At 36.0% G+C, this 60,948-nt stretch overlaps 4 protein-coding genes and 1 long non-coding RNA gene across 8 annotated transcripts; 2 read left to right on the top strand and 3 right to left on the bottom strand.

Moving 5' to 3' along the window:
* Window positions 1-6,167: 6,167 nt before the first annotated feature.
* Window positions 6,168-25,659, bottom strand: LOC106053148 (sperm mitochondrial-associated cysteine-rich protein-like). Of its 2 annotated transcripts, XR_001215199.2 has the most exons (3): window positions 9,293-10,254; window positions 8,159-8,438; window positions 6,168-6,398 (listed from the first exon to the last, which is right to left on the bottom strand). XR_001215199.2 is itself a non-coding variant. In XM_056024112.1 (2 exons), the coding sequence occupies exon 1, from the start codon at window positions 25,565-25,567 to the stop codon at window positions 25,049-25,051; it is 519 nt and encodes a 172-aa protein (XP_055880087.1). In that variant the 5' UTR covers window positions 25,568-25,659; the 3' UTR covers window positions 8,158-8,438; window positions 24,839-25,048. The 2 variants fall into 2 exon arrangements, 1 of the variants encoding a protein (XP_055880087.1); XM_056024112.1 differs by lacking the exons at window positions 6,168-6,398; window positions 9,293-10,254 and adding an exon at window positions 24,839-25,659 and having other exon boundaries at window positions 8,158-8,438.
* Window positions 12,996-18,169, bottom strand: LOC129925194 (cornifin alpha-like). Its single transcript, XM_056024123.1, has 2 exons — window positions 17,775-18,169; window positions 12,996-13,079 (listed from the first exon to the last, which is right to left on the bottom strand). Exons 1-2 carry the CDS (start codon window positions 18,038-18,040, stop codon window positions 13,019-13,021), a joined length of 327 nt encoding a protein of 108 aa, XP_055880098.1. The 5' UTR covers window positions 18,041-18,169; the 3' UTR covers window positions 12,996-13,018.
* A 4,891-nt stretch (window positions 25,660-30,550) lies between the features above and the next one.
* Window positions 30,551-35,933, top strand: LOC129925199 (uncharacterized). The gene is made up of 2 exons (XR_008776989.1): window positions 30,551-31,224; window positions 35,655-35,933. It is a non-coding gene; the product is annotated as an uncharacterized LOC129925199 (long non-coding RNA).
* LOC106073096 (protein disulfide-isomerase A4-like) lies at window positions 33,749-43,720 on the bottom strand. 3 transcript variants are annotated; one of them, XM_056024137.1, is made up of 11 exons: window positions 43,491-43,720; window positions 42,796-42,922; window positions 41,481-41,603; window positions 41,251-41,333; window positions 40,024-40,162; window positions 38,984-39,192; window positions 37,274-37,429; window positions 36,814-36,965; window positions 36,524-36,680; window positions 35,636-35,872; window positions 33,749-35,117 (listed from the first exon to the last, which is right to left on the bottom strand). In XM_056024137.1, the coding sequence occupies exons 1-11, from the start codon at window positions 43,615-43,617 to the stop codon at window positions 34,702-34,704; spliced, it is 1,926 nt and encodes a 641-aa protein (XP_055880112.1). In that variant the 5' UTR covers window positions 43,618-43,720; the 3' UTR covers window positions 33,749-34,701. The 3 variants fall into 3 exon arrangements, with proteins under 3 accessions (XP_055880112.1, XP_013089019.2, XP_055880109.1); XM_013233565.2 differs by having other exon boundaries at window positions 42,796-42,928; XM_056024134.1 differs by having other exon boundaries at window positions 36,524-36,676; window positions 36,810-36,965; window positions 42,796-42,928.
* Window positions 43,721-48,569: 4,849 nt separating this feature from the next.
* On the top strand, window positions 48,570-60,711 carry LOC106073097 (carbohydrate sulfotransferase 15-like). Its single transcript, XM_056024156.1, has 10 exons — window positions 48,570-48,718; window positions 49,606-49,744; window positions 51,554-51,599; window positions 52,590-52,746; window positions 54,033-54,258; window positions 54,650-54,769; window positions 55,481-55,637; window positions 56,854-57,007; window positions 58,034-58,181; window positions 60,068-60,711. The coding sequence occupies exons 1-10, from the start codon at window positions 48,704-48,706 to the stop codon at window positions 60,250-60,252; spliced, it is 1,347 nt and encodes a 448-aa protein (XP_055880131.1). The 5' UTR covers window positions 48,570-48,703; the 3' UTR covers window positions 60,253-60,711.
* Window positions 60,712-60,948: the final 237 nt, after the last annotated feature.

Below are 60,948 nucleotides of genomic sequence, written 5' to 3' on the forward strand. Positions count from 1 at the left end.
TAATAAAATTATCATTATTTTTATAAACTACAAAGGTGCACAATGAGAGCGGGAAAATCGGACTAGTACATACATTTTGGAGAGCTTTACATTCTCATTATCCATTGACCCACTTAGGAGATGAATGAACTCAACAGGCAGACATGGAATGGAAGCTTTTCCCTCAAATTTCTGACAAAAGGTTACACAATGTAGGCTAGGTGACCTTTACTGGGCTGCCTGAGCTAGCCAGGAAAACCAGTGACTTGGCAGAATTTAAGTCATTGGTTAACATGCATGACTGAATGCATGACTGAATGCATGACGCGTAGGACGTAATCATCTTCTTTTTTGAAGTAACGTCTGTATTATATAAGACAAGATAAGATTCGTAGTGCGAGCCTCCTGGACCTGCTATATGCACCTAGTTTCTTCAGATTCCTATTATGTTACCGCTGTTCACAGTGGAAGGCCCGCCACTCCAACTAAAACGGGCCACTGATGACGGCCCCCTCGCTGAATGGTATGATGATGAGCTTTTTTTTTTTAAACTGGGCTACCCGGTTTCTGTGGAATATTCACACCGGGACTCGGATATCGTTGCGTTGGCTGCAGAGCGTCCAGGTTAACCCCAAAGGGAAACAGAATCGCCTTAAATTATGGAATGAGGATTGCGGTTTTTCGATAGTTAAAAAAAAGAAAGTTTCCCCTTTTTAGACCTTGCGATTCATGGGGCAGATAATGTTAAGGTCATTTGTTTCTACGGCCAGCGGTTGTCACCAAGGGGTTACTTTCCCAACTAAAGTTAGGTACCCATTAGAGTTGAGTGGCTCAGGGTACGAAATTCAAAATCACATACTTCACCGAGATTCGAACGCAGGATCCCTGGTTCGGGAGCCAAGCGCTTAACCACTCAGCCTCAGCTCCACCGGTTTTTTGATAGCTTGTAGCTAATATCTATAAATAGGTTGAAACCTGCTAAACTGCATCGCGGATCCTTCGGGGGCTGCCTCAGATTTTGTGAGCAAAAAATACTCAGGTCCTATTACTGATCTTTAAAAAGTAAAACCATTAAATAAAGAGAAGTCTTTTTACCATCTATATAGAAGTTGTGATATTGTTTTCACGAAAGGCGACTGCATAAAGATTTATTTTTTCTTGCTGATGAATATTTTTTCATCTCCAGCAAAGACTTTTTTTTCTTTTTTTTTTTTGTAGTTTTCACGTCAGAAGGTCTTATTTCTTTTATGCGCCATACCATCGTCCTGTGGACGTCTTTCTCACGTCAGAAGGTCTTATTTCTTTCATGCACCATACCATCGTTCTGTGGACGTCTTTTTCGCGTCAGAAGGTCTTATTTCTTTCATGCGCCATACCATCGTCCTGTGGACGTCTTTCTCACGTCAGAAGGTCTTATTTCTTACATGCGCCATACCATCGTTCTGTATGCGTCTTTCTCACGTCAGAAGGTCTTATTTCTTTCATGCACCATACCATCGTTCTGTAGGCGTCTTTCTTACGTCAGAAGGTCTTATTTCTTACATGCGCCATACCATCGTCCTGTGGACGTCTTTCTCACGTCAGAAGGTCTTATTTCTTACATGCGCCATACCATCGTCCTGTGGACGTCTTTCTCACGTCAGAAGGTCTTATTTCTTAAATGCGCCATACCATCGTTCTGTAGGCGTCTTTCTCACGTCAGAAGGTCTTATTTCTTACATGCGCCATACCATCGTTCTGTAGGCGTCTTTCTCACGTCAGAAGGTCTTATTTCTTTCATGCACCATACCATCGTTCTGTAGGCGTCTTTCTCACGTCAGAAGGTCTTATTTCTTTTATGCGCCATACCATCGTCCTGTGGACGTCTTTCTCACGTCAGAAGGTCTTATTTCTTACATGCGCCATACCATCGTTCTGTATGCGTCTTTCTCACGTCAGAAGGTCTTATTTCTTTCATGCGCCATACCATCGTTCTGTGGACGTCTTTTTCGCGTCAGAAGGTCTTATTTCTTTCATGCGCCATACTATCGTTCTGTGGACATGTTTTCAAGTCAGAAGGTCTTATTTCTTTCATGCACCATACCATCGTTCTGTGGACATGTTTTCAAGTCAGAAGGTCTTATTTCTTTCATGCACCATACCATCGTTCTGTGGACATGTTTTCAAGTCAGAAGGTCTTATTTCTTTCATGCACCATACCATCGTTCTGTGGACGTGTTTTTCGTAACTAAAAAATAATAATAATAAACTAGAAGGAGTGTTGCCAAAAAATAATAATAATAAACTAGAAGGAGTGTTGCCACAGAGATGTCTTAGGACGACTTAGCTCATCACAGACGTATGTCTTGAATGTCTGTCACACTTCATTAGCGGGCTATCCATCAACTTTTCTTTTTCACTTTGTCAGGCGATTTTTTTGTTGTTGTTGTTATGATGAAGTGTGCACGAATGTAGGAAATATTTCGGTGTTGAGACTCTGCTGGTGGATCTTACAAAGCTTCAGACCCGCTTTTTTATCGATCGGAGAAGGCATCATAATTGAAATAAGCCCATTTGACAGCAAATAAATCTTAATTGTAACACATGCAATAGTAAACGATATACAGAGCTCCGACAAACACTAAACGTAGGCCGAATCTTCTTATAAATATAATCGCAAAAGCCTCGACTGACTGACTGACTCTTCACTCATTCGACCATTTGCGGTAGACCAAAAAATACGAAAACTGCGATTTATGGATGGCTGCATGGTCGTGTAGTATGTGCTTAAGACATGCCTATATTATTTCAAAAGGATTATATGAAAGGTCTGAATCCTCATGGAAACCATGATACTGAATTGGTTCTTCCATAAAAGGATGACACTCCTCTTTTTTTTTTTAGTTGAAGATACTAGACGTCTATTTATTAAATCATTTTGTCTTTTGGACAATATTTAAAAACCCACTTAAACCCACACATAAACTTCCTAAGATTTTAAAGCACTTAAAACATTTATTTACAATGGAAAATATCGTAGAGTCTCATATCTTGAGCGTCCCTATTATCATTAGTTCAGTCGTCTCTCTCTAAATCGAGTCTTTTCCCTTTTAATACTAGCTACACTTTTGGTTTCGAGATATCTCACTATTGCCAACTGTGTTTTTATAATGGTAGGGCTAAATTTATATCTCTCTATCATGACTTGCACGAGATGAGATGTGGGAAGTAGGTCCACGCGACTGTGTGTAGGGGTAATAGGAGATGTGGGAAGTAGGTCCACGCGACTGTGTGTAGGGGTAATAGGAGATGTGGGAAGTAGGTCCACGCGACTGTGTGTAGGGGTAATAGGAGATGTGGGAAGTAGGTCCACGCGACTGTGTGTAGGGGTAATAGGAGATGTAGGAAGTAGGTCCACGCGACTGTGTGTAGGGGTAATATGAGATGTGGGAAGTAGGTCCACGCGACTGTGTGTAGGGGTAATAGGAGATGTGTGAAGTAGGTCCACGCGAATGTGTGTAGGGGTAATAGGAGATGTGGGAAGTAGGTCCACGCGAATGTGTGTAGGGGTAATAGGAGATGTGGGAAAGTAGGTCCACGCGACTGTGTGTAGGGGTAATATGAGATGTGGGAAGTAGGTCCACGCGAATGTGTGTAGGGGTAATAGGAGATGTGGGAAGTAGGTCCACGCGACTGTGTGTAGGGGTAATAGGAGATGTGTGAAGTAGGTCCACGCGAATGTGTGTAGGGGTAATAGGAGATGTGGGAAGTAGGTCCACGCGAATGTGTGTAGGGGTAATAGGAGATGTGGGAAGTAGGTCCAGGCGACTGTGTGTAGGGGTAATAGGAGATGTGGGAAGTAGGTCCACGCGACTGTGTGTAGGGGTAATATGAGATGTGGGAAGTAGGTCCACGCGAATGTGTGTAGGGGTAATAGGAGATGTGGGAAGTAGGTCCACGCGAATGTGTGTAGGGGTAATAGGAGATGTGGGAAGTAGGTCCACGCGACTGTGTGTAGGGGTAATAGGAGATGTGGGAAGTAGGTCCACGCGACTGTGTGTAGGGGTAATAGGAGATGTGGGAAGTAGGTCCACGCGACTGTGTGTAGGGGTAATAGGAGATGTGGGAAGTAGGTCCACGCGACTGTGTGTAGGGGTAATAGGAGATGTGGGAAGTAGGTCCACGCGACTGTGTGTAGGGGTAATAGGAGATGTGGGAAGTAGGTCCACGCGACTGTGTGTAGGGGTAATAGGAGATGTGTGAAGTAGGTCCACGCGAATGTGTGTAGGGGTAATAGGAGATGTGGGAAGTAGGTCCACGCGAATGTGTGTAGGGGTAATATGAGATGTGGGAAGTAGGTCCACGCGAATGTGTGTAGGGGTAATATGAGATGTGGGAAGTAGGTTCACGCGAATGTGTGTAGGGGTAATAGGAGATGTGTGAAGTAGGTCCACGCGAATGTGTGTAGGGGTAATAGGAGATGTGGGAAGTAGGTCCACGCGAATGTGTGTAGGGGTAATAGGAGATGTGTGAATTTTGAAGTTAGTTGTGGACTGGACTCTGAGAGAGCAAGTTGTGGACTGGACTCTGAGAGAGCAAGTTGGGCTCTGGGACAATGAGAGTGCGGATATTTTCAGAGTCGGAAACTATAGTTTGAGTTAAGTCAAGAGTTGTTTAGTAGATAGTCCATATTGGACGTTGTATTTCCTTTAAGTTGATCTACATACGTACTATTGTAAATAAGTTGAATAGCTATTAAAGTGTTTCATTAACTGTTGGAGTTGAGTTCTGAGAGTGTGTTATATATAGCTCACTGTAGACTCGAAAATGACTAGTGTTTCATCTGGTAAAGATTAGTATGTCCTGTCGTCAAAAGATTGAACTGGGGATTGGATTCCCTTGGCGACGGGACGTTTTGGCGCGAGCCGTTTTGGCGACGGGACGTTTTGGCGCGAGATATCATTTGATGATAATTTAATGAGCACTTAGCTTTTATAACAATGTTTATTTCACTCTACCATAATATTGTATGTATAGTATGATTTCTAACACCGTTCAGAGAATTGTTGTTTTTTTTTTATTATAAAGGTTTTGCTTATTTCATGAATATAGGCCTATAATTAGTCAGATTCCTGAATGGTAATGACATGCTATCTGTGAGTTCTGCTAATCGCACTGGATGACATTTTTGGATTTCTTTCCAAAAGATTTTTTTTTGACATTAGTGTAATATACGAACTAGCTAAGTGTCACACTTTAATATAACAAAAACTATGTTAACATCTAAAGCTCTATTACGCTGAATGACGACAATAACTCCACACATAGTAAAGATCAAGACACGGAATGTGGTCAGTACAAACTCTAACGTGAATCCACAAATATAAACAAACACTAGGGGCGACAATAGATAGAAACAAATTCACGACACTAAGATACTTTGAAAAGATATATTTTGAGAAATTGGGTAGGGGTGATTTGGGTGACACATCTCGCATTGACGCAGGTAGAGTGACCTTATATATGAACAATATATCCAGGGAGACCAGCCGCCTTCTAAACGAAAAAAGTATATGTCAGACAAAAGAATCAATGTAATTGTACAAACTTATCAACAGAGGAACATCATTGAATACCTCAAGGGACTTGCACACAACTTTTTAATGATCCCTTGAATTCCGGCGACTTGGGCAAATAACCATGGTGTCTATGTATACTTAACTTAAGTATTTGGTGGTCAAGTGTTAGTATTTTTTATTTAAAAACAGACCCTCTGTACAGGAGAAAATGTAGGCTGTTATTTTTTTTTAATTTAAAAACACCTATTTATTTAGGTATATTCTACATATTTGGAATACAAATTTTGTCTTGTTAGCTTTAAAGACTCGAAGACAAGCCTTATTATTATTTTTATAAATTTAAATTTCATAACATCTTAAATTAATTAACTGTTCAATATTTTAATTTGTATTACAATATTATGGTGTGTATGTTTTCCATTTTTATTATTATTATTAGTAACTGTTACAAATTAATTTTAAATTGCTACATGATTATTGTGTGTGTGTATTTTTTGTCAATGGTATAAATATATTTTGAAAATATAGTTAAAATGTGGTTAAGTTGTTTCTTTTTGATTTGTGAAATTACACACTAATAACCAAAGAACTACAAGTGCACAATACATTGAAATACTTTCAAAAACAAAATAGTTCTTATTTTTTTATTTGTTACAATTTGGCCGTTGATGGTATTTCGAAAGACTACAGAGAAGTTAGTGTAGAGCTCCTTAAAGACTTGCACAAACTTGAGGAGTTGTACACTGCAACCACAAGAGTTGGACTTGTACACTGCAACCAAGTGAGGGCGACGAGGGTTTTACTGCTTGGCATTTCCGGACCTTTTCTTCCGGGCTAGTATCCTGCACCGTGTATTCGTTCCTGACAAGAAAAAAAAAGTGAATAAATTAATTCATTCCGCTAGTGCGCCATATCTTGTGTCGTAACACTGCATTGGAATCATCGAGTCCAATGGAACTAAGTTTATGCTGCTTCTTTAGTAACTGAATGCACAAGTCTCCAAGTGTCCGATAACGTCCAGTCACTGGCTGGGTATAGCCCGCGGGCTTTAGTTAGGACATCAGGGCCTATTGAAAGTGAGTATGTGTGAGGGGCTTTTTTTTTTTGGAGGGATGTTTGTAAAATGTTTTACATGTTTCGGATGTTCCTTCAGAGTTGAAGATAATTACTTCCTAGTCCAAACCTCCCGCAGGACGACGGGGGATGGGAGCGGGCAGGGTTTGAACCCGGGAACATCGATAAATCTGAACGACAGTCCAGCGTGCAAACCGCACGACCAGGCAGCCAGATGGTATAATATGGCTTATAAAGATGAGTTATTCTAAATGAGTTATTCTAAATAAGGTTACGCTCTAGATTTAGAGCCATGAACGACAAAATAAAATTGTCGAGTAGATGAAGTTGCGATGTTTCCTCTTTCAAACTGTTACGCGGGAAGGGGCGTTTCATTTGAACATGTGTGTTGGGGGCATTGTAGTGCAGAAAGAATGGAGGCTATAACTGATGGACTTAATAAATACTCCATCATAGTGGTTTGCGGGCCATTCGATTGAAGTATGAAAGACAAAATAAAAGTGGACTTTACAATTTCAGGTGTAGCAAAAATAAATTATTAAAACCGTAACGTAGCACAGGTATCAGCTGGTGTGTATCTAGAGTGTATCTAGGGTGTATACTAGTATAATAATGCCACGACAAAAATTTACACTTAAGTTAACTAATTAAGAAAAAAATAGGTAAACAAAACAAGCTTTTATAGCCTTTTACATTAATGCTGCAATGTATATCTAGATTTAGCCTAGAAAACAATCTAGATCCATAAGATGTACGCATTCACAGTAATGAACAAGAAAAAAAATTGAAAACAAAAGATTAATTAGATCTAGTTTGGATCAGTCATGTAATTAGATTTGTAATAGATCTAGATCTAGACTAACAATAATAAATCTTTCCAATTAGAAACTTTTTTTTTGTTTAGCACTTTTTTCATTTTTTTACCAGTTCGGAAAAAAGGGGGAGAGGTGGTTGAAATGAGTAGTCTTATTTTGTAAATGTTACCATGATCGTTTTTTAAATGTATAAAAACAAATTCAACTTGATCTTATATGATTGGGTGTGGGAGAAATACAATGTGTAAACTTTGTACCAGACAAACTGGCAAGCGAATTGATATAGATCTAAACTTTGTAACAACTGTATAAAGTAAGTTTACTTTCATAGTCTTGAATTTGGATCCAGACCTACATCTACATCTATAGATTTAAAACCGTCAAGTTCTAGATTAGATCTAGGCCTATAATTATAGATATCTAGATCTCTATATCTAAATAAACTGATCTTCAAAAGAAGAATGATCTAGACTAAATAAAGGCTTATTCGATTTTAGATTCTTAGTTTATATCTAGGCATCTAGGACTAGATCTAGATCGACGACGAAGTAAAAGTCCTAGATCGGAGATCTAGTAGATCTAGTCTAAAATTAGATCTATGATTCTATTTAGATCTAGATCTAGATATTAGTCTATACACTCTAGATCTTGATAAGTCTTTTGAGACTTTCCTGAAAACAAAAAAGTGTTTACTTCCGATACAGATCTATATAGAAGGAAAAGATGACTTACCAAATTATTTTTTGCATCCACAGGTTTTCTTTTCTCCACACTTTTTGCAGTTGCTGCTGAACTGTTTGTTTGCTTGACAAGTTGTTGCAACAGGACCAGACTCTTTCGCCGGGGGAGGGCAAGCGGGGCAAGTATCACTTCCGTTCTTAGAATTTTTGCCATTGGTTTCTTTTGCTGAGTCCTTTCCACAAGAGTTGCATTGAGACATGTTGAAGTATTAAGGGAGTCTTCAAGGAGGTTACTGTTCTTCACTGTAGTCTTTCACTGTTCACTTCAGACTCTGTGGAAGGAATAGGTACTAGTTAGCTAGGAAGTTCACGTCATGGCCAAATATTGCGTCATTGAAGCATTTGGGTACCGGGATATGACGCGCATAGCTACAGGGGAGTTTAGTTGTCATGGTTCCATTAACCTGCGTAAGTAATCACGCGAGAGTATTGCGTTGTCATGGCTGTAACTAAGCAGCAAAAAAACGCCAAATAAAAAAGGGGTGTGTTCAAGATGGTAGAATGCATGACTTTGAAAAGACCTTACAAATAAACTAAAACTATTACTATGACATACACATTTTAAGATTTTTTTTTTCATTATAACATCTATCATAGATCTAGATATTCTATATTGAATCTAGAGATCTCTCTAGATCTATATTTAGACTAGAGATCTAGAATCGTATATAGACACTACAAAACAGATATAGATCTAGATTCTAATTACTCTACATCTTGTCAATCTAGATCTAGCAAAGGAATATAGAGTCTAGATCTATCTAGATCCAGACCGCTCGTCTAGTTTAGATTTAATTAGATCTAGATGTAGATCTAATATTGATCCAGATCCCTAGATCTAGACTAGATAAATCTTATCTAAATCTAGACTAGACTAAACCCAAATCAAATGATTGGACGCAAAAGTAGGTCTAGTCTACATCTAGATGTCTAGATCTAGATGAATCAACATTTAACATTAAGAATGTTTCAAATTGAATAGATCGGGTAGGGTTCGAACCCTGGATCGCCCAGACGACATTAGCCTATAGCACGCATACCGCACGACCAGAATTAGATGTATTTTTAGATCGCGATGTAAAATCTAGATATAGATAAGATTTAGATTATAAAAAAACTCATTTACCTTTCACGGGCTGTTTATTTCTGACAACAATCACTGACCGCCTTGTATGGAAGTGGGCATGGTGATAAAGGCATGTCGGGATCGGGTACTGGAGTTGGTGGCCTTGGTGGAGGGGGTGGTGTCGGTGGTCGTTTACATGGCGGGTAGGCCACTGTGCATGGAGGTCGGACGTATTCCTCTAGTACTGGCACTGGAATGTATCTCTCCCTGAAGACGCATTTTTCTTCTGATTTGGCGGGCTTGGTCGATTTCATTTCTGGTGTTGCGGTAGTGACTTGTTCCACTTCCTTGTTTGCTTCTTCACACACAGTGCCGTCAGACTTCTCTACGTCTCCTTCGGCCTTACTTTCTAGAGGCTTCTCCGATGTAAGACTGTCGGTTTGAACTTCTGGATTGTCTGCTGGATTAACGTCTACTTTGTCAGCTGGTTTGTCTCCAGGAACGTCTACAACATCGAGCTCTTGTTCACAATTATCAACTAACTTATCTGTAGTGATGGCATTGTATTCTCCCATTGCTCTCCTGGTGCTAACTGGTGTTGAAACTTTTTTTCTGGCAGCGAACAGATTTTGACAAGCTCAGTTGTTGATCATCAAATATGTCCACAAAATGTGAAGAATCGACACAAAAAACGGCTACTGGCTACAAGGATTGGGGCACTTCAGTGATGGTGGGCATGGATGAACGGGCATATCAGGTTCTGGCACAGGTGTTGGTGGTCTAGACTTCTTTTTCATAGGACAAGGCGGAAGATTCGCTACACATGGAGGCCTAACATATTCTTCGAGTTCCGGTGGTGGAATTTGAGTTTTCGGTGCACCGTCGCAAACTGGAATAAATTTCTGTTGCTTATCCTTAGACATAGTAATGGTCTGTAGCTGAAGGTGAGGAAAGCTTGTACAAGCCACCCGCCATGTGTGTTTGATGACAGCTGGCTTCGTTACAAGTTAATATTGCTGTTACGTCACGTCGCTAGGGGAAAGTATGTTTTGCATTGGTTCGAAATGAATACACGCCAAAGGAAAGTAAATTGAACACGCCAAAAGAATGCGCAACATTTGCGCGCAAAACACAGAGCGAAATAAAATAAAGTATTTCTTGAAACAATATTATCATTATATATAATACCCATTGGATCGGGGGGGGGGTAAGAGGGGCTATGAGAGTATTTTTTTTGGTGTGAGGAATTCAAATGATTTATGAAAATCATTTTGAAAATCATTTGTCAAAGTAAATTACAAACATTATTAGCAGCACCAGAGTTACCTCTCCGGGGCGCATTCCTGGGCCTTAAATAAAGGGGTCATGGGTGGCCCGTGCGCCTTGGTCCCTCTCTCGACCTTGTTGAGGTCATCCAAATGAACGTTTCGCGTTACATTTGACACCAACTCAGTTGCAGAAGCTGCCGGAGGAAATGTCATAGTTGATACTCCCTACGCCTATTCTTATGTTGTGTTTTCAACTCTCCTTCTTTAAAAAAACAACTCAGCTGGTGACTGAGGGCTAAACAAAGTAAGATCTTGAAATCTTACACACGTAAAATACAGAGAGGTGGGGCGGTTCTGATTTTAGCGTTTCCACTCAACCTTATTTGACCCCACGACTGCCTGTCCTGGAGTGTTTTGGGGCCATCATTTGACCTCTCGACTGCCTGTCCTGAAGTGTTTTGGGGCCATCATTTGACCTCTCGACTGCCTGTCCTGGAGTGTTTTGGGGCCATCATTTGACCTCTCGACTGCCTGTCCTGAAGTGTTTTGGGGCCATCATTTGACCTCTCGACTGCCTGTCCTGGAGTGTTTTGGGGCCATCATTTGACCTCTCGACTGCCTGTCCTGGAGTGTTTTGGGGCCATCATTTGACCTCTCGACTGCCTGTCCTGAAGTGTTTTGGGGCCATCATTTGACCTCTCGACTGCCTGTCCCCGTGAACCAGAAAGAAGGGGGGGGGGGAGGGGGAAACATTTCCTCTCTCCACATTTTACAAGGGAACTATGTAACATGATAAAAGGATTTTTTTAAATCGTTGGTTATGCGGTCTTCTAGAGTCGCCGTGTGCCCGACATGCATAGTTCGAAATAATACCCTTTGCATGTAGGCTTTTTAATTTTTAAGGAATATGAATAAATAATTCTACACACACACAAAAAGAGGTCTTTGCCTAACATTAATCAATCAATAAAAAACAACGAGTGTTACGATTACCACAATGGAATTTTTCTTTCTGAATGTTAAGTATAGACCACATCCTCTCCCGTCTTCCCACGCGAGACAAAGTCTCGCTCCCCCTTTCCAGATCCAACAGCTAGTAGGCTGACTATACCTCCATAACGAAATACCCTCGCTTTAAGAAAAAATTGCTAGACTTTTGATTAAAAAAGAATAGAAACGCTCTAATGTTACCACAGAAAAACGATTCAAGACATCGTCCAGAGACCTCAATACGGACTATTGGTAAATGTAGTGCAAAACAAGACTTCAGACCTAAGCCAATTATCACTAACCCAAAGCGAAAAAGAAAGAAAAACAAATTAGAATAAATATTTACACCAAAGACGGCGTGGTGGGGCGGCGACAAGGTTTGAACCTGCGACCATAGAGACAATTCAAAGCGCATACCCCAAGACCAGGCAGCCATACATATACGAAGCTCATGAAGTTCCCAGGTTGATGAATAATTTACAATGCATATCAAAGTAAAAATAAATAAACAAACTAAATGCTCGGACGAGGAACAGAAATAAGACGAATTATTTTTAAATGTTGATTTTCGAGACATACTTTTTATTCGGCCTAAAGTTGCAAGCGATTACTAAATACGAATTTTCTACATTTTCTTTGCGTTATTCTGAAAATTAAGCATTAGTAAATAGCGAGAAATATATTCTTAGTTTGCCGTTTTTTTAATTTTTGTAGCCAGTCTACTCCAAGCTCAACATTTCAGTTGACTTTTATTTTTATCTTATCTTGTCCATCTTATGTCAAAAAAAAATATGATTAAACGTGAAATTAGTTCAATAGAAACGCAAGCAATATAAACGAAATCTGTGTGGAATACATTTTACATCCAATTAAACGATCTGATACCAAACTTATCTCACCAATAAAATCAATTACTTTGTAATAAGAGGCTAGACTGTCGAATACACAAAAGTTAGATACATTAAATTATTTCTGATTATCATTAAAGACACCAGGAAAAGGAAAGTGACTTATCAGTTACACAGTGAATGTTAATCCTTATTCAGAATAAAGGATTTAAGTTTCCTTACAACTCTTCTAGATTCCTATACACCAGATTCGTATAACTTATGTTAAGTACATGTAAGAATGTTGATTTAAAACAGTGATTTCCAAAATAGTCTATATAGACCCCCAAGGGTCTACGAAGACTTTAAAGAGGTCTACGAAAGTTAAAAAGGGAATTGGGGGTCTATGATATGTACATGGGGATCTACGATAAAGAATCTCAATTCATCATGTCGTTACTTTAATTTTGACAATTGGAATTTTTTCATACACAATCATTTATGATTTGTACCTTAGGAAATCCTTAAAATTTTTATCCTGCTGATTGAATGAAAAATTGTTTTGTTTAATATAATAACTATATTTAAATAGTGTAGTTTTGTCTAGTTATAACTTTAACCAAAAGAAATGTAGACTGTTCAGAGTTAAGTATTTGAAATTGAACTTCATTACTTCCTTGTCAAACGAGAGTGTTAATGTGTCATTTTTTTATGATGCTATGAAACCAATTAAGCTGGAGGATCATTTGAGATGATGCCACCCTGATAAAAAGATAAAGGTTTGCAAAACTTTCAAACACTCAAAGATAAAAATCAGAATACACCCACAAAATCTTTCTTTGACCTGACATTCAGAAAATGATGATTAGTGAGCGTTTTACTATATCTCTTTACTTGTAGTAAAATACTGAAAACCTCACACGAAAGACAAATGATTGATTTTACCAGCCGTTGAAGAAACTGTCAAACCTCTTACACAAGCTTATATCATTCTAAGAATTTCATGTTTGGGTTTTGTGGTCGGTGTCTGTTTTTGTCGCCGGTGTGTTGTTTTTGGACCTGAAGAATGCAATTTTGAAGACATGGTCGGTATTCTCTGGTGACACTCCTAAAGGGCAAATGTCAATGGTCCCAATTTTGAGCTTCCAGAACATGTTTTCTCATTATGATGTGTACGGTTCTGATGTGAAAAATTATAGTTGGTCCTATCGGATCGGGGTAGTTTATAAAAGGTGTCATCTTTCTTGTATATCGAATGAGAGCTTGTCCATTTCTCGTTTTTACAATTCACTATTAGTTTTTTCGAATAGAGTGCGATGTTCAAGTGTGTATTTGTTTTCTCACATTTGGCAAGTGTGTCAGCCTTCTATTTCCTTCTATTTCAACACTGTTCTTGCTGTTGTTGAGCTTTACAAGGTCACACAATATGGTTTGTATAAAATCTGATGGATGTTACTACAGATTATGTGGATAATTACATCCTAGCTTAAACCTACCGTCGGGAGATGCGCGCAGGCAAGGTGACCACCGAACGTCAGTCTAGGCATCTTAAGTTGTTTTATTTAGTAGGCATCAGAGTTTATCAAGCTTTGAAGGACAATTTTTATATTGGTCACGAAAAAAAATGAACTGTTTGGTGATTCGCTAGCATGGTGGCTGTTAGCTCCAGTGCTCCTATTTCTTCTCTGTGGTTGTCATAGAGCTCATTAGTTACAATGAACTTTATTTTTAAATTATTTTTTCTCCATTGGGCCATTCAATGAGTATTCCAGCTCCTCCGTTTGTGGTGGCTTTTTGAGAACCATCCATGCAAACTCTGTCCCATTGGTTGTTAGGGCAATGGATTTGTAGAAGAGTTCACTAAAATCTTGAGCTCTGTTGAAATATAGTCAAATATTTCTTTCTTCTTATGGAAGTCTTTGCAAATGGCATATTTCTCTATACAGCTGGCTGAGTCAACGTTGTCTGATAATGATGTAATTTTTATTCAAATTATTATGGCTAAAAAAATCAACGAAAAACTGCTCTTTGTGAAAACGTTTACAGTGATACTTAAGGCACATAAATATTTAACGTTTTGAAGAACAAATTCATAAAACAACAAATCCCTATATGAAAAATAATCTCCGTAGCAACGGATGGTGAGCTTGCAAACCTTTAAACAAAAAATGTTTCCAACGTGTTTAGTGATTGTATGCTATACGTATTAACTCTTATTTAATGGGTTTAAATTTGAATGTGTAATTCTCTTAAGCAGGGGGTGTACGGAAAACCAGAAAACATGGCTAGGGGTCTACGAGACAAAAAGTTTGGGAACCACTGATTTAGAACGATTAGGCAAAGTGCACGGTGGCAAACGCCCCCTCCCCCCGCATGTATCAGGCGCTGCACCCTGCCGGGTCCTGCTCTAACTGTTCTAATTTTACTCTTTCAAAAAAGTGAAAGAAGTATTAGTTGTGCATCATTGACGATAGATCTAGTATTTTACATAAATCTACAACTTATTTTCAGTCTCAATCTAGATAGGTCAGAAAAAATACAGCTATTAAATGGTTACCATCTAAGTATCTATGTAAGCAGTGGCGTAGCATCCATGACGCGAGGACATTTATTAAACCCGGGCACACGACCATCAGTAGCAACCATGGGGCTTAGGGTCGATAGGTCATGACCAATTATGGCCCATGTGAGTCCTTGGGGAGTAACACTAAAGTGGAAAAAAAATAATGGCATCATTAGCATCATTTCAAGATATTGTTTCGTCAATTCCGATGACGGGATACCCAAAGAAATAGCAATCAGAGAGTCATTTCTAGACTTTCATATTTGTGAGAACCAGAAGTCTGCACAATAAGCTTGCCAAATACTCCTTGTAATAAACAACAAAAACATTACAAATATTTTGTTAAGGTAATACCTCTCCTTTATGTAGCTTATTGAGCGATTTGTTTTTCTCTTAAAAATTAATGAATGTTTGATTTCAAAACATTTTGTACCCCTCCCCTTCTTCCCGACAAAGAATCTTGGTTAAGCAAATGTAGAGATCTAGTACACCTTTTAACATTCCAATGATAAGCATTTTGATCTAGGTTTTGATTTGATTTGATTTTGATTATAGGCACATCAGCACAATTTAGGCCATGTCGTGCCTGCTGTCCCTTAAGGACTACTCTATCTCTCTACTCAACAAGTGCCAAATTCTATACAGTCAAATCATTAAAATCAAGGTCTATTCACAGTTAAAATAGTAAAGGTAGTAAAAATTTAATAATTTGGTAAAAATCTAATGTAAATAGTACATGTTCACAAATTCATAAATCAGATCTTCGTAGACAACCCCACTTCCCGGATAAAGCCCAGTACCTTCCCAGGGTCGACATTATCAAATAGTGTTTTTAAGACTAAGACTAAATTGTCCTGAACATTAATGTATTAAACTTTTGAATTAATAAAGCCTTACAATCGGAAATTCCCAAACGCGATAGTCCTTACAAGAATGCAACAGTCCTTTCAAAACCGATGCTGGATCTAGACCTACATTTAGTCTCTAGCCAAATGTACATTTATTTATTTTTACTATGAAAAATTATAACGGTCAAACTAGAGTCTTCCACATGTGCCCAACGAGCTAGCAATTCTTTTCTCAACCATATGCATCAACTGTTAACTTTCTAGTCATTAGAGCCATGTTTGAGATCAGCATCTGCCCACCATCCATGAAGGAATGACTTGAATAGATGTATTGTAAAAATCACCAATAAATTGCGAGGCCTCACTATGATGGTGCTTTCCATATGAGTAGACGGTACCAAAACCTTTAGGAATCGCTTCAACAAAAGCATTCTCTTGTGCATTTTCTTCACCGTGCTAACCACAATTTCAATTTGGTCTGAAATGATTCTGTCAGTTGTTTTCAAGAAGTTGCGATTATTGACTTAGTACAAATGAGTATATTTTGCTCACAGCATATCAAGATAGGCGCTTCTTGAATCCAATAGGGAAAAAAGTTTATTGGACACTCACAAACTGTACTCTTAAGTGGTCATCAAAGAATGAAGCTCTAACAGCAATGAGATTCAGAAAACTTGGTGTATTAAAGATGTGAACTATTACTTTGTGTTCCCCAAAGGAAAAAGAACGCCTGGAAGCTGCAGCACTAAGGGAAAAATAGTAATATTCGATATTACTGCACTGCTTGTCAAGTGCAAAATTGTAATGTGTCAAAAATGTTGGAATATGAGCAGGAAGATTTACATAAAGCTGTAGTGAACTGGAGAAGATTTATAATGAAGCAAATCATTTGATAAATGTCTTTTGAGATTGTAAGAAATGAGGCTGTTGATCCAGTTAAAGGGCTAATTGATGAGCCTACCACCTACCACTGACTACTGGGGAGGAGAAAATTTAAGATGCTGAGAGACTTTTAAAATCAACGGATTTACCGAATTATAGATGTCATTAATTCTTAATTACACGATATTTCATTTTTAAAAAAATGTCAACATGTTTATCCCCAGTCACTTTGCCTGTAACAGTTTTCCAGCAGAGCGATTGTTAAAAAAAATGTGTAACAAGTTTTATGACACAGAGCAGGTTGGCTTCACCTGGTGTCCTTTCCATTGAACAACAAAACATCACTAGTTTCTGACTTAGCTACTCAGAAGGTCAGAAAAAGTTTAGTAAATAAATGTTAGACCTATTAAATGTGAACTGATGGGACATAGAACTAGATTTTTGTTTTGGTCAGAGACGTGTTTGCCGAATTTAAATTTGTATTATGTGAAAAAGAACTAAAAGATTTGTTTGTTGAGTTTTAAGAAACTTTTAGTTGAACGGAATAATAGCTAAATCAAACACAATGGCATTATTACTTTAAAAAAAAGGAACAGTTTTCATGGGAGTGTCTTTTGGTAAATATAGCCTACAGACTACTCGATTTTCAATTTATTATTTATCAAAAACTTAGACCTAAGCTTTAGATATAGATTAAGATTGATTAAGATATTCACACCAAAGAAATCTAGATTATTTGTCAACAACATTCCATTCAAAGTATACAATTAGATCTAGATCTACACTCAGATCTACACTCAGATCTAGATATAGGCCTACATCTAGACACTATTCTAGAGGCTCTACAATTAGATCTAGGCTCAGCCTCTATAATAGATCTAGATTTTCTGGATAGACTTTAAGTCAGTACACGACTCAAAATATGCATAGAAACTGCAGTGTGTCTTTGTGAAGGACTTCTGGCCAATGGAGATGAACGACTAGATCTAGATCTATATATAATATTTCAGTCTAGACTCGAGTTCTTGACCAGTTAGTAGATATTGATCTAGATCTAGATATTGATATTTTAAAAGATATTATGGATTAGATTACATCTAGAATCTAGATATAAGTTAAGCACACTAGAGAGACTCTAGTCTTTGAAAGTCACGCATGACTTACCGTGTTTCGGTCGCCTTGTCATTCTTTGACTCACATGGAGCCACAAGTGGGGGTGGACAAGGGCATGCTGGCATTTCTGGTTCGGGCTCCGGCTCTGGTTCCGGGGTTGGCGTCCTCGGTTTTTCAACCACCTTCATTGCGCACGGTGGCATCAAAGGGACACAAGGTGGTCTCTGGTACTCCTCTAGTACAGGTGGATCCATTGGGGCCTGCTTTACGCTTCCATCGCAAGCTGGATTATTTGTGATTTGCTTTTGGTCAGCCATATTTAAAGATAATTTTCCAAAATGTAAGATAAAATAGAAACGTTTGATGATCACTAGATAAACAACGCAGCCGCCATATAAAATCTCCTTGATGCCGTCTGTATTTTATGACGTCACATTATTTCATTGGCTTTGTCGTAGAGATTATTTACATAAACAGGAAGTGCATTTTCTAGACCGATCTATTGCTTTGAAAGCATGTAAGCAACAATTCAAGATTAAGACATAAACCAGAGTCTAAACAAAGCAACTTTAAACATGTCAAGAGATGGCAGCTAACCAAATGTACTGCAGATAAATAAACTGAGATCTTATTTTGAATCATAGCATGATATCAATTAATGGATATTCAAATATTTAAAATATTCAGATCAATGATTTTAAAACTCGATCAGCTATAGCTTAAGAAAAAAATTGGAAAATTATAGCTTCAGCCTACTTAGGTAGTGAGATTTTTCCTACCACTTTTCAGTAAGGTTTTAGAAAAAAAGCTAAACGTAGGCCTATATTGGGAAAACAATTGATCTAAAAACAGTGATAGTTTTATCTGAACAAAAAAATATAATATTGAAATAATAGATGACGCAATGAAAGAATATGTGAGGCGATAAAACATCACGATGGGGCAGGACAGTTTCAGATGAGTCGATGAAAGATGATGATGGAGCCGGAAAGTTTAAGATGAGTCGATGATAGATTATGATGGGGCAATGAAATATTAAGATGATGCAATGAAATATTGCGATGTGGTAAATCGACGGTAATGATGGTGCAATGAAATTCTAAGTTGCCCCCCGGACCCCCAAATGATGGCAAATTACTAGCTACGCCACTGAATGAGTTTGAGTTTTTCATATTGCAATGAAAGTTTATCATATTGCAATGAAAGGTTATGATGTCGCAATGAAAGTTTATCATATTGCAATGAAAGGTTATCATATTGCAATGAAAGGTTATGATGTCGCTATGAAAGTTTATCATATTGCAATGAAAGGTTATGATGTCGCAACGAAAGATCACTTCTATGATGGTATAATGAAAGCTTGTAATGGGTCAGTGAAGACGCTTATCGTGCAATTAATGGATACATCTATAAAATTTCAATGAAAACCGTTTACTAGAGCTTCCAAAAATAACACATTGGAGTGTGTGAGCTTGTATCGGCTGATATAACCATGAGTAAGACCTTTCGAAATATGAACGCACCATACAAACTTGGTTTCAGATAGGTCTAATTTAACGTAGTTTATTTCTGCATCCACACAAAATTGTTCAATTACAACCTTAATTAGTTAGAATAGAATAATTTATTGAAACGATTTGATCTAATTAAAGGAATGATGCTTAACACTTGACAGCAACATGAACGTTCTTGCCATACAATAATTTGTTCACATTCAAGGGATAAGAAGTTCCCTCATCAACAGACTTTATCAACAGACTTTATCAACAGATTTTATCAACAGACTTTATCAACAGACCTAATCAACAGACTTTATCAACAGACTTTATCAACAGACTTTATCAACATTTATCAACAGACTTTATCAACAGACTTTATCAACTGACTTTATCAACAGACTTTATCATGAAACCTTGCAAATGTTCTTATATAACAAGATGCTTGTCAGGGTATTCTTGGTACATTGCTAAGAGCCCAAACTTTTTTAAAAGCCAAACTTATGATTACAAGACATGCCATTTTCAATAAATTGTAGTAAAATTTAATAACAACCATTTGGACAGTAATTACAAGACAACTATCTATGATCTCACCTGCATCGCTCACTAAGACTAAAATTACTTTATTGATACTTATTGGAAATTTGTTATGACTACAAGGACTCTTCTCGCAAATAAAAACAACAACAATAGTTATGGTCCTGTTCATTTTCTTTGTTTCCCAACCTTACATTCATAATGTCCTATCTATACGATTATATTCATAATGTCCTATCTATACGCTTACATTCATGATGTCCTATCTATACGCTTACATTCATAATGCCCTATCTATACGCTTACATTCATGATGTCTTATCTATACGCTTACATTCATGATGTCTTATCTATACGCTTACATTCATCAATTCATTACGTAAACTTTATGAGATGCATTAATTCTCTTGAGTCGGTTGAACAAACTGTCGAAGAAATCAGTAATTTTAATGTAACTTGTAACAGCTTTCTCCTATATCTATACTTATAGCTCTCTAGAAACTACCTTAGTTTCTCTCCAAGTCTAGGTGTCCATGGGTTCATCAAACTATTAACAACTCGATCAAAACACAGAAACTTTATTATCACTTCTTGGCACATTTCACACGCTGGTCTCTCTCTCTCTCTCTGACAACTAACACACTTCCGGTCATTCGCGCATTGGTAAAAATAGATTATACATAGAGTCTACATACAGACATTCATCCGTGACACATTTCTTAGCAGAGGATTCCCGCAATGTTTGCTTCTTATCTTTCTGTTCTCCTCCACACCTTTCCATCCATAACTTTGTACAAAATGATTTGCAAATGATTTCGTAGTGGGGAAATCCAAAACAATAATAGAATGCTCATTTGACTGGCCACGCTATCTTTGAGTCAATTTTGGTAATAGTGAACCTGGATATAATACTACACCATTATAACGGGAAATGTGTTACTAATTGATAAGCTCAGCTTCTCGTTATATATTCACCCAAATATCTTCACACTAATACAACTTCTACATGACTATACAAAATATAAACCTTATGTTGTTTGTTAAAATCGCATAGTTAAGCCTGTAATGATATTTGATGAAAGTTAAAAGAATGTCAATCAAATTTACGCTACCTGTTGTCAAAGTGACCCATTCGGCGACGCCACAGCACCGGCCCATTATGGGTACCGGCCCACCGGACATTTGCCAGGATGCCCATATAGCCAGTCCTTCCCTGATCTAAATTGCCTGAGCTCGATCATATTTTTCCTAACAACTGTTATTCCCAATATTTAACTACGTTTACACTAAAATGATCACATTGTAGAGACCAAATTGGACATTTATATGCGATATAAGAACTACAGTTCCCTACAAATGAAAGACTATAGCAACAGAGAAAATTAGTTTCTATTTTAAAGCAATATACATTTAAATATCCATTTAATATTTGATTTTGAGATGAAATTTCACATAAAAGAAAAAAATCTAAACTGTCAGTTTCTTTTCAAGTCTGTTAGTCATTAGTTCCGTACTGTATTGTGAGAATAGATTCCATAAATCTATGCTTGCGAAGTATTGTAGCTTTTGTTTCTGTTACATGTAGTGGCTAGCCCTGATCCCATTGTGTTTCTGTTACATGTAGCGGCTAGCCCTGATCCCATTGTGTTTCTGTTACATGTAGTGGCTAGCCATGATCCCATTGTGTTTCTGTTACATGTAGTGGCTAGCCCTGATCCCATTGTGTTTCTGTTACATGTAGTGGCTAGCCCTGATCCCATTGTGTTTCTGTTACATGTAGTGGCTAGCCCTGATCCCATTGTGTTTCTGTTACATGTAGTGGCTAGCCCTGATCCCATTGTGTTTCTGTTACATGTAGTGGCTAGCCCTGATCCCATTGTGTTTCTGTTACATGTAGTGGCTAGCCCTGATCCCATTGTGTTTCTGTTACATGTAGTGGCTAGCCCTGATCCCATTGTGTTTCTGTTACATGTAGTGGCTAGCCCTGATCCCATTGTGTTTCTGTTACATGTAGTGGCTAGCCCTGATCCCATTGTGTTTCTGTTACATGTAGTGGCTAGCCCTGATCCCATTGTGTTTCTGTTACATGTAGTGGCTAGCCCTGATCCCATTGTGTTTCTGTTACATGTAGTGGCTAGCCCTGATCCCATTGTGTTTCTGTTACATGTAGTGGCTAGCCCTGATCCCATTGTGTTTCTGTTACATGTAGTGGCTAGCCCTGATCCCATTGTGTTTCTGTTACATGTAGTGGCTAGCCCTGATCCCATTGTGTTTCTGTTACATGTAGTGGCTAGCCCTGATCCCATTGTGTTTCTGTTACATGTAGTGGCTAGCCCTGATCCCATTGTGTTTCTGTTACATGTAGTGGCTAGCCCTGATCCCATTGTGTTTCTGTTACATGTAGTGGCTAGCCCTGATCCCATTGTGTTTCTGTTACATGTAGTGGCTAGCCCTGATCCCATTGTGTTTCTGTTACATGTAGTGGCTAGCCCTGATCCCATTGTGTTTCTGTTACATGTAGTGGCTAGCCCTGATCCCATTGTGTTTCTGTTACATGTAGTGGCTAGCCCTGATCCCATTGTGTTTCTGTTACATGTAGTGGCTAGCCCTGATCCCATTGTGTTTCTGTTACATGTAGTGGCTAGCCCTGATCCCATTGTGTTTCTGTTACATGTAGTGGCTAGCCCTGATCCCATTGTGTTTCTGTTACATGTAGTGGCTAGCCCTGATCCCATTGTGTTTCTGTTACATGTAGTGGCTAGCCCTGATCCCATTGTGTTTCTGTTACATGTAGTGGCTAGCCCTGATCCCATTGTGTTTCTGTTACATGTAGTGGCTAGCCCTGATCCCATTGTGTTTCTGTTACATGTAGTGGCTAGCCCTGATCCCATTGTGTTTCTGTTACATGTAGTGGCTAGCCCTGATCCCATTGTGCGATGATGTTGATGTTTGATGCCAGTTCCTTTCACTGCGTTGTTTCCCCCTGTAGTTTAAGTAATCCCTTGAGAATGTTACAGGAGAAGAGGGTGAAGAGTGGTTGGGGAAACATTGATGTACAGCGGATGGTACAAAAAAAAAGCTTATCTAAGGGGAAGAACTGTATTTCTCAATAATGTAGAATATATTTCCCTTATTCAATATCAAAGAACATTAATAATTACCAGTAATCAATTGACTAATCGGTCGATTCTTTTTATTGATTCATGTTTTTGTTAGGTATAATAAAATGATTGTGTAAAGTTTCAGCTTGAAGAGAGAATGGGTGTTCAAAATGTGTACAAGACAGCCAGGTAGACAGCGTGAGTTTGTACAAGCTTTGTAAATAGGAGCGACAAACGGATCCTACATCAACAGTTCATTTGAATACTTGTATTATGGCTTGTGCAATGCAAATCTTAAATATAAAAATTGCATTCACAGCAACAAAAAGAGAGAGAGAGAGAGAAACATTCAAAATATTTATTTGAAATCTGTTTCAACAAACAAAGCATATCTAATGTAAAGAATCGCAAGGTTACCGCCATATATCTCAATGCTTCAGGAATAAGCTTCCTTTGATTTATACAACAAAATAATTGAATTACCAATAACAGGTGAATTGGTTAATCTTTTGATTGATTCATGTAGCGTCATCGACTATGAATAATCAATGCAAAGTTTCTACTTGATTCGAGAATGGAACATGGGAGAAACAAAAATGTGCACAAAATGTTAAAAGGGGAATAACTCTACATATATAGCCACATCTCAATAAATAGCATTTATTTCCTTTTTCGACACCAAACAAAATAAGAAAAGACCAATAGTTCATTAACTAATTCGTTATTTTTTTTAATAGATTCATGTTTTATTAGGTACAACAGATAATTGTGTCAAGTTTCAATTGACCCGAGAATGGGTGTACAAAAACTGCACCAGACAGAGTGAGTTAATAATTAGTCGATTGGGACGTTAATAATTTCTTTGCTACTCCATATCAAGAGGCCAACTTATACTTATAGTCAGTGTCTTCGAAAGACAACATTATGTATTATTAAATTCTCTTGTGTCACTAATGTAAACTCTGTAGAATAAGAAACTTAGAACACAAAAAAAAAACAATATTAAGATTTATAGAGAATTGATAATAATGAAATTGAAGCAAGGACATGGTCGGCATACGTCTAGATCCAGTTACATAGGCCTACAGAGTATCTATATTCCAGTTACATAGGCCTACAGAGTATCTATATTCCAGTTACATAGGCCTACAGAGTATCTATATTACAGACTCTCGATAGGCCTTATTTCGTTTAGATCTAGATAGCTAATTATGAGGAGGCAGTGGCGCACCTAGGGATTTGTGGGCCCGGAGGTCTTGGCCCCTTTAAGGGCCCCTGGATTTTGACATCATGACATGAGATTACAACGTAAGTAGTAAAATACGTGGCAATGGCGAAATATGTAATGTAAAAAAAAATTACGGAAACAAATGGGGTGGTGGGCAATTGAAGAAGGGGTCGGGGGGATTTGAATTTGGACACTCCTTCCCCTAGCTACGCCACTGTCACAAGGGTAAGATCTAAACTAGATATCTAGATCGATAGATCTATATGTGAGTAGGTTTTAGTGTGCCTAGTTGTCAATCATAAAAGTCACGTGCTAGCTCTGCAAGTCAGGATTAAACAGACGGCTGCTTGGTCGCATGGTATGCGCTCTGAACTGATTGTTCGGTGCCATGCCCCATCATCATGCGGAAAGTTTGGGCTGGGTGTAATTATCTTCTATTCTGAAGAAAATATCCAAAGCACGTATACCTAAAACATTTAACAAAGTTACAAACAATATAATAGATTAGATTAGATCTAGAAAGAAATAACCACTGTAACTCTCACATATTGCAGCCGAGCGGTTCTCACACTTGATCAATTACGGTAGAATAATTAGATGTCAATTTAGACATAGACTCTAGATCTAACCTAGATTCTAATATCAAATATAATCAAGATCAAATAAATCTAGATCTAGATCTTGATTATGGTCTAGATTACTATGGAGATGTTAATGTCATAGAAGAAAAAAAAAAGAAAAATAGCTTACCTTTCGCTTATCAGTAGCTGGTCTAGTATTTTTAATGATATTGACGTCTATTACAAAATTTGTTAGATCTGGATCTGGATCTAGTCCAGTTGTAGACAAGATGTGGATCTAATCTCAGTTTCGCTGCCTGATCGATCTCGCAAATCACACACAAAAAGAGTCTATGGACAGTACTATGGTAAATAGATGTAGATCTAGATATAGTATAGGCTACATCTGTTGCCGCTGATTTGGTTTTTTTGAGGACGTACCGGATGAGAGTGAGGGAGACTGTGGCTTTTTCGAATTAGCCTTGTCTTTACCTTTTCCTGCAGATTTGTCTTCTTTGGCTTTGCCACTGTCCTTTTTCTTGTCTTCTTTTTTGTCTTTCTCTTTTCCTGCAGATTTGGCATCCCCTTTGGATTTTCCACCGTCTTTCTTCTTGTCTTCTTTTTTTTCTTTCTTAGCTTTTTCCCCTGTTACTGGCTTTTCTGCGCTTCCTTTTTTGGGAGCTTGGAGTTTTTCCTCTGCAACTGGCTTGTCCGTGCTTTCTTCACATCTTCTACACGGAGGTAATAGAGGCGCTGGGCAGGGGCAGGCAGGCATTTCTGGTTCGGGTTCCGGTGGAGGAGTAGGGGTCTTCCTCTTCGGACATGGAGGTAGAAGTGTATAACATGGCGGTCTTGCCGGCGTCCGATCATCTGTCTGTGGTGCAGCAACGACGTTTTTAGTTTTACCTTTATCGGCCATGATGTTGAGATTATTGTTTGGAGTCTGTGAAACAGTGCTACTTCTCTAGACGGCGGCCATTGAATAGTAAAGGAATATTTACGCGGCTCCTCAAAGGCGAAAATGACGTCACGTTTCAATATAGATGGCTTAGAGATTATTTCTTTATACAATATTTTGTTTCAACTAGAAAGATAAAAGATAAAGACACATTTTTGTTTATTAAATATTCTATAATGAATTCGTACAGGAGTAATAGCTGTTACCCTTGCTTCGCTACGGTGGAATTTTTTTTTCGTCCTGCAAAGGCACGTCTTCAACTCACGTCCTCTCCCCCACGTCTCTACATACACATACACACACATACAGACTTTTCTGGGCACAGAATTCCTAAACCCGAACGGCCCACAACTCAATAATTTAGAATACACAGAGAGAGAGAGAGAGAAGTCCTTGGTCCATCAGTTGAAGTCTTAAAGAAACAAAAAATGCCAGTATTATAAGGCTCTCCCCCGCTTGACTTTGTCGCTTCTTTTGGTTTAACAATATACATCGGAAAAACAGAGGTCATCCTTCAGAAGTCACCCAATAGAATCTATTGTCGAAAGTCCCAAAGATTATCGCCAATGGTCACTCTCTAACGTGGCAGACCACTTAACATATCTGGGAAGCAAAGTATCAAATAATGCATTAGGCCTACTTTTAATTACGTTAAGTTGTAAACCATCTGGCCAGGCGAGACCAACGATTGGCCTCCGCCAGGGCCAGTTGTGCTTTTGGACGCCTTCAAGTGATAGTGTGACGGACTAAATCACTACACCTGCCTATAACAAATCACTGTCTAACAAGCAATGGTTCTCTCAATCCTTCTATGTCTATGTGTAACTAAGACATGGGTAATTTATAGAAAGCAAATAAGACTTCTTTAAAACGTTCAACAAGGATGTCTGCGCTCCACCATGTAGGCCTACATACGATGACAAGAGCTCACCACACATATCGATGCCATTATGGACAGTATAGAGGGACTGCTTATATTTTGACAGAGAGAGAGAGAGAGATTTTCACTATAATCTAAACAATGTCAATGTCGCTAAATTGAAATTAACAATTGCCAACTAAATAAAAATAAATTGAGCTTTAATTTTAACAAGACCTCAATTCGTGGCGGCTGAGCTTCGTATCATATCTCCTTTTTTCCAGCCAGTCAGTTGCCCATATGTTTTAAATGAGTCGTCAAGAGAAAGACTAATACTTCCTTCATATTGAAGTTATTGTGTGTTCTTCAGTGCTAAAAAGTGGACACAAATGACCATGTACCTGTTAAAACAATTCGCTTATAAGCACTTTCTTTATTTTGTACAACGGATACACCAGGATGTGAATTCCGGTTCCCGGTCATTTCATCCCCTGGTCATTTCATCTCCTGTTTTCATCATCTGATCATTTTATCTAACAAAGAGTAATTGTAGAATCCGTGAAATAAGCAATATTAAATATATTCATTTTTATTTACATGACAAAAAAGTGTAACACATTAGATAAGAATAAAATTAAATGCCATTAAAACTATAAAATGTTACATTTATAGATATAGAGGTCATGTAAAAAAAAGTTTTTATGCTTCTATATCTATGAGGTATAGCAAAATAGATAGGCTATTGATTTTACGTACAGAAGACGAAGCATCGATAGATATTGCTGAGCAATGTTTGTAATTCCCTTTGTCTATAACACAATTTACAATTTTAATGTTTAAAAGAAATTAAAGCAAAACTTATATAGGCAACATCCTGTGGATGGGTGAAGCCAGCCTTTATTAGAAAAAATAAAACCTTATTTCAAGGCTAAAAATGAGGTGCCCATTTTCAAGAAAGAGAATTTGAAAAATAAAATAAAATGAAATATGATCGTCAGGAGTTACCAGCGGCATGATCGTAAGTATTCTAATCGTTCTCATCTCTTATGTGATCTCCACTCCTTCCACTACACCTTGGCCTTTGATCACTACGTCATGCGCAGGGTAATAATATAATATTACATCCCCCACATCCAGCAGAAGCGTTATAGCTAAGTACACACCCAGATTAACAATATATTTAAAGACTTCTTATCAAGAATGCAAAGTGGAAGGGGAAACACTATAAACGCATTAATAACATGTCAAAAAAATATAAAAAAGCATTCTATATAACCATATTTATATATTAGATGAAATGATGGCTTAAAGTCAAAGCCTTAACAGCACAACTAAACAATAAATTTTAAAAAATATTATATTGGGGATGAAATGACAGGGAGGGGATGAAATGACCGGTCACCGTGAATTCCATTGGGGCCTTTTCGGAAAATGCATTTTTGTTCCTCTAGGCTTGAAACGTGCTGAATAGTCGGTCAATCGGAGGAGGGTTCAATAAAAAGTTGTCATCGTAATAAAAATGGGCTGTAAAGTGTGAAAGCGGTTATGTGTGTGTGTGTGTCACTGTGTGTGTAAAAAGGGGGGGTGGAGCTCACGGTTGAACTATAATATAGTTTGAATTGAGAAGCCGAAGTAAAGTCACAGAGTGTAACGAAAACCTTTTTGTTGTTGGCCCGGGGGGGGGGGGGATAAGTAAAAGGGATACTAGAATTAGCGAGCACAAAGTATGAGCGTGCGTACGTGTCCGGGACGCATTATAAAGGGGTCTTTCCAAAGCAAGTCAAAAGTCTATGTCGGAGAAATTACGAGGCGCAGGTTTAAAACAAAAAGGAGAGGGAGAGACAAGGAAAAAGAAATTTAATTGTAACTGCTAAACTACTACACAGTTTAAAATAGTTTTATGTTAAGTTGGTTTTCAAAATTATAAAAATAAATAAATAAACATTAAACAATATAAAGCCTGGGAGAAAAATCAACGTATATATATATATATATATATACGTTGATTTATAAACATCAGAGACAAAAAATGCTACGCCAGATGCAGAACCGCCACTACACACTACTAGAAACACCTCAGCATCACACGTACCATAAGTAACACGCTAAGGCACAGTCGTGAACAAACCCAAGAGATTTGATTTTGTGATTAACTGAATGGACCCCCACGCCAAGCGCTTTCTTGCATTTTAAGTGCAGAAACACAATCTCCTGATGACATCTAAAGCTCATTATTCATCCTATTTAAAAAGGCAGGTCAAATTTAGTACAATAAAGTAATGTAGGAGCAAGGGCCGCTACTCAAGTGTGACTAACAATTGAGGCACAAGTTTTCGTATTGACGCGAGCAAAATGTCAAATTTTGATTTTGTTCAATTATTATTTTTTTTTTACTTTTAGACTAATTCTAATATGAATTTATAAGTCCTAACTACGTTGCTAATACAACTACAACCGATTTGTTCCTTCAGGGGAATAGGTCGGCCGAGTTAATGGGGCTATCGCCCCTACCACCCCACCCCCTGGATCCGCCAGTGCTGCTAGTCTATAATATAAGCGCAAAATACCACTCACTGACTGATTCATAGATCACGAGATCCCTTAACACTATCGTACGTATCCGCATCAAATTTCGTACACAGGATCCTTTTACCTCCTAGGTGCTCACTACTAACTGTTTTTGACAGAATCGCAACCTTGGGACCGCTATTCGCAAAAAAAACGCAAGCTTTCTATCAAACCTTTGTATTTTATTTTCGTTACATTTTACCAAAAAAGGCCGCAGTCAACGTATAGATTTAAAGTCTATTTATTTTTAATAACGTCCTAAGCACAGGGGTTGGTGTATCACCTTGGGGATGCTTGAGTCCTCGAGTTCTAATTCAAATCGTACAACTTTATTATTTATTTTATAACATGCATTTCGAAAAGCGATCACGGTAACATTTACAGGATACCCCCCTTCTTCTCTCCCTTCCCCCTTTTTTATACTTTGTGCAGAACTTTGCTAGCGCAGTGGTTAGTATATTGGCTTGAAGAGGCTTGGGTCTTCGAATTCAACTCGTGTATGTACCCGTTCTTAGTACTCATAAAAAAAAATTAAAAACTTGTGTACTAAGTACCGAAAAGCACTCGGTTTACGTGTGTACTCAGTACTTAGTTGTACTGACAAACATTGTAAACTGTGGAGTACTCAGTGCTTACAACTGTCAAACACTATTAGCTCGTGTGTGTACTCGGTACTTAGTACTGACAGAGCAGCCTTAGGCATAAGCAAACTAGGAAGCTGCCTAGGATCTCTGATTGCTAGGAGCCTCGCACATGAAGAAACTTGTCCTCTGTGTTATTGTTGGAGGACACTAGGTTTTTTATAAATTGCATACTTTTTTTTTTGTATGTATTTTTTTTTTTTTTTTTTTTTTTTGCTGTTTATTTTATATTTTTCTATTTCATTCAAAGTCACTTCACCTAGGGACCTCCAATCTCCCAAGGCCGGCCTTGACAAACATTGTCAACTCGTGTGTGTACTCAGAACTTAGTACTGGAACAAAAACACTATCAATTCGTGTGTGTACTCAGTACTTAGTACTGAAAAACACTGTCAAACTCGTGTCTGAAACTAAGATAAGATAAGATAAGATAATTTTTATTGATCCAATGTAATGGAAATTCAGTTTGACGAAACTACTGTACAAAAACAATATTGATTAATATGAAAGGAATAATAGAAGACAAATGCTGATTATGTCACAATGTAATCAGGTCGCCTATACCAAGTTCTTAGTAGCCTACTGCTTAACAGTAAATTGGTTAAAATTTTCTCTGAATAAATTGGATAATCCTGTGTGCGAAACTCATTAATTTGAAAGTCTTCACAAATGCCCGCACTTAACCAATGGGCCGTAATAAGGCCAATGGCCCTATGTATATTTAGAAAGTTGCACATTTTTAGTGTTTCATACAAAGCCAAAATTAGCCCAAAAGGTGTAGGCCTACATGCGCGTCAATGAAGTCCAAAAGAATCGAAGCCGATCTAATAAAATGGCAATACATTTCTTGTAAAATAAGCCTTAATCTCGTTTTTGTTTTCCTTTTATTTCCCGTTTCTTTGTCCTTATAATGCGATGCTTCAATGTCAATTATTTTTGTAAAACAAAAACACATCTAATACATTTATTGGAATAATTTGTCCTTGTCTAAAATATTTAAACTTTGAACTACGCTAGTCCTATGAATAATCTCTAGCCCAAAATGACATGTTTAAAGCAAAACGTAAATAAACCAAGTGACGTCAAATATTCCAATTGACGTTTCCCATAGCTTCTACCGCTTCATTTTTGAGTACAACTTGTTCTAAGCAACATCTCAGTCAACTCCTTCAAACAGAACATTACTAAATAGCACTGATCAACTTGAACTTAGAACCAAGTCCTACTGAACTCTCCTTGTCATGGCTGGCGAAAAAACCATCAACTCTCAGAAAAAAGTATGCGAAGGTAAATTTCAACCCGAGATCAAAGAGCTGCCTCCACTGGAAGAATACGTAAGACCACCATGTCCTGGGAGCGAAAAGACAGAAGGAAGTGCACCAGCATCCCCTAAAGCTAAAGCAAAGACCGATCCAAAAGCACCCAAATCACCTACAGTTAAGGCTCCAGCCTCCAAAGCAGCCGGAAAGGGAACCAAATAGACTAATAGCTAGCCAGCCCACCGCGCAGTTTCAAAAAATCATTTCAACGTGGATCTACTTTAAAGTCTGGTAAGTAGACTAAGTAGACTTAGATTCTAGATCTAGAACTAAATCTAGTAGACCAGTCCCAGATTTAGGAGATGGCTTTTTCGATGTACTGTAGGCAATTCCAAATCTAGATCTACCTAAACACAAATCTTGTATAGCCTACCCATTATCAGAATGGTTGGCTAGATTAACATATCTCCATCTAAATTTTAGAATTAGAATAAATTAATATACACTAGAATCTAGATCTAGACGTCTAGAGCTAGCATACATTTAGATTTAGTCATAAGCCCATCGTACAAAGGGCTGCAAGGTGCTGATCTCTAGATTCTATTTCTTATATAGGAAGACGGGGGTACATTTAGATCTCCCTGTTGAATAACAAAATTTGTCCAAAACATCAAGATCTAGATATAAAATAGACTATAGATGTAGAAGAAATTGTTGTGGGCATGATTAAATCTTTTTAAAGCCACCCCCCCCCCTTTTTTTTTTCTTGAAACTTTTTAACGACCAGCGTGTCACTTGGATTTCAAATATCCATCTAGATCTCGGGTCCCTAAAGATCTACTCTTTATCTGGTTCACTTGGGAAAGAAGTGAAGTCTCTCATACCGCACTTCAAAAGATCTAGAGAGATCTAGACGCTAGTAGCATTTTCTACTTCAAATAGATCTAGTAGTAGGCCTAGATAAAGATCTAGATCCAAAGATTCTGAATCTAAATTTAATTTATTAGACCTCTCTACGCCACATTGATTTCCAGATTTGGTATGGTTGCTGAAACACAGCATTGTGACAATCTACAAGGTCAAAACTATTAGTCAAAGTAGACGTAGAATCTTTAACCTAGATTTTAGAATCAAGATCTAGATCCCCCATATGCAACCAAGAATACATTTATTGTGTTTGCAGAAATGCATTCGCCATGTTTCCATGTTTTATTTCGCAATTCTATACAAAATGTTTGGCCTCTATGACTTGCAAGTCAATGATCGTCCATTTTGTGTCGAACTTAGTCATCGGATTTTTAGTCTTAAATTTGAAAACTCACTGTGACAGGTAGCTTTGATAAAGGAACGACCTTCATGTTAGTACGTACAATAACCTGATGTAAGCTGTAGGCTACATGCTATCATTGTTGAAAGACAATGTAGTATGCTAAACCTTTTCCTATTGGTCAATGTTATAGTGCACAAGACATTTAGCCAAACTCTTTCCATCGAGTTGTGTTACATTATATGTGAATGGCTAGTCTCCACGTTATAGAAAGTTGTGAAACAATTGAAAAGGTACATCTGAAATATAAGTTCAATAACTAGACCTACGTCTGTTAAAACAAAAGCTCCCTTTCTCCTTAACCACTATGACATCATCATTAAAAAAAAATGTATATGGTCATGAACATTGTGTTAGGGTCACATGTTAGCCTTAAAAACGGAGAAAACATGGAAAGTCTAGACAAGACCATGAGGAAACATTTCTTGAAGTATGTAGCTGACTTTGAGCAGCTAACAACTTTGTAGGAAATTTGGGGATTTTTCTAGTTAAAAGATATGTTTGTATCCATAACTAGTTCATTGCATGAATTACAATAAATTAGATGAATTAGATCTATTTCTGCTAGTCCAACATTTTTTAGTCCTTGGCCTATACAGGGGAAGTAACCCTTGAAGGATTATGGGCACGACATGGCCTAAATTGTGCCGATGTGCCAAAAAATCCAAAATATAATGCCAATATACCTTGAACTCCAAAATAACGTTAGTACTGGCTAATTAATTGTAAGACACAATAAGTCTTACACAGGCATAGGAACATAACCTCTTTTCAGTTTGATAAGTGTACAAAAGAAATATCTCGACCTTTTACAATGAAGTAATAACCATATCATTTCTTTCCTTTACAACTTCTCATGTGTGTGTACGCCCTCTGCAATCCAGGGTCCCTTCCTTTACGCTCTTGCTTTCCAAAAATCCAAATCCGTGCCTCCGTTTCCCTACTGTTAATGTCGATTTCAAGAACTTAATGTGGCGTTAGCATACATCAGTATATCTTAGAAGTGGGCGAACAGCGACTCACCTGAACTCCATTAGAATAATTAGATCACCACACAGACTGTCTGTTGATGTCGACCTTTTGGCATTGTAAACATGACCAAACCAGCCAAGTCCGCCACTGCTGAGAACAGCGAGGATGTCCTAGCACCTTGCTCTTTTGATCTTGCCACCTTATTTTAATTACACATGCATTATTAGACAAATTCCTAAATTATTTTCAGCTACTATATTTAATCAGCATACTATTTAGATAGGTCTAACAGTTTTAAGCCTCTATATCACTTGCACTTCTGAAAGGCTTGATCTGCTCCCCTAATAAGGATACTTATTTTTTATAAGAATGTTGAACAATCATTTTTAGTGTACTAACACAAGTTTTCAGTGACTAAAATGTAATAGGTTTTAGCATTTTTTATTTGAGGATAGAATAAGAACATTTTAAACAAGTCAACTGGTAGACTAGATAATTAATCCAGTAACAAAATGTAAGGAATGCTATTGTATATCACGTCAAACGTTAATAGTTTAATTTCAATTATCACACAGTTTCAAACTGGCATAGCCATGTACTCTTCCTTTTAGATATAAATGTAGCCAAATAGAAGATACAACACCAAGAGGAATAAAAATACTTTCATATGATATAAACATTTCATTTATACAACAAACCAAAGTTATGTTTAAACGAATGATTATATCATTATTTAACTGGCAAAAACACACAAAAAAGACTTTAAAAAAATTTAGGCACATGTGTTTAAAATTTAAGAGACGATACTTCGTAAACATATGTCATAAAATTCATAGCATATGGTTCAGAAATGCTAAAAACAATATGGAAGCTAAACTCTTGTGGTTTGTAGGATTGATAACAATAATGAGTACAAATCTGACATTCATTAATATCAAACAAGTTTAGATTAATTAACAATGTCAAAGTTATGAAGCACAAATTAAGAAATGAATCAATTCAAAATATTCACAACAAAGTGACTCAGAAAATTACGAGTACATTTAAATTATCAAATAACAAATAAAAAAAAAAACAGAAATAAACCATGTAAAGCCATACTGTACTTGGCATTGTTTTGTCTAACATGCCAACTTTAAAAAACGCTTAATAAGCTCAATAAGTTCTTTGGCTAAAACTTGGCACATTTGTTTTTCTCATTCTTGAGAAACGGCTACATAATTTTTTTCTAGCAATAAAAATAATCAAGTTAACTGAACTAGGCAAAAAACAAGTCCAATGCCAATTAAGAAGTGAAGTCATAGTGAAATCATTTGGTCATGTAAGTCTGGGAGCCAATAAACACATTAATGTAGTTTTAAAATTCACAGATCATCCAATTCAAACATTAGCATAATTATCAAAACAAAATTTAAAAAGAAATCACTTTACAATTTTAAATTGAACACTCTTCTAATATTACTAAATAATCACAATTCTTCTTTGACCACTTTACCAAAAGAAACTGTGGCCTGTTCTTTCAGAAATTTTTCAAAAGCTTCCAATGTTCTCTCTCCTTCATATTTAATTGGAGACTTTTTATTGTTAGCTGGAGCAAAGTAGATAGTTGGAAACCCTGTTGAGCTGTAGTTGTCTGGCAGATCATTAGCTGTGGCATCCATCTTGGCAATGACCAAGTTCTTCTCTGCTTTCAGTTTTTTAGCCAAATCATTGTAGATTGGTTCTAGATTTTTGCAGTGTCCACACCAAGGTGCATATAATTCAATAAGAACATCTTTCTTGTTGTCCAGGACTATGTCACCAAAAGTGTGAGCTACAACAACAGTTACTGGCCCTGTCTGTTTCTTGGGGGCTCTCTGAGATTTAACATAGGGCTTTAGTTTTCCTGCAAAAAAAATAATAATGGCCAAAATAAATTGTAATTTAAAATCAATGTTAAAAACACTGTCAGTGTAGACTATCTGAAAATTTTATTTGTGAAATTAAGTTTTACTCATAAAAAAAATATTCATGTTTCAGTATACTAATTGTATTTTAAATGATAGATATTAATAAGAGATAACCATTTTGAAAGGTACAGAGGATGCAGTTTACACTACCATAAAAGTTTTGATGTGCCAGAAAAATCAACTTAAAACCAATGCACTACAGTTTCAATGAATTAATGCATCTAAATTTCATCACCCTCTTAGCAATTATTAAATCCATTCAAAAGATCAATTGATGAGGACTGACTGAAATGACCTCATCTTTTTTGTCCACACCCAAAAATATTTAGGCGTCTCTTGTGGTTTGGTAGCCAAAATACCAATGAACCACCATAAATTACTAATGAAGCATGACAATTTAGTTGAGGCACAAATTTTATTGAATAACTTTAATTGTCAATGAATTTTTACCAACCTTTTTTGTATTTGTTTAGGAATTCAATGATGTCATCACTATCAAATTCCTCCATGGGTTTCATGCCGTACCTTTTACCATCAGCACCAAACAAGCCAACGTTGACGTCCTCCCCAGAATCTCCTAAACCAAACTCTTCCATCAAGGGACTGTTAGTTTCATCATCTACTACAGCAAACGTAATGTCTGGAAACTTCTTTGCGATGGCAGCTATCTTGTTTCTCCAAAACTGAGTGGCTAAACAAGAAGTAAAAACAAGCTTAGACAAGTTCAACAATAAAACTGTACTCACCAAATCTGAACAGTGTTTCTAGTTTTGTTGTCTAAAAGTAATGTTTTGTATTGTAGTTTGGATGTTGCAATGTCAAAGTGTTTAAATATTTTTTGTGGTGTGGACGTTGTAGTTAGATGGCTTTAATCAAAATATAAGTAAAAATCTGAATATTTACATCAGTACCTATACAATATTTAAAAAAAAAAAAAAAAATTAATATAAAACAAAATGTATATGACCTTATAAAAAAAAATTAAAAATGTAATACAAATGTAATACAAAACATAATGTAATATAAACTTAATACAAAAACCAAATGTAATATAAACTTAATACAAAAACCAAATGTAATATAAACTTAATACAAAAACCAATTGTAATATAAACTTAATACAAAAACAAAATGTAATATAAACTCATACAAAAACAAAATGTAATATAAACTTAATACAAAAACAAAATGTAATATAAACTCCATAGAAAAACAAAATGTAATATAAACTCCATACAAAAACAAAATGTAATATAAACTTAATACAAAAACAAAATGTAATATAAACTTAATACAAAAAACAAAATGTAATATAAATACAAAACAAAATGTAGTAATGTACCTTCTCTATGCTCAAAGCTAAAGTCCACAGTGTAGAAGACCAGACACAGGGGTTTCTTTCCCTGGTAACGAGGTATCAATGATCCATGGTAATGACCAACCAAGGGAAGGTGGTGCTTCTCAATGAAACTTTTCACATCAACTGCACTTGTTTCTTCCTAAAACAAACAAAATCTAGGGTTAGAAATGCAAACAAAGAAATCTATAATATTAATTATTAACATAAAACTGGGCAGTTGTTTTTTTTTATTATATAATTTAAAACAAAATAGATCTAGAAAAAAAACTTGCCTTAATTTCTAAGACATGCCACTTTGGTTCATACTTTGTGTAAAATCTTTCAGAGTTGAAAACAACAACAGAGTTTGGTTTGATTTTGTAAGCCTCCCTGGCCTCCTTGTTGTACACTATACCAAAAGTATAGTCTTCTCTGTTTTCATCAGCTGCATAAAGTTTAAATTGGTCAAATAATTGTATAAAATATGAACAATTGAACTGTAAAGTAAGTCTAGAATTTAGCAGATAACTGCTTCAAAGTTCAAAATTAAAATAATGTCAAACTGGTCAAAGCATTAAGTAAAATGTTTCTTATTTCAACCTTTAGGAAGTGCAAAAAAAAAAGCAGTCAATTAAAAAAACAAAAAAATAAAAAAAAACCTGTGTCAAATGGTTTATTGAAACCCCTACACAATTATGTTTATAAACATTGGCTGTATGGTGAGCAGGCAAGCAAGAGAAGAAAATATCTTACAGAAGTCTTTATAAGGTTGTGCCAAAGGTTCCTCCTTGGACTCAAAGAACCCTATGACAGTTACATCATCTACAGAAAAAAACTCCTTTAATGCCTTGAGACTTGCAATTTCTTTAGCTCCATCTCCCAGCTGATTCCTCATGTGTACAACAATATCTGTCAATAAAATATTAGTTTAATAAATACATAAAGTAGTAAAGTTCCCCTTTCAGACCAAGGAATCTATAGGGCAGATGATGTAAAGGTAATATGTTTCTGTGGCCCACAGTTAATAAGAGTGTCATGTGGCCAGCACAACCAACCGCCTTTACTTTTCCCCCAACTAATGTCAGGTACCTATTAAAACTGGGTGGACTAAGATTCCAAAATTTAAAATCCCAGTATTCACCAGGATTTGAGCCCAAGACCCCCGCTTCGGAAACCAAGCACTTTACCACACAGTGCCTCCACATGAACTCAAGAAAGAGAAAAGAAAAAAACAGCATGCTCATCATGAGTACATAGTGTAAAATCTAAAAGAATCAGCTTCCAATAAAAGTAAAACTATACTTCTCTAGTAGTTTCAGTACTTCTATATGGTTGAGAATGTTGGACCAAGAAAGGAAAATAAATGAGCTTATACTTTTACAAGTCATAACTCTGAAAGTAAAAAGATGGAACTCCTCAATACAGTGAAGAGACTACAGCTGAGTTGATTCAGTCATTTTGTAAGACATGACTGATTCAGTCAAATTGTATGACATTATTGATTCAGTCATATTGTAAGACATGATTGATTAAGTCATGTTGTAAGATGATTGATTCAGTCATATTGTATGGCATCATTGATTCAGTCATATTGTAAGACATGATTGATGCAGTCATATTGTAAGGCATGTAACACTGTCAAAAATTGTCATTCAAGATACTGTGGAGGGAATGGGTCATCCAAAAAACCTTGCAGGACAATATGAAAAAATGAACTGGTCTCTGTCTTGAAATTATGATAAAGATAGAGTGGATGGTGAACCCTGATGACACAAGTCAAGGGAATGAATGTTGACGATGACAAAGAGTATAATTAAAATTTATAAATATGATATCAAACCATAAAATAATAAGAGCTTTGGACTAAGTATGGCTAAATGTTTTTGCAGTTTTCTCAAACCTGAGGTAATTATCTTTGCATTAATGAAAATAATTTAAAATCAAGAGATAAGCAATTTTGCTTTTTAAAAAATCTAACTTGCTGTGGTATTTACTCAGAAAAAAGTTCAAGTTAAAAAAAAAATTGTTTTTTGAAATTTCAGCAAAGACTGTTCAAATTCCTCAGATGTTCATTTTAATAGTTTCTTGAACCATCAAAATGAAGATGTTAAACAAAATAGCTTGCCATTAGAAACAATTAAAAAAAATTTTTAAAAATATTATCCATGAGGAAATTTGTTTTAAAATTGTGCATTACATGAACATTATACATTATAAGAGCAAACCATTTAAAAACACAAAATATACATTCATACCACAGTTTGTCTTAAACATTACATGTGGAATTTACAACAGTGAATGTAATCTTACATTTTACAAGACACATCTATAGTCCCAGGATTAAGGCACCTACTTAATTTACCACATTTCATTCAAAAAAAGTTATTGTTTGCTGATAGTTACATTATTTTTGTCTGCCCAAGCTTTTCGCCTCTCAAAAATTAAGCTGAAGTGTACACTCACCATATTCACTCTCATATTTTCCCTTGTAATCAGAAGGCTTCCCCTTTCTGAAGATCTTCAATGTGGGGTAACCACTGATTTCATATTTTTTAGCAAGATCTGCTTCTTTTGTAGCATCAACCTTGGCAAGAGTAATAGGTGGGTTATTTTTGAGTAGAGATTTTGCTGCTTTTTCATAAGTAGGTGCCAATCGTTTGCAGTGACCACACCTGAAAAGAGAAACCAGTGTCATATATACAAACACAGGCATTTTCAGTATCTTGTTTACTTGTGTTAACTACTTTTTTTTTTAGAAACAACAAAACTGAATTTATTCTATTAACATCAAAGTAGTGGATTTTAAAAGATTCCATTTATGTTTTTCTTTTAAATTACAAACATTTCATGTAAAAAAAAAAAAGGTTATATAATAGTCACACTCAACAGTACATTCAGTCCAAAGGGAATGTTTAAACAAAGTAGGCAGAAAAATTTATTGTTATTAATGGTGAAACTTCAAGGTAAGATATTGACCAGTCCTGATGAGTAGAGGTTCAGCAGTGTGACAGGAAAGAATATTCAATGATTGGGATGATAGTTTCTGGAAAGGTCTTTATATAAAAAAAATACTATAAAAAAAAAAAAGGCCAAGGCACATATCAGATTCATTTAAGCCAGTTATTCTCAGTATAATGTACTATTGTTCATTAAGTTTACTTCAAATTTATTAGTGATTTCTAATTCACATTTGGATTTATATTGTTATTCTTTGGATTGAGTTTTCAAAAGTAATAAACTTCAATCATGTAAATAACACAAATAAACTTTTTAAAAAAAATGAGATATAGTTGTCTGTGTTCATTAGAGAACTAACCTGTGATTTGCTGATTCAGACAGTGAATTTTAAAGGCAGTTGCTAACAAAGACTAAAGTAGTAACTTTAAATATAGAAGTGTGCAGGGTTATAAAACAGTTAGGTTTGTTTTAGGAAAATAAATGTCAATAGCTGACAGTTATGTTATAACAATATCTATAGTAGTTTAAATATGCATAGGTCTTACCAAGGGGCATAAAATTCCACTAAGATGAGGTCATTAGCATTTATAACTTCATCAAAATTAGTCTGGGTCAAGGTAACCACAGCATCAGGTTCTGGAGCCCAATCAGGTTTAGCTCGCTCTTTCATGTAACTAATGATTCCTGAGAAACAATCAGACAACATTAATACATGAAAATGTCATTATAAGACTGTAAGAATTCAATAATAACAAACACTAAAAATATCCTTTAAAGCAGTGCAATAGAAAAAAACTATTGTTGCTGACAAAAAGATCCTCCTACATCATTTCTATCATAGCTAGATAGAATAAGAATTATATTTACAACTGATGAAAGAAAATTTAATCATAATTTTCAAATGTGCATGTCATGGTCTTGGTAAGAAGTTCTCCAGCTGTCTCTTATTAAGCCCAGTTGTCCCCAGGTTTTCTTCTCTGTCAGTATACCAAAATGAGTAAACTGATGTCAGATCTGGGAAGCACCTACTGTGGACATTGTGTTTATGTTTATATGTTTGTTCTCTGTATGTAGAATTATTCCCCTTAGCAAGAGAGTTCATACTGTATTGTTGTGTGTATTGTGTGTTATGTGAGAGTCTCATGAATCTGGTGTTATAGTGTTGGCGTTATTTATTGTTATCAAGTTTATCAATTTAGCTAAGACATTAAGATTCTAGAATTTACCAGCCAAAACTGTGTTTTTGTGGGAACGATTTAAAGTGGGTCATTCCAATTGAAGTCAAACATCTACGTGGGAGACACTTTTGATTAACAGGGTGCATAAAAGGAGCGGGGTGAGGGAGAGATGGGGACTATATGGGGGGAACATGAAATGAAAAATGCTAAACCTATTGCCTTTTTTACAATAAAAAAATAAATAAATAAATCAGCTAAGTGTATTTGGTATTCCATGGGAGATAGGAAGAGCTTTTCTTATACAACAGTTTAAAATCCAGTAACTTTCTAGGGTTTGTACTGAATTAGGAAAACTGTACAAACCACATATGCAGATTTATGATATGATTTAATCATTTAACTGTGGCTGTTTGTAAAGTATCAAAGACAGCAACGCAGCAACTCAAGATTTCACAAATTCACAATTGATGCTACATTTCTACACACACCTTCATCATTTAGGCTATCTGACAAAGTTTGCATTAGATATGTAATGTTTAGAACATGGTCCAACAGTTTATTTACTAACAAGCTAATGACAAGCATAATATTTACCCTGAGTTTCTCTTGGTCCTTCATATGGATATTCTTTTCCATTTTTGAAAAATTTAAGTGTTGGATATCCAGTCACATCAAATCTTACATTTAAAAAAATTTAAGAACCAAAATTTGTTAAAGTCAAAATGGTGTAAATGATTGAAATCATAAAATTCATCCTTTATGCTGACTAAAATTTTGATGTTAACACCCCCCCCCCCCCCCAAAAAAAAAAATTAAATACTGACCTCTGAGCAAGTTCACTATGAACTGTAGCATCAACTTTGGCTAACACCACAGGTGGGTCACTGGACGCCAACTCTTTAGCAGCTGCTGAATACTCTGGAGCCAGATTTTTGCAGTGTCCACACCTTTGTATGAAAAAAAAATAGTATAAAGCATATTGGAAATTTAATGATTGATTTTATTAACATCTTTTATTGCTATTACTTATGAATTATGTATTAAACTTGCACTTCTACAGACCACTTGAAGTATACTTCAATGCTTAATATGATGCAACCTTTAAAAATGCAGATTCTGAGGATGCACTGAATTGATCATTTACTAGGGTGAAAATTATTTTTACATAGCTTATAACAACTCACTCTGCCTGTCTTGTAACAAGTTTGTATTAGTTATTTCTCCCATTCCCAATTTTGGATCAAGTTGAAATCTTGCCCTATTATTTCTTGTACCTGGCATAACAAGAATCAATACAAAAAAACAACAACAATTAATTAGTTAATTAACTATTTGTAATTAATTATTTTTTTTGGTATTGAACAAGAGAAATAATCATACTCAACAGATGTGATATAAGTTGAATTAGTCCCCTTGAGCCCCAAGTGAACAAGTTTTTTTTTAATGCTTTTAAAAAGCATCACAGTAACATTCACCCAGATTTTCCCATCTCTCCCCCAACCTTTCACAACTGGTCCAAACATTGATAGGAACATAGTGCATTGAGAGAGCTAAGAGCATGAATTTTTGCTAAACAAAAGCAAGTGGTAAAAATATTTCTAATCACTCACATAAACGACTGATCCAAACTAATTGATACAATTGCAATATAAGCTTAATATAAGCTCTGTTTTTGTTTTGTATTTTTAGTGTATTTTTTGTTTTTTTCCCTTCTACTCTTGCTAAAGAGTTAATGGCCTTGATAGAATTTACCTGACTCGTGTCAATGACTCTAAAATGTTTTGATTTGGCACTGACGCTACTTCACCTGGAGCTCTAAAGTCACATTCACATCCTCTAAATGACTGTCTCAGCTCATTTCAGATTATTAACAATAACTGTCAAAATGTTTTCTTTCCGAATATTTTCAAAACTACGTAAATCAGACAGAATGAAATTATTCTAGAATGAAATCTTGATTCTAAAAACAAGTTAGGATTTACATTTTCATTAAAGATTTCTTTTTTTTTGTATGATCTCTCAGTCAAAATGAAGAGGCCATCAAAACAAGCAAAGTATTGACATGAACAATTTCCAAAATCCATTACTATGACATACATTTATTTCTTGCTTATTAAAGCAAACAAAGTTATTAATTACCATGGAGCATAAAATTCAACCAGAACAACTGGATTGGCTTTAATGACATCATCAAAATTGTCTCCATTTAAAACCAAAACTGATTCTTCATATCTCAAAGATCCACCTTCATCACTATTTTCTGAATCTTTATCTGGAAAACAAAAAAGCTACTAGACTCTAGATCTATACAGCTAGGATGAATAAATTTCAAGTGAGGCAAATCTTAAGCAACAGTGATGAATACATTGTTTCCTTATTGGTAAAGATTTATAACAAATATAACATCAAAACGTATTCAAGATTATATCTAGAATCTAGATCTATCATCTAGATTAGATCTAATTCTAGAATCTAGACTCTATAGACACTATTATATTTATAGTATATTCTAATGACACTAGATCTATCATCTAGTCACAAACTAGACTATAATCTATATATTTAATTAATTTAATATATATAATATAGCGAATTATAATGACAGCTACACTCCCCACTAAACCACTAAACGTGAATAAAGTTACAAAGTAATCTTAGCCTTAGTAAGTTAAATTACAGTTACGCTAGTTACAGTTACTTTACTCCTTTAGCCTTTATTAGACTTAAACTTAAAGAGTTTAGTAACTTCAGTAAAACTTATTAAGTTACTAGTCTAGTTAGGGTTAGGCCACACACATAGTCTCATAGTGAGTGTGAGTGAGTGAGTGACACACCTGCATCTAGATCTAGATCTGCATTAGCTTTTACTGTTACATCATCGACATCTGCATCAGCCAAAGCATTCGATAATAAAGAAAGTATTGCAATAAACAATATCGCAATATTTAAAGTATAGTGCATGGTTTCTGTTCCAGAAAATATATATAACAACAACTTTTACAACTCGATTTTGTGTTCTATTGAATCTCTGAACGGCTCTTCTATATCAATGATATTGAAGAGTTACAGAAAAAAAGGAACCTATAGACGCGTACATAACAACATCCGGGTCAGAATGTAAAAGTGTCCAGAGTGTCAAAAACAATAAAACAGCTTTAGTTAATATAAATCAAGACAATTTAGGTTAATTAATTTTAGCATAATAAAAAAATAATATTTATATGTATACAAATATCTAACTAAAAATGGATCAAATTATCCTTACCGTATTTAAAAAACGCGTACTAATACATAAGATATTTATAGTAACCAATCTTTAATGGACAAGTAAAATTAGATTTACCACGTGTAAGCGAAACAAGCTTATTCATATAAGCCAACAAACTTATAAATAAATAGTATCATAATAATAAAATATGGAGTATCAAAATACTTCAGATACTTGTACACAAATACTAAATTATTTTGCATTAATAAGATAATGGCATGACAATATAATGCAAGAGCTATAATTAGATTAGAACGAAAGAACGGATTTTCCCATTATGGTTACATCTATATTTAACACCTCACAATTAATTAGAGAAATTATTATTACTCGGTGACCGAACCTCGCTCGGTTGAATGTTTTCATAAGGAAGGATATATACCCAAAGTCATTTTGGAAATATTTTTGTTATTACGAAAATGAACAATCGGGTTAAGACTACTAATCTAAAGAATTACTTTTGTGCAGGGGCAGACTGGCTATATGCACTTTCGGGCAAAGGCCCGGTGGGCGGTACCCAATCAGGCCGGTAAGGGCCACCGAAAGGGCAGCATGAATGCCAATAAAATGTTTTAAGATTTTATAATCCATCCATCCATCCCAGTGGCGCTACAGCCCATGGAGGGCTCTGGCCTGCTTTAACACATCCTTTTATTCAGATCTCTCCTGGGCCTTTCGTCTCCACGCCCTAACCCCAAGCTGCTTCAGATCTGCTTCCACGTCATCTATCCATCGCATTCGGGGTCTGCCTTTGGGTAGCCTGCCTTTTGGTTTTTGCCTGTTTACGATTTTCGCCCCTCTGTTGTCTGACATTCTTTCAAGGTGACCTGCCCAACGTAGTCTGTTCTTTTTTATTTCGTTCACTATTGGTGGGTCTTCATATAATTGATATAACTCATGGTTAGTGCGTGTCCTCCACCCTGTTTCATCCTGTATGGCACCATAGATTTTCCTAAGAATTTTTCTTTCCCAAGTGTTAAGTAAATTTTCAGATGTCTTTGTCAGTGTACAGGTCTCACTTCCATACATTGCTGCTGGTCTTATTATAGTTTTGTATATTATTTTCTTGGTTTTCCTTGAAATCGTTTTGCTCTTAAGTAAATGGTGTTTGCTATAAAATGCCCTGTTGCCTGCTGCTATTCTTTCCTTTATTTCTGTTAGTAGGTCATTTTTGAAATTAATAGTACTTCCTAGATATTTGAAAGTTTGGACGTTTTCAAATTCGTTGTCTTTGATTTTGATATTTTGTCCCTCTGATTGATTGTCTCTTGTCATTGTGATGTACTTGGTTTTACTTTCATTGACCTCAAGTCCTGCTGGTCGAGATGCTTCTTCTAGTTGTATGAAGGCTCTCGCGATGTCAGAGGTTTCTTTACCCAATAAGGCAATGTCATCGGCATAAGCAAGGTATTGTAGAGGTTGGCTGTATATCGTCCCTGTTTGTTGTGGACCCATGTTTTCTCTCCTGAAGTAGTTAGTAATCGTTCCCCTTGTGTTTATGTGTATATTTCTTATAACTCTCTCCAGTGTTAAATTGAAAAGCATGCAGGAAAGTGCGTCTCCTTGTCTTAATCCTCGTTTAATCCTAAATTCCCGTGAGTGTTCTCCTTGTATTATGACTTTGCTTTTTGAGTTGTTTAATGTCATATGTATAAGTCTTGTCAGCTTGTTGGGTATTCCAAAATCCTGTAGAGTGTCATATAGGTATTTCCTTCTGATACTGTCATAAGCCATTTTATAGTCTATAAAGAGTTGGTGGATTGGTATGTTGTATTCATGGCATTTTTCTAGTATACATCTTAGTGTGAAGATATGGTCGGTTGTGGATTTGTTGGGTCTGAAACCACATTGGTAGTCACCTAAGATTTCTTCTGGAAAAAAAAAATATTCAGAAGATTTTATAATACTCTCTTTAAATACATCTCATTGAGCGTTGTAATTTTTAAAAAATCTTTTACACTTTTAAGTCTAATACTAATCTAAACCATTGTCATAAATAGGCCAAGCCTACATCCGTATAAAGTGCTCCTAGTAGACGTCAATTCCTTATACACACTAAACGACAAACAAGAAACTTATGCCCATTATTTCTTAGAGAGATCGACGTTAGTGTGAAAATATTCGGATGAATGTCCAGTCACATATGAATTTTTATTGGTTTGGTGAAGTTGTCGTATGACCTTAAGTAGCCGCTACGAAGTCCTTCACAAATCATAATTATTGTCTTTATCAATGTAGAAATATGCTAATTGAAATCAAAATGCCAAATTAATTTGAGGTCACTGTCAAAAGACTAATTAACGGCCTTGGAATTGCTTCAAGTACAGCTACTTCCAGACTTCCTCATTGGAAACACATTCTTTTAGTGTGACCTACTAGAGTTCAGTGACCTACTAGAGTCCAGTGACCTACTAGAGTCCAGCAATATTCTCAAACGTTTACTTCTATGGCTTGGAAGTTTGTTTCTTTAGTTCAAAACTATTGTCCAGAAAGTTTGTTTCTTTAGTTCAAAACTATTGTCCAGAAAGTTTGTTTCTTTAGTTCAAAACTATTGTCCTGTAAGTTTGTTTCTTTAGTTCAAAACTATTGTCCAGGAAGTTTGTTTCTTTAGTTCAAAACTATTGTCCAGAAAGTTTGTTTCTTTAGTTCAAAACTATTGTCCTGTAAGTTTGTTTCTTTAGTTCAAAACTATTGTCCAGAAAGTTTGTTTCTTTAGTTCAAAACTATTGTCCAGAAAGTTTGTTTCTTTAGTTCAAAACTTTTGTCCAGGAAGTTTGTTTCTTTAGTTCAAAACTATTGTCCAGGAACTTTGTTTCTTTAGTTCAAAACTATTGTCCAGAAAGTTTGTTTCTTTAGTTCAAAACTATTGTCCTGTAAGTTTGTTTCTTTAGTTCAAAACTATTGTCCAGGAAGTTTGTTTCTTTAGTTCAAAACTATTGTCCAGAAAGTTTGTTTCTTTAGTTCAAAACTATTGTCCTGTAAGTTTGTTTCTTTAGTTCAAAACTATTGTCCAGGAAGTTTGTTTCTTTAGTTCAAAACTATTGTCCAGAAAGTTTGTTTCTTTAGTTCAAAACTATTGTCCAGAAAGTTTGTTTCTTTAGTTCAAAACTTTTGTCCAGGAAGTTTGTTTCTTTAGTTCAAAACTATTGTCCAGGAACTTTGTTTCTTTAGTTCAAAACTATTGTCCAGAAAGTTTGTTTCTTTAGTTCAAAACTATTGTCCAGAAAGTTTGTTTCTTTAGTTCAAAACTATTGTCCTGTAAGTTTGTTTCTTTAGTTCAAAACTATTGTCCAGGAAGTTTGTTTCTTTAGTTCAAAACTATTGTCCAGAAAGTTTGTTTCTTTAGTTCAAAACTATTGTCCAGAAAGTTTGTTTCTTTAGTTCAAAACTTTTGTCCAGGAAGTTTGTTTCTTTAGTTCAAAACTATTGTCCAGGAACTTTGTTTCTTTAGTTCAAAACTATTGTCCAGAAAGTTTGTTTCTTTAGTTCAAAACTATTGTCCTGTAAGTTTGTTTCTTTAGTTCAAAACTATTGTCCAGGAAGTTTGTTTCTTTAGTTCAAAACTATTGTCCAGGAAGTTTGTTTCTTTAGTTCAAAACTATTGTCCTGGAAGTTTGTTTCTTTAGTTCAACACTGTAATCTTTTACTTCTGTTTCATTATTTTGGCGCTACTTTGGCACATTCTAGCTTCCTTTCATGTCTCGATAGAGAAATCTGGGTTAATCTTAGCAGTTATTGATTTAAAATTATCCTTAACTCTGAATGTAAAAGATTAGTCGCTGGCCTGCGAAAGTTACTATAACTTCTAAGTTGTTGGGGGGGGGGGGGGTTTCGCTTTCTGGCCCAAATAGGGGGCGCAAAATCTGCGTATGAGTATGCTGCCTGTAGGTATACATTCCCGGTCAAGTAAGAACATCCCGCTGAGAGAATCAAATAACGTACAAATCTTTATTGATTCTATTCTAGGTGCGTTTGTGTGAGTGAAGTAAAGGGAAATCTCAAGTGTGAATTTATTTTAAAAAATCATTTTTCTGAGATATTAACAATTTTTATTGATGAAGAGATATATAATAATATATTATATTGTATACCATATTGAAAACCAGTGAATTGTTCTTTGAAAGAGGCAGTTATAAATCAAATTTCATACGAGATAAGAAATACTACTTTGTAATTAATAGCAGAGAATTATCAGATATTTTTTATTGACATTATCATTTCCTGTAATTGATAAATAGTTAAAATGCTAAAACTTTTTTTCTTTAAGTGTTAATCAGGGCCTGAGTACAACATTGTGCAGCCTCCACTTTTCAAACAGATTTTAAAAAAAAATATACATACTAACATTGAAGAAAATAAGAGAAATGAGATTACATTTGCATGTACTTTCTTTGTCCATTGGACATGCTTATAGATGTATGAATATTTTATATGTGCATTTATATTAAAGAAGTTGGGCCCTCCACAAAAATTCTGCCCAGGGCATTCACTTACTAAAATCGGGCACTGGTTTAATGTAATGCAATTTCTATAGAAATGCGAAGGTGTGAAAGTCAATGTAATAATATTGATTCCGTGTCTACAGCTGGGTAACCTATTAAAATCTCTGTGTTTCAATTATACGATAGATTCTACATCAAAATTGTTCAATCTCTATAAGTTGTACAGCTTCTGATAAGATCGTTAGGTCAGATTTCTGGGGATACCACTTTGCCTGCATGTCTTGTTTGAGTCATTTGTTTAGTGTTGAATCATCCTTTGGTAATACATTTTAAAATAATGGGCATTTTGCAGGTACAGTTGTATTTATTATTTTAGTATTTGATCTGACTATATCAGTGCTACTCGTTGATCGAGGAACGTGACAAAAATCGAGGCCAATTTGTGTAGTCAATCAATGAACTTGGTTCTGTTGTGTTTGTTCTATTTATGTGGATTGTTGCTGTTTTTAATTGAGAAAACAATCATTGTAATCACAATAAATTTTCATTAAGGATCAATAAAGCTGTCCCAGTCTTAATCTTTCAACAAAGATTCAGTGATGAAGACATGATTGATTTTTTGCTTTAATTCTGTTTATTTTAAGTGAGATTTTAACACTAAACCATCACTTGCCCCAGCACAGCCAAGGAGCCTAAACCATAACTTGCCCCAGCGCAGCCAAGGAGCCTAAACCATCACTTGCCCCAGCACAGCCAAGGAGCCTAAACCATCACTTGCCCCAGCACAGCCATGGAGCCTAAACCATCACTTGCCCCAGCACAGCCAAGGAGCCTAAACCATCACTTGCCCCAGCACAGCCAAGGAGCCTAAACCATCACTTGCCCCAGCACAGCCAAGGAGCCTAAACCATCACTTGCCCCAGCACAGCCAAGGAGTCTAAACCATCACTTGCCCCAGCACAGCCAAGGAGTTTTGAGTTTAAAACCTCCTACCTAATCTACCCTAGCCTACCTTACGGTTGGGGGGGGGGATTCATTTTGGGTGCGGGGTGGGGGGTTGAACCACTCCCCCGGCTACGCCAATGACTGGGTGGACTCAGAGGCGCAATAAAGATCGTCCTTAATAGCCTAAATTACATAAGTAAACAGCGCTATATTCATTAAATTATTATAATTAGTTGTTTGTTTTTTTCAACCCCCCAATTTATTTTGAATACATTATTAAATTATTATGTGCAGATTTCAATGCGATTGGGCATTAGACGATTCAGAATCTATAAGAAGATAGCTGTTACAATATTTATGCTGTCCATCTCTTGGTATATAGTGCTACACATTCTGGATATACAGTCTCCACTTTCAAAAACTACAAAAATCCGTAAGTATCAGTTTATTTGATAGTGTTTCTACTACACTTTCATATAAATACAATAGATATACACAAAGAGTATAATTATTATCAAGAAAAAATACAATCAAATGCAGTGATGTAGCAACCAACCAGTGATGTTGCGCCAGTACCCGTGGCTAATAGAGGCCCCACAAAGGTCATTGTAAATAGTTGTTAATTATTGTTTGCTCCGTCTGTCTGTCTAGATGGAATATTGTATTTGTCCCACTTTCCATTCTCGAATCAAGTTGAAATTTTCTACAATTATTTATTTTCGACGAATGTTGAACCCGTTCTCTCGTGTACCTCGCTACGCAACTAATCAAATGGTACACATGTACATTTAAATACTAAATCTTATTTTTTTTTAATGGTTTGCTAATCTATATTATATTTGCAAAATACCACTGACTAAGTGACTGATTGATAAAGAGATATCATCAACTGTCGTACGGATTCGAATGAAATTTCGTACACATATTTTTTTTTACTTCTAAGGTGTTCACTAAGATACGGTTTTGACAGATTGTATCTTAGCAAAGACCGCATTCTATATACAAAGTATAAATAGAGGAACACAAAAATAGGACATCCTGTATTTTCTTAATTTTTCCCTAAATGAACTTTTAAAAAAAACTTATCTAACGTCACTTCCGCTTCCTTTTAGACGCGGTCTAAATAAATTAAAACAACACCTAATCCTAATAGAGAAAGATGGGACGGCACAGGAATTCATGGCCCCGCGATTTGGAAACAGATACCAAGCAGATGGGAGGGGGACAATTGAGTCACTCGCTCAGAACCGAGTTGCCTTGAGGAAGGTGGGTGGTAGTCTATGCCCATACGGGACCACAGTAAGAGATGAGATGAATCCTAAGAGCATCAAAGTTAGATCTAAATTCTATATTTTTTTAGAGAGAGAAAGAGAGCAAGGAATATTTTCCTACCGTAGGCCTACAATGCAGAAAATACATAAGCTGAAAAGTGTGTGGTGAAGGTTCAATCAATAGGAGGATGCTAAAAAAAAGGTTTAATTTGTAATAAAATATGGCCGAAAGTGTGAAGTGTATATGGTGTGGGAGGAGTGTGTGTGGGTAGGGTACAGTCGAAAAGAAACAAGGTCATATTAAATATTGAATTGAGAAGCCGAAGTCAAGTCAGATTGTACGTAAGACTAACTTTTTTGTTGTAAGCGGAAGCGGATGGGGGAGTGGATACGTGAAAGTTAAACTAGATTTCATGGGCCAAAAGCATGTGTGTGTGTGTGTCGTTGGGGTGGGGAGGGGTTATAAAGCGATGGTTTCAAATCAAGTCAAAAGTCTATGTCAGGGTGAAGAAAACTAAAAGGGATTCCAGAGGGTGGGGGGAGAGGAAAGATAACCAAAACTCGTCTATGCACTTATTCCCGGGCTAAAAAGTATGTTAGAGAAATCGTTTGAATGTGACCCGTTTATTGAAATTTCAAATTATTAAATTATTAATTATTTTAGAATAATAAAGATAAGTTCATAAAGCAAGTATTCTTCTGAAGTCTAGATAGCTCTTGCAAGAAATAGGCAGGAAGCTATGTAGAGGAAAAAGATAAACGCATGGCAACGTATTTGGTTACTAGCCGGCTTTTAGTTTTAGTGATTTGTTTATATTTATACTCACAGGTATATTAAGACATATTTATACCCACAGGTATATTAAGGCATATCTATACCCACAAGTATATTAAGGCATATCTATACCCACATGTATATTAAGACATATATATATACCCACAGGTATATTACAACATATTTATACCCACAGGTATATTAAGACAATCTTTGTTATTTGGAAAGGATGAAAATTTCAGGTGAGAATATTTTCACTTCAATTATTTTTGTTAAATACCCCCCCCCCTTTTTTTTTTTATAATTCTGCCAAGGCACATTTTTCATCGAAAAAATTTAACAATTAGTTAATCTTCTTCTTCGTTCTCATTTTACATGTCGGAGAGTTAATTAGTTAATCAATTAGTGTATATTAATTATTTTGTATTATAAATAGAAAAAGAGGAGATAAAAATTGCAATATTAAGCGATATAGCAGCGATTGAACGGTTCTTGCTATTCATTCAATAAACTTGTTTGTTGTTTTTTTTTTTTTTATTTTGCTTGTTCCATACTAAATTTCAAACATATTTTCTTCTAGACAGAACACGAGTGACGACCATACTATGGAATAAAAATGGTCTTGACGTTCAGATTTAGTTGAAAAGCCCAACACTTAATCCAATTCTATCTCGCCATCAAAAGCCGCCATGGGTCCAGATTTGAAAGTTCCTCCGTGCCCCCACTTGAGAGTCCACCCCCCTAATGAATATAATAAATGTCTTAATTTGTTTACGTTAACTATCAACTGTTACGCCCCTGCTGTCATGTCATCTTGCTATTCACGTGGTGCTAAAAAAAACGTAATGTTGATCTACAATCTAGAATATTCTAGATGATGTTAGAGATTCCTTCGCTGCACAGAAAGCAGGACGTGAGGCGATATGAATTGAGATTTATCACTTGTGCATTATCTGGCCAATAAACAAACGGTATTATTCAACGAGTCTTAATGATTATTTGTTGTTAATTTTACTTTTATACTGTACCAATTTAGACTTATGTATCTATTCAGTACATCATCTCAAGTCATGATATCTAATGTCAAAATGCAGGGGCCCCTGAAAAGGTCAAGCCTGCCAGGCCCCATATACCTAGCTAAGCCACTGATCTAAACCTGGCAGAATTTAGAGGTTCGAGTGTCATATGAACGTCTAGTTGTTGCCTACCTATGCGTGTATCTCTTTTGTCAGGTTTAGTAGAGACGATCTCAATCTCAACTTCAAGTCAAGTTCTACAACTAGGATTGAGAATATGACATATGACAACGTGAATGATTTCCCTTGCACTCAAACGAATGACGCGATTTTAAAGCTTGGAGATAATGACACAGATGATATCATGTGTTCTGTAAGTTTGATCTGTATCTGGGATTATGCACATGTTTGCGTACATTTTGTGTACAAATAGATAGATAGATAGATAGATAGATAGATAGATAGATAGATAGATAGATAGATAGATAGATAGATTAGATAGATGGATGGATAGATAGATGGATAGATAGATAGATAGATAGATAGATAGATAGATAGATAGATAGATTAGATAGATGGATAGATAGATAGATGGATAGATAGATAGATAGATAGATAGATAGATAGATAGATAGATAGATAGATAGATAGATGGATAGATGGATGGATGGATAGATAGATAGATAGATAGATAGATAGATAGATAGATAGATAGATAGATAGATAGATTAGATAGATGGATGGATAGATAGATGGATGGATAGATAGATAGATAGATAGATAGATAGATAGATAGATAGATAGATAGATAGATAGATAGATAGATAGATAGATAGATAGATAGATAGATAGATAGATAGATAGATAGATGCTGATAGAGAGAGAACTGCTGCGACAAATCGTCGCGCACCCCACTGCATGACGGCAGGTGATGGCAACAGGCAAGATCGAACCTTCGACCAACGAGTCGAAAGTCCGAAGCGCATACTACACTGCCCGGCAACCGTTTGACTGTCTTTCAAAATAAACTAATAATAAATAAACTTTAAATATGCGTTCACTTTATTACAAAGATTATAGTCTGTCTCAGCCTGTCTGGTAAAAAGTTTGTGCACGTTATTTCTCCCACACCCAAACTCGGATTAAGCTGAAATTTTGCACAATTAGGCCTATTTCTTTTACCTGAAAACACAAAAATCAATTTAAAAAAAAATAACCAATTAGTTAATTAACTATTGGTAATTAATTTTCTGGTTTGGTATCTTGAACAAGGGAATGAAATCGTACAACAGATGTGGTGGTATAAGTTGTATTAGTCCCCTTGAGGACTCGAGCCCATTTAAAAAAACGATCATGTAAACATTCACCAAGATACCCCTTTCTTCCCTCACCCCTTTCACAACGGGTCTACAGCTAAACAAAAACAATTTGGTAAAAATAATTCTAATAGCACATATTTATTATGCCTAGGTCAGCATTATGCACTATTACAGAATGGTCCAAACTAATTTATACAAAAACGAAACCTAATAAAATAAAATTAAAAATAAAAAAAAATATTTATACAATTACACTTAATATAAGCGTGGTTGTTTTTTTTTTTTTGTTGTTGTTGTTTTTTAAAAGTATTTTTTACAATGTTTTTCTTGTTTTGTGCAGTCGAGACCAAAGTATATTGAGACTTACCTAAATCCATGCTTCAGAGAGAGCTACTCCTCAAGGAACAAAGGCTTGGTTTTTAAGTGCTTGCCATATTTCCATATCTTGGGCTTTGACAAATGTGGAACAACAGACTTCCATAACAGGTTGACCCAGCATCCGCAGATCATACATAATAGTGGACCAATGGGCAAAGACATTTATTACTGGAGTTGGTCAAGATATGGTATTTATAACCTGATGCTCGTGAGAATGTATACTATATGTAGTATAGTATAGTATACTATAGTATAGTATACTATAGTAAAGTATAATATAGTATAGTATAGTATGGTATAGTATAGTATAGTATAGTATAGTATAGTATAGTATAGTATAGTAGAATTTAATTGTCAATCTAAGCTACCTGTCTTTTTATTTAATATTAAATATTAACATATATAATATTTGTATCTAAAATCTATCCATATTAACAACAAATACATATTCTATCTATTCTACCAACATTTCGCATATGAATTTTAATGAATAATTATATATATCCATATATAGTCTACCACACTGTCTTATGAAACATAATTTTAAGTACATTGTACAACTCTTGTCTCTTGTTGAAGGACTTCATCCCAGCAATACGTCTGTCAAAACGCAACTGTGGCAGTACAAGAATATGTTCCATGTGATGTCTGTGCAGATAACTACTATGCTGTCACAGTCCAAGATACAACTCATAACAGGTTAGATAAATGGAACAGAAAAGGGGGGGGGGTTACTTTTTAAAACGTTAGTCTAGAGGAGACGTACATAGATGGTGTAATAATGAACTTCATATTAAAGACAAATAAACTAGTGGAAGGACTAGAACACAAACTCATAGGCGGCCCGTGTGGGTCGGTAGAACTAATAGTTACACATAAACGATCACTCAAATTCAAAACAACGACCTTAACATCTAATTACAAGACATTTAACTTACAGTACTGAGAGATTTGGCTGCTATTTTTGCAGTTCCTTATTTTGTATAAGCTTTGTTTTGTTTAAAGGTCTTTTTATATTTTCTTGTTTCAGGTTATAATTGAAGTGCCTAGTGTAAAACAGATTTTGAGAAAAAAAAAAATTGTTTCTATCTTAGTGCATATAATATGCATATTTATTTTGAAAAAAAAAAGGATTACCTTATAGGCGTAGCATCTCTCCTGGGCACAATTTAGGGGATGGTAACGTCAGACTTGCACTAGTGCTTGTAGTTTTTGAGAAAATAAATGTGTCAGACAAACGGCCAAACAGACTGCAAAAATTAAAACTCATTAAAGGTTCTTCTTTTAAAAACATTTCTACGTGTTTGTTCTCAGATGGCTAATAATGTAATCTATGCATTAGATATTTAGATTTTAGAGTATTGAGTGCTAAGTTAGTTGTTGTTTGTTTCTTTCTTTTTCGCGAATCAGGAGACGCAACTCCAGTGGATGTTTGGGATTTTCGTGGTTGGCCAGAAGATCCTCAGAACAAAGGTCTCCAGGAGCCAAGATTTCTGACTCCACACGCCATGCGTCACATTTATAAAAACCCAAAATTTTTTATTTTGGTCAGAAACCCTGTTGATAGGTGAGTGGATATTTAGTCAAAAACCCTGTCAGATTTTATAAAATACTTCACTATAATTTAAACATTAATATTACATGTCTAGAGATTCTGATTTCTTCATCAATGAAGAGTACGCATTTCCTAAATTAGTTTTTGTTATATGTTACTCATTTTTTCGTATGGCACGCTTTTCTTCCAGAGCTGAGGCCCATGACTTTTTTACTGTCCATTGCTTTCTTGGTCTCTCCAACTAGTGCGGTCTAGGGCTATGCCTTCCCAATGGTCAGTATCAATGCTCATTGTTTTGAGGTCCTGTTTTATTACATCCACGTAAAGAGGTGGGGGGCGACCAGTTTTCTTGAGCCAAACGCGAGGCCGCCCGTAGAGAATGAGTTTCGGAATGCGATTAACCTCCAGCTCCTTTACCTTGCCTTTACCTATCCCTTAGTCTATGGACCGTTGGGGCACCATACAAGACTCGTCGACCTTCTTTCTCCATTCCTCTCTGCCTTTTGCCTTTGTTAGAACTTTTTTCAATGGCAGGCCCTTCCATTCTTTTATGTTGTCCTCCCATCGCTTTCTCTGTCTGCCTCTTGTTCTTTTTCCTGGTACGGTTTCCTGAAGGAAGGTCTTTGCGAGCCCCGAAGATATTAGTATATGGCCATAGATCTTAAGCTTGCGGTTTTTTTTTTTTACGATAATTATCAGGTCATCATGGGGTTCAATCGCTGCAGTAACCCTGTCTCTAATCTCTTGGTTTGTGATTCGGTCTTTGAACGTGATATCTGGGATCCTTCTGTAGCATCTCAATTCCATTGGTAGGATCCTCATCTCTAACACTCCTTTACCATCAAAGCGAAAGCCACCTTAACCTGCGATATTTGTGTACTGGAATGTCTCTCCAAAATAGGGCTCCACAGTCACATGAAAAGTGTTCGAGATTAACCATAATCGTTCTACACTGAAAGAGGCCAACAATACATCCTTGTGTGAAGTCAATGAGAGTAGATTCTATTTTGGCCATCACTTCTGGAGATAAAAAAAAAACATCTCAAAGTTTAATCATCTAAAATTTTAATCATGTCTGGGTTAAATCTATCGTCTGAATCTGATAAACATCCTGTATATCTGTTATTGTTGATGTTGTTGTTTTTTTAACCTTAAAGCCCAAAATAGCATTGAACATTTTAGCTTTTGAATATCACCATAAGATCAAAACTTGGTCTGTTATTTTCAGGTTATATTCTGACTACACTTCTCGTGGTTTTGGCTTTACTCCAGAAAAATTAGCTGTAGATGTGCCTATAGCCGTGTCTTTGATAACTGAGTGTCTACGGACCCACTCAATACTCCATTGTTTTTTCAGTGATGAATTGTATCAGAAACTACCAGTTAGTACATCTACTATTCTGAACTGTTACTTTTTTTTAACACAACATAGGTTTATTACTTCCCGCTAGATAGTAACTTTTGTTAAGGTAGACGGTAGACCTACGTGTTTATGCCTGGTACAAGGAATTGGAATCTATTTGTAACGTTCACGTTTTTATTTTATGGCCTAAACTGAAACTCTTTACCGTAATTCTTAAAAATCATGTTTGAAGCTGTTTAAATGATCACTTTCCATTACTAAACAGAAGTTTAATAAGCCCAGCAACCGCCTCTCCTTATAGCTTTATAAATAAATAGAACAAGTTATAGCTTTTATATAGCGCTACTTTCATGCTTATAGCATGCTCAGAGCGCTATGGTCCAAGACTCCAATCTCATTTGTGGACCAGTGGAGGAAGGGGGGTATGTGGGAGAAGGTTTTCCGTGCTGACTTTTGGCGCTCAGTTAACACAACTCTGCCCGAGTTTGGTGTCGAACCTCGATCCTAAACTAAAGATTTGAAGACATTCTTCACTTGACTGGTTAGTGAACCCTTTTGAGCGTGAACAAACTCAGTGCCCAGTCACAGATGAATCCATACTAATACAGGAAAAGGAATTGGAACCAATCTTTAAGCAAAGATACCACAAATTCTAATTACAAAAAAAAATATTTAAAAATTGATATTCTACATTATTGTTCATTGCAAAGAAGTTTTTAACTGTTTTTCCCTCCTTTTTTTTTCAGCCGTAATGAATCTCATAACAAATATTTAAAAAAAAAACAAAAAAAAACACTCGAATTTTGTGCTCGTTGAGTCGGTCATAAAATTTCATCAACTTCTTCCATGTTGACATTTGTTTTTAGGTTTTAGATTGGTTACTTCTATAATATGCAATTTTGGTAGCTTTATTACTTAGTGGTTCGTGGGTACGTTCTGACTATATAAAAGGGTCCCCGGGTCAAAAATGTTTGAAAACCTCTTTTATAGAATAATTCCCTCAGAAAGTCTTACTACAGATCTTTTATCCCCCTTCTGTTGACAGGTGAGGCTTCACGTCAGCTGTTACTCAGTCTTTCTAAGAGAGTGGTTCTCAGTCTTCAACAGAAAACATTTCTTTATTTTCCGTACTGAAGATTACCATAGCAACACAAAAGAATTCTTGAGACAAGCTTTTGATTTCTTAAATGTTGGTAAGTCTAAAGGGTTCCTCGTTGTTCTTGTATTGAACAATAATTTCTGAAGACAGATAAATAAGCAGGGGGGGGGTATTATTATATTTTGTGTCTTTTTTTTTTCCTTGACACAACACACTGATGAAGATTAATACCTTGCTAGTTTTAATTAAATACTTCATAACCCAAGACTATCCCTATTTATCTGCAGCAAAGGATTTAAATGTAATTTGTCTTAATCAATGTACATCATAGATGTTCAGTTTTTAAGAAACCCCCTCGGCTCTTTTGTTTGGTAACCTAAATCCCGTCTCAAATTAAAAAAAAACAAGACAAAAAACATTATTTATTATTATTATTTAAATTATAATTTTATCGTGGTTGTATCGAGTAGTTTGAATCAATTATGTCATTAAATTAAATTGACTAATGTTACGTGCGCAGCGTAGCGTGGCTGTTAAATGGTGCGAATCCATGTTGAAAGAGTGAGAGAAAGGAGGAGGATCAAAAGATGGAGGAATGAAAACGAAGTTGTAATTGACATAGTATTGTTTGTTACTCAAGATTGAAGTCTTCCTAAGCTATTATAGATTGTTGGTGAATAATTAAATAATTAAGAGCCTCATTTGCTCGTAGCAAGTAACAATAACAAATCTGTGCGATTAGAAATTTTTAACAATTGTTTTGTTTAGCGCTTTTTCATGCTTTTAACTTTCTCAATACTCTTTGATTATACCACTTGCCTGGACCTGTTGGGAAAGAGGTGGGTGAGAAAGAAGTGGGTATCTGGGTGAATATTATCGAGATCGCCCATTTATAAAAAAAAATATTTGATCGACCTACATTTGAACTTGATTGCTCAAGCCTCCTTAAGCTAACACATCAGCCACTGTTTCAGAGAAGTGCTTATTGGATTGGGAGGTTTTATAGTTATCTATTGTTAGTTTCAAACTATAAGTATAAAGGGGGCTAATTCAACTTATACCATCACATCAGTTAAGTACAATTTTTTTCTCTTGTTCTATAGCAAACAAAATAATTAATTACCAATAGGTAAAACAATCGCGCTTTAAAATTTTGCTAGGAGGGAAAGAGGATTGTGGTTATTGGTAGTCTAGCTAATAGCGGTCTGATAGTCTTGCTGAATATATTCAAACGTATCAATCCACTTGCACTATGGGACCATGGGCGGGGTACGTAAGACTTTGCACAATTATCTAGTGTACAAGACATCACATAGATGTATGAAAATAAAGCAGTTAGATAATTTATTAGTGGTTTTAATTAATTGTCTTTTATATTTAAAAAAGGAGTTAAGTCTTGCAGTATTGAGATAGAGATATGGCAGAAGTTATGCACACTAGGGTTATCGCGTTAAAAGATTGTATTTATTGGTCTCGGTTTCATGTATGCGTGTTCCTTGATCATACTTTTTCATTTGTTTTGCAAGCTTTTCCGATTTGTTATGTGCGAGATGACTGAGTGGTACAGCGCTTGGATTCTGAAGCGGGGTTCCTAGGTTCAAATCTCGGTGAAGACTGGGATTTTGAATATCGGTATCCTTAGGGCTCCCGAGTCCAACCAGCTCTAATGGGTGCCTGACATTAGTTGGGGAAAAAGTAAAGGCGGTTGGTCGTTGTACTGGCCACAGAAACAGATGACCTTTATATCATCTGCTCTATAGATTGCAAGGTCTGAAAGGGAAAATGTTCTTTTATGTTCAATTAAGAAACAGTTCCCACTGAAAGATTTCTTGTTTATTGATTTGTCCCGACCATTTTTGAGATCGCTAGGCTAAAGAACAACAGGTTAAACTCTTAAGACAAAGAATGTTACACAAACCGGTTATCTCCCTTACCCTGTCATGTCACGTCATTTTAACCATTTTGCCTTTTTTTTTTTAGATCCACTGAAAGATTCGGAACTAGAAGCCATTGCTGAAGAAAGCACTAAACAGAAGACAAAGAACAATAGTAGTGTTGGGCTAATGTTTTCAGAGACCAGATCCATTTTAGAAGAATTTTTTGCCAGCTTTAACCAGGACCTGGCCACATTGTTAGGCAGCACCAAATTTTTGTGGCGCGATTGATGCCATCACTGCGAACACACCATGAGGTTGCTTTAACCTTAAATCGACGACATCGATAACACAGACCTATTTATATTAGCAGACGCTACTAAGTTATTAGCAAACACACACATGTATATGTATACATGTTTGTTACTAGCATGAGACTCCCAAGATTAAAAAAAATAACTGTGGATTTGCTATTCCTTTCAGATAGTCTACAGCTTAAATCACAGTCTACAGCTTACATCACAGTCTACAGCTTAAATCACAGTCTACAGCTTAAATCACAGTCTACAGCTTACATCACAGTCTACAGCTTACATCACAGTCTACAGCTTACATCACAGTCTACAGCTTACATCACAGTCTACAGCTTACATCGCAGTCTACAGCTTACATCACAGTCTACAGCTTACATCACAGTCTACAGCTTACACGTGATTTAAAAAATGTTGTGGGAGATGAACAAAGTAGAAAAATAAACAGTTGTTGACTTTATATTATAAATACAATCGTTTGTGTATGTTCATGTATGCACGATGTGTACATAGTTCAGGGGGGAAAAGAAACTTAATACAAGCTGGGTGCAAATGTGATGCCCCTCACCACTTGATGCCCCTCACCACTTGATGCCCGTACATAACCTACTTCTTAAAACACGTCTATTCCTCTAAATAACACTTATAATTAAAAGAACCCAAAAAAAAAACAAGG

This window comes from Biomphalaria glabrata, chromosome 1 (assembly GCF_947242115.1).
Source record: "Biomphalaria glabrata chromosome 1, xgBioGlab47.1, whole genome shotgun sequence".
NCBI lineage: Eukaryota > Metazoa > Mollusca > Gastropoda > Planorbidae > Biomphalaria > Biomphalaria glabrata.

Bases quoted from the DNA above. Each gene is read 5' to 3' on its own strand.
- LOC106073097 (XM_056024156.1), top strand. The intron at 51,600-52,589 runs GTGAGAATATTT...CTCTTTTGTCAG, and splicing joins GGAAAGGATGAAAATTTCAG to GTTTAGTAGAGACGATCTCA. The intron at 58,182-60,067 runs GTAAGTCTAAAG...TTTTTTTTTTAG, and splicing joins TTTTGATTTCTTAAATGTTG to ATCCACTGAAAGATTCGGAA.
- LOC129925194 (XM_056024123.1), bottom strand. From the start codon at position 18,040: ATGGCTGACCAAAAGCAAATCACAAATAATCCAGCTTGCGATGGAAGC. The intron at 13,080-17,774 runs GTAAGTCATGCG...TCTTTTTATCAG, and splicing joins GACAAGGCGACCGAAACACG to GGTGGCATCATCTCAAATGA.
- LOC106053148 (XM_056024112.1), bottom strand. From the start codon at position 25,567: ATGGCCGATAAAGGTAAAACTAAAAACGTCGTTGCTGCACCACAGACA.
- LOC106073096 (XM_013233565.2), bottom strand. From the start codon at position 43,617: ATGCACTATACTTTAAATATTGCGATATTGTTTATTGCAATACTTTCT. The intron at 42,929-43,490 runs GTGTGTCACTCA...TTTGTTTTCCAG, and splicing joins AGATCTAGATCTAGATGCAG to ATAAAGATTCAGAAAATAGT. The intron at 41,334-41,480 runs GTCAGTATTTAA...TTTAAATGTAAG, and splicing joins CATAGTGAACTTGCTCAGAG to ATTTGATGTGACTGGATATC.